The following is a 72,089-nucleotide window of genomic DNA, read 5'->3' as shown; positions in this document are numbered from 1 at the left end:
TAGCTAGCAGCTCTTATTCTTACTTTTAAAAGGGTAGTTTTAATGATACTATTTTGTTGTTGTTGTTCAGATGTCTCTACAACTAGCCTTAAGTTTCTCTAGTGAAAAGAACCTTGTTTTATCTTTGCAGCTATTCCAAATAATGGTGTTAATTAATTCCCTTTCATCCTGTGAATGCTAACACAAACATAATCCCCATTTTGTGAAAGCAAAGAAGCAAACTAAGACTAAGGACTTTCCCCACATGCGTTGGCCCTTTAATACAGTTCCTCATGTTGTAGTTGGCCCCAACCATAAAATAATTTTGTTGCTAATCCATATCTGCAACTTTTCTATAGTTATAGATCATAATGCAAATATCTGTGTTTTCTGGTGGTCTTAGGTGACCCCTGTGAAAGCATTGTTTGATCCCCAAAGGGTTTTGTGACCTACAGATTTGAGAACCACTGCTGTGAGCCTTCCAATACTGTAGGATACCAATGGAATCAAGTGATCGAATTTAGTATATAATCTTATTTTAGAACAGTTCAAGGATAATTAGCAGATTTAACTTTGAGGTCGGTGAGCACTGATGTTCAGGTATAACAGATGGTTGGTTCATGGTCGCAGTATTAAGAGGGATCATATTTTTGTTTGAAAATTACTTTGTAAACTTTTCTAGCAAGAAAAATAACATGATATGGAACCCTTGAGATAACAATTAAACTAGTATTAAAATGAACTCATTTACTGTAAAAACAACAGATTTACAGAAAACCAGGTTATGTCCCTCTGTATTATTTTCTTGTTTGCAAGAAATCTTTAGGTTACGTGAATTCCCAGATTTCAGTGTCATAGATGCTAGATGGTATATATAACAAAAGTGGAGGGCTATGTTTCCATTCATTCCATGGTAAATACATAATGGTCATTGTTCTTCATTCACAATAACCTCAGAACCTTTGTATTATCTATGCCATCATAAAGTTTTGCTAGGCATTCTCATCTCAAGCCTTTGGCTTTAAGAATGGGACCTACTTTTTGGATTAATGAAATTATGTTTTAGTTATAGCTATGTTACTCCACAGAAAATACTACAAATGCACAAATATGAGTGTCATAAAGGTTTTTTGAAAGGGAATTTATTTGTTTTCAATCTACACACTATATATTTTCATTCATTTAAATAATGGCTGCTAAAGCATTATTTGTAAGGAAGTCATCATTGAGAAACAACTCAATAAGAAAGTTAGATATTTGAGAGTTACAGAACTAATACAGCAAGGTCCAGACTCACCGTGTATCCTTAACTATTTCACATCTATCTAACCCCAAACCTACAGTATGGTGCTATAGTGGTCTCTCTGCTGTAGTGTGTAATTATTAAAAAAAACAGTCCATGCTAATGCCGACTAGGCACCTGCAGTCTTGGTCTATCCTGGCTTGGTACATAGCCTGAGACCAAGTGTTTACTTTAGCCAACTCCTCTCCCACAAACATTGGCTTTGTCTCTCCAGAACTCCGAGATTGTTTTCTTGGTCCCGTGGCTAGCTGCTGCCAAACCACTCAGCACTCCCAAGTTTCTGAGGCTGGCTTGGGGTCCACTCTTTTCAGCTGTTGCTTTGCAGTAGTTACCTCTCCTCTGGAGCCTACCTATGTCACCTTGAATGTAAAATAGCAGACAGTCTTAGTTTAGATGGCACAACCTTCCTAAACCAATTCTGTTAGAAATCTTCCGATGGAGGAATCCACTACCAGATCTAACTATTCTTGGTCTATATCTTGCTTCCTTTCACTACTGCTTCACAGTCCAAAAGGGCCATTTCTTCCTCCTGCATCCTTCTTCCTCTCTTGAACTGGGAAAGCTGCCTCCTCCTCACCCAGCATTTGGCTGCTTGCCTTTATTATCCAATCAATTAGGGAAAAATTGCCCTACACCTTGCTTAGATTTTTTTTTTGTGGGGTGGGGGAGATAGAGGGGGATTATGGTGTAGGTGAAAAGCTTTAAAAAGTGAAAACTTTAGTGAAAATCATCCTGCCCACACTGCCATGGACAGGTGTCAAAAGGTAGACCTTGCTCAGCATGACTGATCTAGAACTGATCTAGTGTTTCATCCTGATGTTCTCTGCACCTTGTCCTCATGTAGAAGCAACGACAGTGCTTTATGTGAAATGGGTCAAGCAAATAAAGCCAGTTTTTGTGTTCATCTTCTGTTGAGAGCCGGACTATCCCATGTTGGGGGCCAAAATGTCGCTGACCACTCTATCAGTGTTGGAACCTGCACTGCCAAAAGCCTTGGGGGCTAAACTGTTAGAGCCTGCACTGCCCCAAGCTGCTCAGGTCCGAGGGCCGGGGTTCAGCAAGAGAGAGAGAGTGAGGATTGACTCGAAGAATGGAGACCAGACAGAGTGTGATTCAATCCCGTTTATTCTTCAGTCTCTCTTCTTTCCAAGTCCCTAGTTCCTAGCACAAAGTCTTAAGTCCTAATCCTCATTTCAGCTATAGTGAGTCTCAAGTCTTTATCCTCAGTTCCAGCTGTAATGAGTTTCAAGTACTTATCCTGTTGCGGCTGTAATAAGTCTCAAGTCCTCATCCCAGTTCTAAGTTGCTAGTCTCTTTCCGAGTTCCAAGTCCAGAATCTCAAGTTCTAGTTCACTTCCAAGTGTTTGTCTTCTGTCTGCCTCTCACCTTTTATATGTCTCACTTCTAAGTCATGCCTTTAAGCCTTGTCTCTAAATCACACCTTTAAGTCACACACTTTTAAGTCTGACACACTCAAGGGAAAATCCTGGGTATCTAAAACAAGATGTTATCAGAGTGTGCTCAGCTGTTGTAGGCTGTTGTAAACAAGTCTCTTGTCAGGGTATATGGCTCAAGATGGCTGCAAGGATGATAGCCGCCGTCTGTCGGCTCCCCACAATCTTCTACCATAGACTCTTTTCAATATGTATCATATTGTATCTGTATCATATATTGTTAGAGCCATGACATGTGAGGATGTTCTTGAGACAAGAACATGAAAAAAATCAATGCTTGTTTAATCATGCAAGCTACTTTTCCTTATTCAATAAAAAATGTAAAAATATGGAGCATGTATTAAAACAAAAGGGACTGGGAACTTCTATCACTCAAACACATACCTGCAACTTTAATGTTACTAGAATTTTTGTTTTCTCATATTTCTGGTGGATTGTAATTTGCGTTGGCAGTATAGATAGATATAGATAATAGGTATAGGTTAATTTGTTCAATACTACTACACTCAAATATGAAAGAAGTTCACAAACATATCTTCTATACAACACTGAAAACTTTAGTTCTTCATCTATTGTAAGGCCCCACAAAGGGAGGACCTCACCCAATCCTCAGGAATTCGAGGCCACCCAATAACTCACAAGACAGCAAAATTGATGCAATCAGCAAGAGATATATTTCGATCAACATGTTGAGGTCAATACCCATAGCCCACACAGGGGCAATGGGGTCTGACCCCAGGGCTTTGGAGACAGAATTTGAAGCCAAAAACTACAACTTGGGGAGGAAACCACAACCCAGAGGGAGTAAAGGAGGGTTATTGGAGAGTACCTGTGGAAAGTCCCAGGCTATTCAGTTTGTGACAGGGTCCAAGGAACAGTCATGGGGAACATTTTGTATAGGCTATTCTCAAAGAGCCTATTCGTATTCAACCGTCTATCTTGTGGTCAGCCAAGTTCCTGAAACACAGAGCTCACGACCAAGCTGACCTGCACTCTAGGTACTGTTCAACCTGTTCGGAGTTTTTGAAAATTATTAACCCTTTCACTATCTCTTCTCTACAACCTACTCTACAGTAGCTATCTTATTGAGACCAGAGATAAGTTACAAAGAGCATAGTGTGACAGCTAGGGCCACTGGAACAAGGTGGAAAATCTTCAGGACTATCAGTTCACAAGTCAGAAATGATAGAGAAAGGAGACTGATTAAAAGGTACTCCGGTTTTGCAGGAAAAGTATACAGATCATTTGAACCTGTTACTAAATGCAGTGTTTTTCCTTGCAGGAAATGGTACAAGCCTCAAGTGTAGTAGTAGCCTTGAGAACATAGCATTAAGAATCATGCTGTGATAGACTTTAAGGGTTGACTCCTGGCCTGGAGAGATGGCTCAGAGGTTAAGAGCACTAGCTGTTCTTCCAGAGGTCCTGAGTTCAATTCCCAGCAACCACATGGTGGCTCATAACCACCTGTAATGAGATCTGGTGCTCTCTTCTGGCTTGCAGACATACATGCAGGTAGAATGGTGTATATATAATACATCTTAAAAAAAAAAGTTGACTCCCATCTGTGCTGCAAAGAGAGCTATGAGACCCCCTGGAAAGTTTCTTTACTGTATTTCAGTTTTAAGGGAGGAAATAAGTATTTTTATTAAAGGCAATGAAGCAACTGGCATAGTTAAAAAATACTTAGATCTGTGCAAAGCAATGATTACATGTTTTCTATTTAATAATAGTGTAAAAGTTTGGTTTAATAATCTTTTAGTAACACATGGAAATGAGAGAGAATGAAATACTAGCTTGAGGACTTGAAGAGAGTACTCAGTAATCTTTTAACAAAGTATAAATGGAAAATCACAAAAGTTCAGTACTTTGGGTTACACATGATAATATAGATCATTAGCCATGTAAACTGAAGCTCTAAAACATTTGCACACTAACAGAACGGAGTTCAGATGTGGGCCTACCTCTAGGTCTTCATCCTCATCAATTTTTTGTATATTTTGGTAGGCAGCAGTGAAGACCTCTAAAGCTTTGCCATGAAATAACATTTCAATTGTGATAAACTCAGATAATATGTTCTGGAAAACAAAAAGATTGGAATTTTAAAAAGTCTTTTAATTTTGTATGTATTTAAGAGTTTATTTAAGAACCATACAGAGTTTCATATTCTCCATTATATAGTCTTAGTATTTTGTGTTACTAAGATCAAAAGCTATTTTGGACAAGACAAAACATGACTGAAATAAAAAATGTACTTAAATTGTACAAAGTGTTGCTGTACTCACTATTTACTTTTCCTTTTTTTAAAGTTACTTCTCTTTATACAAAATTATTGACATGTGTATGAAAACAAAGACTGAATTTTACATGACTGTATAATCCAGTACCACATGCCTATAAGTATTTATGTTAAAATTTTGAAACTGATAAAAGACTGACTTCTGAAAATAGACATGAAACTGACCAACAGTATTTGTTACTCAGTGATGTAGATCTTGGGGGACTCTGTGGTCCTAGTATGTACAACTGATTATCATAATAAATAGCACTATGTTTAAGTACCATTTGGAATTTCATACTAAGCGTTTCCAGGGACACCATAAGAGATTGTGTAGCTTTTGCTTAGAGTAGAAATTAATTCCTTAATTTTTATTTTCCCTAAGATATTGTAATCCATAAAGGGATGATTTCATTGTGCTGCTATATAAGGTCATGGTCAGATTGATAAAACTCTAGAAAAATGAAGCATTTCAACGAAGTTGCCTGCTAAAGCCATTTACAGCAGAATGAATATGAAAATAAAAGTTTGACACACTTGTTAGAGTGAAAGTGACAAAATGATTAGAGGAAAGCTCAGAGAAACCACCATTCATTTGGCAATGGATACTTAGCTGTGACACTAAACCACAAGCAACAGAAGAAACTGAATAGATGTCCCTAAAATTGAAAATGTGTGTCTCAATACCATCAGAAAGCACAGCCAGCTGACAATGTGAAAAGGCAATGACATCTATTATTTAGTAAGGAACTTGTATCCAGTACATGATAAAAACAACTCCTAGAACCTCATAGTACCCTTGCTTGGACTTTTGGCTGTGGCAGACACCTAGCTGGTCTGCTCCCATGAAGACACCTTATCCTGAGCCATTCTAGAGGAACCACTGCACTCAGAGCAGCAGGTAAGTACCCTCTCCCACTACCCTGTGCCCCCGAAGTATAACTGGGAGTCTGAGGCTCTCAGGACCCATCAGCCACCCAAACTCTGCTCCTCTAGAATTCCACTACCCTTCCACTCCTTGCTTGGTTCTTTTGGCTGGGGCAGACACCTAGCTGGTCTGCTTTTATGAAGACACCATATCCTGAGCCATCCTAGAAAACCAGTGCACTCAGAACAGCCGTATTTCAGGATCCCAGAGGTGGCCTAAGTCCCAGCAGTTCTTCCACCAAGGAGCTCAGGATCACAGACATCTGGACTCTGAGGAGTTCTGACACACAAGCGAGATAACTGGAAAGACAGGCTCCAGTCAGAGACAGTGGAGAGTTAACCAGATGGTGAAAGGCAAGCTCGAGAACATAAGCAACAGAAACCAAAGTTACTTGGTATCTTCAGAACCCAGTTCTTCCACCATAGCAAGCCCTGGACACCCCATCACACCAGAAAAACAGGATTCAGAATGAAAAACACTTCTTATGATGACGATAGAGGACTTTAAGAAGGACATAAATAACTCCCTTAAAGAAGTACAAGAGACCACAGGTAAACATGTAGAAACCCTTAAAGAGGAAAAACAAAAATCCCTTAAAGAACTGCAAAAAACCACAACCAAACAGGTGATGGAATTAAACCATCCAGGATCTAAAAATGGAAGTAGAAACAATAAATCTCAGAGACTACACTAGAGATAGAAAACCTAGGAAAGAAATCAGGAGTCATAGATGCAAGCATCACCAACAGAATACAAGAGATAAAAGAATCTCATGTGCAGACGATACCATGGAAAACATTGACACAACTGTCAAAGAAAATGCAAAAAGCTCCTAACTGAAAACTTCCAGGAAATCCAGGACACAACGAGAAGACCAAACCTAAGAATAATAGGTATAGATGAGGGTGAAGATTCCCAATTTAAAGGGTCAGTAAACATCTTCAACAAAATTATAGAGGAAAACTTCCCTAACCTAAAGAAAGAGATGTCCATGAACACACAAGAAGCCTACAGAACCCCAAGACTAGACCATAAAAGAAATACCTCTCGTCACATAATAATCAAAACATCAAATATATAAAACAAAGAAAAAATACTAAAAGCAGTAAGGGAAAAAGGTAAAGTAACATATAAAGGCAGACCTATACGAATTACACCAGACTTCTCACCAAAGACTTTATTTGTGATCCTGGACAGATATCATACAGACCCTAAGAGAACACAAATGCCAGCCCAGAGTACTATACCCAGCAAAACTCTCAATTACCATAGATGGAGAAACCAAGATATTCCATGACAAAACCAGATTTGCACAATATCTTTCCACAAACCCAGCATTACAAAGGATAATTGATGGAAAACTCCAACACAAGGAGGCAAACTACAACTTAGCAAAAGCAAGAAAGTAATCTTTCAACAATCCCAAAAGAAGATAGCTACACAAACATAATTCCACCTTTAATAACAATAACAGGAAGCAACAATCATTTTTCCTTAATATCTCTTAACACCAATGGACTCAATTCTCCAATAAAAAGACTTAGACTATCAGACTGGATACATAAATAGGACCCAGAATTTTGCTGTATACAGGAAACACACCTCAGTGACAAAGACACTACCTCAGAGTAAAAGGCTGGAAAACAATTTTTCAAGCAAATGGTCCCAAGTAACAAGCTGGAGTAGCCATTCTAGTATCAAATAAAATCGACTTTCAACCAAAAGTAATCAAAAAAAGATAAGGAAGGACACTTCATACTTATCAAAGGAAAATCTACCAAGATGAACTCTCAATTCTGAACATCTACACTCCAAATGCAAGGGCACCCACATACATAAAAGAAACTTTACTAAAGCTCAAAGCACACATTGCACCTCACACAATAATAGCGGGAGATTTTATCGCACCACTCACAGCAATACACAGATCATGTAAACAAACTAAACAGAGACACAATGAAATTAACAGGAGTTCTGAACCAAATGGATTTAACAGGTATCTATAGAACATTTCATCCATATATATATAGGGTAATGTACCTTCTCCAAAATAGATCATATAATTGGTCACAAAACAGGCCTCAACTGATACAAAAAGATTGAAATACTCCCTTACATCCTATCAGATCACCACGGACTAAGGCTGGTCTTCAATAATGACAAAAACAATGGAAAGCCCACATAAATGTGGAAACTGAACAATGGTCTACTCAATGGTCAAGGAAGAAATAAAGACTTTTTAGAGTTTAATGAAAATGAGGACACATCATATCAAAACTTGTGGGACTCCATGAAAGCAGTGCTAAGAGGACAACTCATAGCTCTAAGTGCCTACAAAAAGAAACTGGAGAGAGCATACACTAACAACTTGACTGCACACCTGAAAGCTCTAGAACAAAAAAGAAGCAAATACACCCAAGAGGAGTGGACGGCAGAAAATAATCAAACTCGGTTTAAATCAACCAAGTAGAAACTGAAAAAAGTATACAAAATATCAACAAAACCAGGACCTGGTTCTTTGAGAAAATCAACAAGATACATAAACCCTTAGTCAGACTAACCAGATGGCACAGAGACAGTATTCAAATGAATAAAATCAGAACTGAAAAGGGAGACATAACAGAAACTGAGGAAATTCAAAAAATCATCAGATACTACTTCAAAGGCTTACTCAACAAAACTGGAAAATCTGGATGAAATGGACAATTTTCTAGACAGATACCAGGTACCAAAGTTAAATCAGGAGCAAATAAACCATCTAAACAGTCCCATAGCCTTTAAAGAAATAGTAGCAGTCATTAAAAGTCTCCCCACCAAAAAAATCCAAGGACCATATTGTTTTAGTGCAGAATTCTATCAGACCTTCAAGGAAGACCTAATACCAATCCTCTTCAAGCTATTCCATCGAATAGAAACAGAAGGAACACTACCCAATTCATTCTCTGAAGCCACAATTACGCTTATTCCTACACCTCACAAAGACACAAGAAAGAGAACTTCAGACCAATCACCCTCATGAATATCAATGTAAAAATAATAAAATTCTCGAAAACCAAATCCAAGAATGCATCAAAACAATCATTAATCATGATCAAGTAGGCTTTATCCCAGAAATGCAGGGATAATTCAGTATTCAGAAATCCATCAACATAATCTACTATATAAACAAACTGAAAGGAAAAAAACACATGATCATCTCACTAGATGCTGAGAACACCTTTGTCAAAATTCAACATACCTTCATGGTAAAAGTCTTGGAAAGATCAGGAATTGAACGCCCATACCTAAACATAGTAAAAGCAATATACTGTCGCTGTTACTCCTCTCTGACCAGCAGAAAGTAAACGCAACTCCTGAGTTCTTCCTCAAGTAGTTTAATCAGGTTTTTGATACAAAGAATAATAATGGTTCCCTTCCCCTTCTGCTTCTGGCTTATATCCCCTAAAGGCCAGCCAACAATTCTCAGCCATGTGGCATAATACTATGGGTACTCTACTAGAGAAAGCTGCAAATTGTTTATATATTCCTTATAAGGTTTGTTTATAGATATAAGCATTTTTGCCTGGCTGCCTGACAGGCGCCATCTTCTGGGAGCGGCTCTCCACAATATACAGCAAAACAGTAGCCAACATCAAACTAAATGGAGATAAACTTGAAGCAATCCCACTAAGATCAGGGACTAAACAAGGCTGCCCACTTTCTTCCAACCTATTCAATATAGTACTGGAAGTCCTAGCTAGAGCAATTAGACAACAAAAAGAAGTCAAAGGGATACAAAAAGGAAAGGAAGAAGTCAAAATATCACTATTTGCAGATGATATGATAGTATGCATAATTGACTCCAAAACTTCCACCAGCAAACTCCTAAACCTGATTAAAAGAAAGAAAAAAAAAAACCTTCAGCAAAGTGGCTGGTTATAAAATCAACTCAAATCATTAGCCTTCCTTTACTCGAAGGATAAACAGGCTGAGAAAGAAATTAGGGAAATGACACTTCACAATCATCACAAATAATATAAAATACCTTGGTGTGAATCTAACCAAGCAAGTGAAAGATCTGTATGACAAGAACTTCACGTCTCTGAAGAAAGAAATCGAAGAAGATCTCAGAAGATAGAAAGCTCTCCCATGCTCATGGATTGTAAGGATTAATACAGTAAAAATGGCCATCTTGCCAAAAGCAATCTACAGATTCAATGCAATACTTATCAAAATTCCAAATCAATTCTTCTTACAGATAGAAAGAGCAATTTGCAAATTCATTTGGAATAAAAAAAAACCCAGGATATCGAGAACTATTCTCAACAGTAAAAGAACTTCTGGGGGAATCTCCATCCCTGACCTCAAGATGTACTACAGAGCAGTAGTGATAAAAACTGCATGGTATTGGTACAGAGACAGGCAGGAGAATAATTGGAATGGAATTGAAGATCCATGAATCCACACACCTATGGTCACTTGATCTTTGAGTGACTTTAAAGGAGCTAAATCCATCCAGTGGAAAAAGGACAGCATTTTCAACAAATGGTGCTGGTTCAACTGGAGGCCAGCATGTAGAAGAATGCAAATCGATCCATTCTTATCTCCTTGTACAAAGCTCAAGTCCAAGTGGATAAACGACCATCACATAAAACCAGATACACAGAAACTAATAGAAGAGGGGAAGACCCTCGTATACCTAGTCATAGGGGAAACGTTCCTCAGCAGAACACCAATGGTTTATGCTCTAAGATCAAGAATTGACAAATGGGACCTCATCAAATTGCAAAGCTTTTGTAAGGCAAAGACCATCATCAATAGGACAAAACAGCAACCAACATATTGGGAAAAGATCATTACCAATCCTACATCTGATAGAGGGCTAATATCCAAGGTATACAAAGAACTCATGATGTTAGACTCTAGACAACTAAATTACCCTTTTTAAAAATGGGGTACAGAGCTAAACAAAAAAATTAGCAACTGAGGAATAACAAATGGCCGAGAAGCACCTAAAGAAATGTTCAATATCCTTAATCATCAGGGAAATGCAAATCAAAACAACCCTGAGATATCACCTCACACCAGTCAGAATGGCCAAGATCAAAAACTCAGGTGATAGCAGATGCTGTTGAAGATGTGGAGAAAGAGGAACAGTCCTCCATTGTTGGTAGGATTGCAAACTGATACAACCACTCTAGAAATCTAGAAATCTGGCAGTTCCCCAGAAAATTGGTCATAGCATTACCTGAGGACCCAGCTATACCACTCCTGGGCATATACCCAGAAGATGCTCCAACATATAACAAGGACACATGCTCCATTATGTTCATAGCAGCCTTATTTATAATAGCCAGAAGCTGGAAAGAACCCAGATGTCCTTCAACAGAGGAATAGATACAGGAAATGTGGTGCATTTACACAGGAATATTACTCAGCTATTAAAAATAATGAATTCGAGAAATTCTTAGGTAAATGGATAGAAAATATCATCTTGAGTGAGTTAACCCATCACAAAAGAACACACAGGGTATGTACTCAGTGATTATTGGATATTAGCTCCAAAGCTCCCATTATCTAAGATACAACTCACAGAACACATGAAGCTCATGAACAAGGAAGACTAAAGTGTCGGTGCTTTGGCCCTTCTTAGAAGGATTAACAAAATATTTATGGGAGCAAATATGGAGATAAAGGGTGGGACAGAAACTGAAGGAGGGGCCATCCAGAGACTGTTCCACCTGGGTATCCATTTCTTGTGCAGCCACCGACGGTAGATGCTAATGTGGATGACAGGAATTGCATGCTGACAGCAGCCCGATATAGCTGTCTCCTTAGAGGTCTGCAAGAGCGTGAAATATACAGAGGCAGATGCTCACAGCTAACCATTGAACTGATGATGGGTTTCTCAATGGTGGAGTGAGAGAGAAGACTGAAGGAGCTGAAAAGTTTTGTGCCCCGTGGGGAGAGCAACAATACCAATCAACCAGAGTTCCCAGGATCTAAACCACCAGCCTGGGAGCACATAGGGAGGGACCCATGGCCCCAGCTGTATATGTAGGGGAGGATGGCCTAGTCGGGCATAGGTGGGAGAGATCCTTGGTTCCATGAAAACACCAAACCTAAAAATAATAGGAATATAAGAAGATTCCCATCTCAAAGGCTTACAAAATATTTTTGACAGAATCATAGAAGAAATTTTTCTTACCCTAAAGAAAAGGTGCCTAATAAATTTACAGGATGCTGAGAACACCAACCAGATTGGACTAGAAGAGAAAATGGCCGCCTCCCCACCACATAATAATGAAAACACTAAACATACAAAACAGAGAAAGAACAATAGCTGTAAGGGGGAAAGGCCAAGTAACATATAAATGCATATTCATTAGAATAATACTCTACTTCTCAAAGACAACTCTAAAAGTCAGGAGGTCCTGAATAGATGTCTTGCAGACTCTAAGACCACAAATACTTTACATAGCAAAATGTTAAATCACTATAGATGGAGAAAAGAAGATATTCCAAGATAGAACCAAATTTAAACAATAAACACAGAACCAGCCTTACAAAAGATATGAGAAGGATAGCTCCAACCCAAAAAGGTTAATGACACCAAGGAAAACACAGGAAATGAATAATTTCACACCAGCAAGAGAAGGGTACACACACACACACACACACACACACACACACACACACACGTCACCATTTGTCATCAATATCTCTTAGCATCAGTGGACTCAATTCCCCCCAAAAAACACAGGCTAACATAATGGATCCAAAATCAGGATCCATCATTCTGCTGCATACAAAAAACACACCTCAACATCAAAAATAGACATTACCTTAAAGAGTAAATGTTGGAAAAATTGTTGAAGCAATGGACCCAAGAAGCTTGCAGGTGTAACCACTGCAATGTCTAATAAAATAGCTTTTTAACCAAAATTAATCAAAAGAAATGATACTGGTCAAAGGAAAAAAATCCAAGATGATGTCTCAATTCTATGCCCAAATGCAAGGGCACCCACATTTGTAAAACAAACATTACTAAAGGTTAAATCACATTGAACTCCATACATTAGTAGTGGGAGACTTCAACCCCCACTCTCACCAATGAACAAGACACCCAGACAGTAAGTTAACAGGGAAATAATGGAACTAACAGAAATTATGACTCAAATGTGTCTAACACACATCTACAGAACATTTCACCCAAACAGAAAACAATGTACCTTCTCGGCTTCTCACAAAACCTCCAAAATTGATCATATAGGTAGTCACAAAGCAAGACTCAGAAGATACAAGAAAATTGAAATAATTCCCTGTATCTTATTAGACTACCATAGATTAAAGCTGAATTTCAACAGTAGAAGTAACAGAAAGCATTCAAAATCATAGAAACTGAACAACTGTCTACTCAATGACCTCTGGATCAAGGAAGTGTTAGGGGTAGGGTGGAGGGGCCAGGGTTACTAATTTCATTAGTGTGCCAATTGCAATCCTCCCAGGAAACTCCCACCAAACTTAGGGTTGGTGGTTGTACAATCTCTGAAACATTTTTCTAACAAGATATCTGGCTGTCAGGACTGCCTCATTTTGGTCAGAGTCCATCAACCCCCAAACTACCTCACCCAGTGCATTGGCAGCGCCACACAGAGCACAGAACACTGAGACGTCGAAGCTCTGGTTGAGATCGCAGGTCTCGGCCTCTGGAAAGGAAATGAGAAGATCTGTGCCATGAGACTTCTCAAGAGAACCAAGAGAAGGTACACGGTGCCATGATGGGCTAAAGAACAGGCTGAAGAACAGGATCTGAACGACATGGTTGCCACAGGCTTTGTAAGGGTCACCATGATACTGTTACCCACAGTATGCAGTATCCTGCTCCCCACCAGCCTCGGTGGTGAGTTCGCTGAGTTGATTGAACAGCAGGGTTCAGAAAAGAAAAATAATCTCAGACTTGAGGCTCCTGATTGCTAGGTTACCACTCACACAGGTAAAGATGGATCAGACATAAAGGAGTGGCTATTTGAAATTTATTTCAAACCCTGGAACACAGTCGATTTAGGGTGTCAGGAAATAAAACTACAGCAATGGAAAATATCTGGTTTTAGCACTTAAAAATACGTGGTTTTTTTTTTTTTTTTTCCCATCAGTAGCTTGCTTTGGTTTTTGGTTTCTCAGAAAAGATAGGGATTTGTAATAAAAAAACCACTGCTTTGCCCTTGGTAAGGAGGATTCATATATATATATATATATCTCCTGTGGGAATTGCATCTAAAGAAATTAGACGACTTTTTAGTTAAGATTATGTCTTTCTCAAAAGACTAACATTGGTCTGGTTTTTAGAATGTATGACAAAAGTTGTACACTCTTAAGTATGTTCCTGAGAAGAAAAATCTTTTTTAAAAAGCCCTTGAGTTGTTATTTTATTGAATTGGAAATAACTTATCTGGATACACTTAAAATTACTGAAGACTAAGACAGGAGAGTTAGAATGGTTGGGACTAGTCTGTAAGCATGCTATGGTTACGTTTTGACTTCAGTTTTCCTTGAAGATGTGCAACTTGACAAAACTTCTAGGAAATAATGTTTATCTATGGACTTGACAGAGAGGAACCCAGTTAACTTCAAAATAACTATAGACACTGTAGGCTCACCAGGCTATAAGAGCACTAGGAAAGAATACAAGCTAAAACCATTAAGCATACATTTGAAATTGTATCATTTATATTATTCTCGTTGAGAGTAATTGAAAACCATGCATTTCAGACAATTCATAATAGCTTAAATGAAAAAAGCATAAATCTGAAAGTTTATGACTGCTGATCTTTGTTCAGATTAAAGGTGTGCGCCACCACCACCCAGCGACATCAACTTTCAAATTGAAGATATGAGTAAGGAAAGGAGCTGAACAGCAGGTATTTCATGTCTCTTCAATCAATGATGCAAGGTTTTCCTATCTTGTGCTAAATTCTGTTCATTCTGTAACCTTTGAATCATTTTTAAACAACCCTGAGTAAGCAGTGTAAAATTATCTCCATGTAATAGGCTTAGAGACATGCTCAGTGCTACTCATTTAATATATAGTAGTTCTTCATTAAAGTGGCAGAAACTAGGGGAGTGTGGCTTAATGACAGTTGAGATGAAACACCAGTGAAGGAATGGGTTCAGAGAAAATGCACATGCTATTGAGTATCGACTACAAGGTAGCTGTCAAACTTTGCTCTCCTTACACTTTTATCATTATTACCTGTTATCATCTTCCTGGAAGTCATCATTGCTCTATTAAATGGTGGGAAGAATTGGAGATTTAAAACTTACTTAGATTTTCTGCTTTCAATTTACTGAAACAAATTTTGAATACTGTCAAGTTAAGCTATAGAAGTTGTTTGACCAAAATGTTGTGTCCCCTAACAATATAAATGCAGCATAGGCATTATAATAGAGAAACAGTCTTTGGTCCTAGCAATTGAATGGTTGTGTTTTACATCTAGGGGCATGATTTCGTTACAGTGTTTGGGATAGAAGACATGCAGTCTTCATAAGACATTACAATAGGGGACATTCCTTCCTTCCCAGGGCCAGCCAAAAATAGAGGAGAGATAAAGCAAGACATAAATAACAAGTGGGCCCAGGCAGTGGTGTCGCACGCCTTTAACCCCAGCACTTGGGAAGCAGAGGCAGGTGGATTTCTGAGTTTGAGGCCAGCCTGGTCTACAGAGTGAGTTCCAGGACAGCCAGGGCTACACAGAGAAACCCTGTCTCAAAAAAAAAAAAACAAAAAAAAAAAAAACAAAAACAAAAAACAAAACAAAACAACAACAACAACAACAAAAAAAAACAAAAAAAAACAAAAAACAAAAAACAAACAAAAAACAAACAAACAAACAAAAAACCAAAAAACCCCCAAAACCAAAATACCCCCCCAAAAAAACCAACAACTCCCGCCAGAAAAACAAAAACAAAAACAAAAACAAAAACCAACCAAACAAAAAAACCCAAAAAACAAAAAACCCAACCATGAGTGCAAAGGGCAGAAATCCAACATGACTGACTGGTTTTCTAAGAAAAGGACATGGAAACAAATGAGAAATATTTTGAAATGCCTGGTGAGTAGGTGGAAGGGAAATCACTTTCAGATTTAAAACAAACAAACAAACAAACCCGTATTCTATAACGAAGGAGTAAATCATGTCGGTGTGGAGGATGGAGGATGAAGTAGGTAAGTCTTAGAGTAAAAGGTAAAAGTGTGTGGGAAATAGGTTGTTGACCTATTAAGGGAGGGAGGAATAGCAGAAATGGGTTTGGACTAGGTCTTGTGCTTGGTGAAGAGGTTGAAAGCAGTTGTTAGTTCACAAGGTTAAGCTGAACTTTAGTGCATACATAACATAGCCTACATGACAACCCAGAAAGTCACTTAGCCTTGGAGGGGCATCCAGTAATTTTTGAGACATTCATTCAGCGATATATTTGCGATATAGACATATGTTCCTAAATGCCTGGGAAGAATCAGAGTCTCCATAGTTAAATGTGGTTACTTAATTTTATGTTTTGTTGTCCTGAAAACATAAAGTTTTCAGTTTATTAAAAAAAACTGAAAAAAAAGTTTAGTATTTTTTTTATAAACTGAAAACTTTATGTTTTCATGAAAAGCATGAAAAGCATGTTTTTCATGTTTCACATGAAAAGCATGTGGTTTCATTAACAATAACTTTCCTTTTTATATTATAATGACAGAAATGGCAGACATTTACTTTGAAATGCTATTTGGGAAGAGTGTGTTAACTGAAGGGGGATGGTCAGCCCAGAGCAACAAGGGAGGTAGTTGGAGGCTAGCAATGCCTGTTGAGTTTGTTGAAAGTCTATGAGCATTGTGGTCCAGGTGAATAAAGTTCTCATTAAATCTTGGCTAAAATTTCTGCAAATGTGGGTGAGAATCAAAGTAACCTTAACTCAGAACCACATATTCCTTATCTATTCTCATCTCTTGTCCCCTTCTCCCTTCCTATGGTTTCCTTCTTTTTCAATACCTACGCACATGTTTTTCTCACCAAACAGACTCACATTTACAAATTGTGTGTGGTGTGTTTATGTGTGTGCCTGGTGTGTGTGTGTGTGTGTGTCTAGGGCATTTCAGGCTACCGAAGATGTGACAGTGTTGCTCCTGTGTCTCTCCTTTGGAAGTATACCATAACCACTGTTGAATGTCCTTTTTTTCCCGTGCTACACGGGCCTAATAAAAACCCCCATATTTTCCCTTTCTCCCGTGTCTCTTTTCTCCATCCTTTCCCAGAGGATACGTCTATTTCCCCTACACAAAAATCCCACGTGAGAACTGCCACATAGTATGATTCATTGGGACTTTGACAGTACAGTCAACAGCCTCTGAGGGGCTACTTTCTGTAATACAGACTTCAGGCAAGGCACCCTGCAGGCATGTTGTTATTTATTTATTTATTTATTTATTATTGTAAGTACATTGTAGCTGTCTTCAAATACCCATAAGAGGACATCAGATTTCATTATGGATGGTTGTGAGCCAGCATATGGTTGCTGGGATTTGAACTCATGACCTCCTGAAGAGCAATCAGTGCTCTTACTGCTGAGTCATCTCACCAGCCACTACAGCTTGCTTTTGTCAGTCTGTGCAACTGTCCTGTTTTTCTCATGTCTAACAGACACTGCAGCTGAGTGAAGGATAAAGAAATCTCCAACTTTCCTCTTTCACATCTTTTCTTTCTCCTGAAAAGAAAAGAAGAAACCTGTTTCGTTTGTATATTTTTGCTGTTGTCTCCCGCTGATTGGAATTTTTCGGAGGTAGGCCCGGGTTCACGGATGGTCCAGGAATAGAGCATGCACAAAAGCCTCCTGCCTGGGCTGCGGGTGGGGCTTGGACTGCGCATGAGCAGACAAAGGGTGCGTCGGTTTGTTCCGACCGGAGGGAAGCGCGGTCTCCATTTCCTTCTGGCCGCGTTGGGGACTAGTTGGCCCTGTGGAGGCAGCTGCAAGGAGGAGCGTCCCGATCTCCGTTTGTGTGGTGTGTGGTCATTGCCCAGTGCGAAGCACTTCTCCTCTGGAGGCCGGGCACGGGGGAAGGGAGGGGTGAGATCCGGAAGGACGGGCATGCTGGGCGTGGGGCGAGCGCGACTTGTGCGGTTAGGGCCGCGCTCGCTGACCCCCGACTTCCTCCTGTCAGCCTCCGTGTGGCGGTGCGTGAATGTCCAGGGATCTTGACAGCGAAAGTCGGAGCAGCGCCTAGGTATTTCTTTTCTTTGCCATGTCCACGTTGGTAGCGGCGCGGGAAAGCCCGGCAGGCCGGTTTTGTCGGGCTGGAGGTGCGCAGAGCGGTTCAGTGAGGTTGGGAGCCCGTCCCCTCGGGCGAGCTGGGGTGGTGCGGTTGCCCTCAGGACCGCGGGGCGCGAAGGAACGCGGGTTGGGCGGTCTTGGTTAATTTGAAAGCCGATTTGGGCACGGAGTCTGGAGACAGTATCGGATCCGACCTAGGAAGTTGAAGTTGGCCTGGCGCTAAAAGAAGGAAACTCTGGTCCTTGGAAGCGTGGACAAAGTCAAGACGCTGTCTTCGGAGGATTTCCCCATTGATGGTGGATGTCGTGGGAAGTGTGTGTCCTGTGGAATCGTCTTCACTTAACCTTTCCTGACCCGGAACTATGGCCCTATGTGGTCATGAAGTTTTTTATTTTGAACATCTACATCATATAAGGCAGATTTTATCAGAGAATGTTTGTGGACTGAGGTAGATTTTCTGCAAGGACAATTCTTACTTAGGATTTGAATGGTTCTAAATACTGGGCAGTTATGACATAGTTGGAGGCACATAGTAAAACTTTTGCCTCTCTTGCCAGGTCCGGAAAATGACTTGTGCCAGTTAAAATCAAGTGGGACTGAAATTATAGCTCTTAAGTTCCACCTGTTTTTCTGCGAGTCATGAGTAAAAGATGCACACATAATAAGATCATTTATTTAAGGTGATTTAAGTGGAGGGATGGCTTGGTAAAATTAGCAAAGTTGTTTAAACTGGGTTTATCATTAAATGAAGGATCCTCTTCCTTTCCATAGCAGTTCATAGAGGCCTGACAGGAACAGCATCATGAAACAACAGGGTTACTGTATTGTTCGATATTTGTGCAGTGGCATCTAAAACTAGAACAGGAGACTGTGTTTTGACTTTGGTGCAGGCTAATGTGTCAGTAGACTTTCTGGAGAGTGTAAGGAAATAGTGTATGCTTTGAGTTTCTGAGACGCTCTCCTACGTGTTACTGATTAGCCTACTATGGCAATGGCGACGAAGTTAAACATTAGCTTTCATTTGGCAAATTAGAGCAAACTTACGGTCTGTTGGATTGGAACTCAATAGCCTTGTGCCTGTGAAACTGCTTAATGAAGATGGTTTTAGTTAAGACACATAGAAAAGTGATTTTTAAAGTAAGGATGTGTTGTGAGAGGCACGTTAAACTTGGTGTGTACTTATCTCCTTGACTGTCTCAGAACTGATGTGTGTGCAGCTCAGTTCTTGTCCTCAGGGTATACAGCTCCTGTGGATTTCAGAAGAGTTTAAGGTCAGATGAGTTGAAAAGCATCCACATCAGTTTTCATAGGAGTCTTAGAATTTGGATTTGGACAAGTTTCAAGGAGCCATTTATAGGTTTTGTTGAAGATTGTGAATATTGGCTTGTTGAAATCAGGCTTAGAGTTTTGGTTTTTGATTTTTTTTTCCCATTTTGGTTTGGTTCTGTTTTTTTTTTTTTTGTTTGTTTGTTTGTTTGTTTTGTATTTTGTACTGCCAAGATTTTCATAGCAAATCTCAATAATTTTTGAATTTACTTTGTACCATTATTTTTACTGATTAACTTTTAGTTTAAGCATTTAATCTGTAGACCCTACCCACCAGGATTTTAAAGACAGCCTTTCAAACTTGAAGGTAGTGTTACTTAAGTTTAAGGGAACCCAAACTTTTATTTGCACATCAATATTAATTAAATGATATATTTGGGACCTTTAAGAAGTTATTTGGTATGTCATGTTTGGTTGTCTGTGAAAGTGCTACAAGTAAGTTTTCTTAAATAATTTAAGTTGAGGGTTTTTTTTTTGTTTGTTTGTTTTTAGTAATGATATTGTCAGTCCCAATATTGCAAACCAGTAAGTCTTTATATTGTTTATGTTCATATTATTATAATGTAAGGTGTAGGATAGTTTTTTTAAAAGTGTCTGCTGGCATGGTTAAATTCACAGTTGATACAGTGTGTGTGTGTTTGTATATGCTTGAGGTAAATTTTAGTAGTCTACTGATTGTTGTAAGCTTAGGAAATGAGTGGCATTGAACTTTTTCAGTTTTACTTTAGGGATGATTTAATATTTTCCTTAATTGTATCATAATGACATTGATTTCTGTATTTGTAATATGCAGAACTTAAAATTGTAACCAAAGAGCAGTCATTGGTTTAAATTTACTGCCTAATAATTGATAGTTTTTGAGCTCTGGTATTTTTATTCACTATATTATTTTGAATTGTTGCTTTGTTTAATTTAGTATTATGTTTTGGAAGGTGCAGAATGGCATGTGAGTTGGATATAAGTATGAGCGACAAGTTTAGATCACCATTAGGTGAAGTGATGTAAGGCCCTTTAAAAATACTTGGTCTTCAAACTGGTGTAAAACAGATTTTAAGTACATGTAAAACTTCAGTATGTCAGCATGGGATAAGCTTGGACTTGATTTAATGATAGAATTCAATGGGCTTTGATATATTCATACACTCAATGTAAAGACCACTACCCTGAAAATATCTAATACTTCCTTCATATTTTTTCAGGCTAATTCCAACCAAATAGTATAACGTTCAGCATGAATTTTTTCATGTTTTATACCTCCCAGTTGTCAGTTCTGGTGTTACACTTTTGCAAAAGTATAATTAATTTCCCTTTGAGACAAATGAGACCATTTGTAATGGCTGTAATTGTGATGCCTTATATTGTTTTACTTTAATAGGTCATTTTGAGATGGACATCAAGCATTGAGATTGACTGCAGAACTCAAAGATTAATTGTATTTCATTTTCTTTCCACAGTTAAGTTGCTTTTACAGAATAAACAGGTCTCCAAGAAATTAAAGGAAAAGGTAAGACATCAGAGTATAAGGCTTTGCACAGAAGTGTGACAAGCTCAGATAGACTAGTGGGTCTTTGTACTTGTCGTTCTGCCTTTACCTGGTGACCAGTTGATAAAGTGTGCAGAATTGTATTCTGACCATAGCTGGCTTTTCTGAATATGTAAACTCTATTATGGTTAGTGAAAGACAGATGAGTAGGAGGCAATGCTTCTAAAGAATCTGAAAGTAGTTTGGTCTTGTTGTGAAGCAGCATTTGGCAGGCAGACTTACAAAGGAAGATGTGATATTTTCGATGATCGTATTGAATAGGGTAGGTGACATGAAGTGTTTAAGGCAGTTGGTTTATTTGTATGTTTATATGGGAGAACATGTATTTGTTTTAAGACTTAGATAAGCTCAGGTTTTCCTGTGGAGTAGTGTTTTGTTTTCCATTTATGAACGCTGAAGAAGGCAGGAACGAGGTAATTATTAAGCTAGTCTGTGCTAAGTAAGGTACTGCAGAAATAAGACTTGCTATTATGTGTACCTTTTTGTCTGCAGGTCATTATTGCTGTGGTTTGAGCTCAGCATGGCTGTAGTCATCCGTTTACTGGGGCTTCCTTTTGTTGCGGGTCCTGTGGATATCCGTCACTTCTTCAAGGGATTGACTATTCCTGATGGAGGAGTGCATATAATTGGAGGGAAAGTTGGGGAGGCTTTTATTATTTTTGCAACAGATGAAGATGCAAGACGTGCCATAAGTCGCTCAGGAGGGTTTATCAAGGATTCATCTGTAGAGCTTTTTCTTAGTAGCAAGGTAGAAATGCAGAAGACCATAGAGATGAAAAGAAGTGCTCGTGTAGGAAGAGAGCGGCCAGGATCTGGGCCATCAGGGGTTGGCAACATGTATCATTTTATTGATGCTCTGAAGGAAGAGGAAAGTTATTCTGGATATGGCTCTTCGGTTAATCGAGATGCTGGGTTTCATACAAATGGTACAGGACTTGACTTGAGGCCAAGAAAGACCAGGCCATTGAAGGCTGAGAACCCTTACTTGTTTCTACGAGGTTTGCCTTACTTAGTAAATGAAGATGATGTCCGTGCCTTTTTCTCTGGGTTGTGTGTTGATGGAGTGATTCTCTTAAAACACCATGATGGCCGAAATAATGGTGATGCTATAGTGAAATTTGCTTCATGTACCGATGCTTCAGGAGGTCTTAAATGCCATAGAAGTTTCATGGGTTCAAGATTTATAGAAGTCATGCAGGGTTCAGAACAACAGTGGATTGAATATGGTGGTACTGCAACCAAGGATGGTGACACTCCTCGTATGAGATCTGAAGAACATTCTCCTTCAAGAAGACATTTTCGGAAATGGTCTCATTCAAAATCTAGAACACGTTCTCGCTCCCCTCTTGGATTTTATGTTCACTTAAAAAATCTGTCCTTAAATACTAACAAAAGGGATTTAAGGAATCTCTTTAGAGATACTGACCTGACTAATGACCAGATTAAGTTTTTATATAAAGATGAACGGAGAACACGGTATGCCTTTGTCATGTTTAAGAATCAAAGAGACTATAATACTGCCCTGGGTCTGCATAAGACCGTTCTACAGTATCGTCCAGTTCTTATTGACCCAGTTTCTAGAAAGGAAATGGTGAAAATCATTGAATGCTATGAAAAGAAGAGACCAGAGTCTTTAGAGCACGAAAGGCCAGGGTGTGCTGCTCAAAAGTACTCTCAAGAAGGCTTCCCTGGCTCTGGGCAGAAGCTGTGCATCTATATTAGAAATTTACCGTTTGATGTTTCAAAAGGTGAAGTTCAGAAGTTCTTTGCAGACTTTCCTCTTGTTGAGGATGACATTTACTTGCTTTGTGATGACAAGGGGGTTGGTTTGGGGGAAGCACTGGTGAGATTTAAATCAGAAGAAGAGGCCGTGAAAGCTGAACGTTTGAACCGCCGAAGATTCTTGGGGATAGAGGTGTTGCTGAGACGTATATCTGAGGAACAAATGCAGGAGTTTGGTGTCAATTTTTCCTGGATGTCTAATGAGAAGACACAAGCCTGTTCCTGGTCACACGATGGAGATGACTGTTCTTGCCTGTTTGACTTAAAAGATGCACCAGCATGTTCATTTAGTCAGTCTGAAAGCGTTCGTTATCAGCCAAAAGACTTAAGGAAAATGGGTCATTTCAGGCACCCCCAAGGGTATTTCCAGAGTTCTGAGAGGCACTCTCCTGAGGACTTCAGGTACTCCCGGGAAGACCATAGGCACCCCAGGGAGGAACATAGCAGGCACTCTAGGGAGGAAGACTGGAGACAGCCTTTTGAGGATTGGAAATGGCCACTGCAAGATGATTTTAGGCAGTCTCATGAAAAAGATTATAGGCAGCTACCAGAGAAGGATTTCAGATGCCCTTGGGAAGAAGACTTCCGACAGCCATCTCAGGAGCACTTCAGGAGATCCTATCAGGAGCACATTAGACGGCCACCCCAAGAACATTTCAGGCATTCCCGAGAGGAAGATTTCAGGCGTATGGCAGATGAAGACTTTAGGCACCCTTCTGATGAGGACTTCAGGACCTTGCAAGAAGATCTGAGACGACCCACTGATGAGGACTTCAGGCAGTTGTCTGTGGAAGACTTCAGGGAAGTTCCAGAGGAGGACTTCAGACTTACTGATAATTTTAGACTTCCTGGAGAGGAGTTTTGGACCTCACCTGATTTCAGAGGTCACCATTCTTTTGGGAGGTTTGGTCAACTAGAAAGTGACAAATTTGATTTTGGAAAGTATAATATGGGAAGTTTTCCTGAGGGAAAAGATATGTGTGATCAAAATTTAAATTCTGGTTCAGGTAGAATAATTCCTGTTAAGATCTCAAATCTTCCATTTAAAGCCGGTGCTGGTGAAATTTTAGACTTTTTCCATGGTTATAAAGTCATACCTGATTCAGTTTCATTACAGTATAATGAGGCAGGATTACCTTTGGGAGAAGCTATTGTTGCTATGACAAATTATACTGAAGCTCTATCTGCTGTTAAAGAGCTAAGTGGTAGACCAGTTGGTCCCCGCAAGGTGAAGCTTAGTTTGCTTTAGAGGGCCTTTCCAAGTGACCAGTTTTATTCTACAGTATTGATGCAGTGAAAGTACAGGGTTTGGTTTGGTTTCTTAAGTTTATTTTTAATTATTTAAAAAATTTAAACTTGTGAATAGAAAAACATTGTCTTATAAATCTGGTTTCCTTTTGCTTACTAATGGACATGCTTATTCTGCCCTGATTTAAAATGACATATGTTCTGTGTTTGATAGGGGAGAGAGAACAAACTTCTTCAATTCATTAGGTTCATTGATGGTAAGGATAAGACTCAGTCTTGTTAAAAGTGGAGTTGTGTTTGTGGAAGGTGAATTTATCTTTGATTTTGTTTCTATCATCCTTTACTCAGAGTACATAGGGAGATGAAGGCTGACTGATGAATCAGGTTTGGCACTTTTACTGCTACTTGCCCAGTGAACTGTTTGAGGGGACATTGCAAATGTCTCCTATAAACTCTAAATAGTCTAGAAAATGAACATACTGTGAAATACATTTTTCTTATGTGAAGCCTTAGGAAAGTCTCAAAATTTGTGTTCACAACTTTGAAAAGTTTTATAAAAATAAAATTTCAAGTGAAATACTTACTAACTTGTATTTGAGTAACAGGAACAAAGACAAAAGAGCTGCTGCTGGGTTGTGTGAGCTTCTCCACAGCAAGGCTAATGTATGTGCTGAACCGGACAGATAATCTGTACTAAAAATGTACAGGTCTATGATTTCTTCAACATCCTTTTATCCTAAGCACTGAGGTCTAGTGGTTATCCTAAGTAGATTGCTAAGTTAATACACAACGTTCAGAAGAGTATAATAAAATAATCTGTATAGGGTAAAAGAGGAACTCTCAGCCTGGGAAGAACATTACAGTTTTTTTTAGGAAGAACTTACTGGTGATTCATTGTATTCCGTTTAGCTTCAAAACTGTGTAGTTCCTGACAGACTCACTAAATACAGATTTCTGAGTGAATTTTGACTTTTTTCATACTCATTTTTTTTGCTTATATGAGAAATGAAATTTAGAAAATTTAAGTAAGGTGTCTGATGTTAGACTAAGTTCAACACCAGCAGATCCCTGATTATATCCTGTCCATAAATATTTTTTGCTGTGTCAGTTTCTTACATGCTGTTTTTAATTTAGTACCATCATGATAAAAATATTTATAGGATTAAATAATATTTTCTTCTATTTGTTTTTAAAGTTGCATTTAAAGAATGATAAAAAGTACAGTACTTAAAAAGTTGTTAGATTAATTGAGGAGAAAATGAGTTAAGAATTCATAATTTCTTTGGGGATATAATATATTGGTTTCCAAGTCAAAGTTTTTATTTTTCATTTTATTTATGAGTTTTATAGTTTATATGAAACAGTTTTACTCACTTCCTTCCATTAGACATTTCCCATACTGAGTATAAACGAAGTTTACTTTTTAATTCGCTGTATCATTTAGCTATTGCAGAAGTGTAGAATACTTTCAGTTTGCTGAATCAACATTCAGTGACTTAAAGAAATCCGAAGCCTGCGTAAGTTTGTTTTTACTAGTAAATATCCTACTTACAGAATAAAGCAGTAAATTTTGTTGAAAAAAAAAAAAAGACATAATCTTCAAGCTAGTAGGCTTTTACAGGTAGAATGAATCACTTGGAATGCCTAAGCCACACACAGTGAGACAACTGAGATAAAGCTTAAAGTGAAAGATTATTGAACATATAATTGCTTCTCAAAATGGGCTGTGCTGGGCTGGTAATGGTGGGTAGAGAACAGCAGGTAAAGGCAGCACTGTGTCTTGATTTTTGTTTACTTAATGTCATTTATGTGTGAGTGATTTGCATGTTTGTTTGTGAACCTTGTGTCTGTGGAGCTAAGAAGAATTCATCAGATTCCCTGAAACTGGATCTACAGACAGTTGGGAGCCACCTTGGGCATGCTGGGAAGTGAACCTTACACAGCAGTTTGTGCTCCCAGCTGCTGGACCATCTCTTCAGTCCCATGCCTTGATTTGAAATAAGTACTGTGGGTGTTTTCTTTTCTCAGTTGTCAGGCTTACTATACATGTACTGGTGTGTTTGTATGGAGGCTAGAATTTGAAGGTGGTGTCTTGGTCAAATACTTTTCACTTTTTTGAGGCAAGGTCTCTCACTGAAACTGGAGTTCACCAATTTGCTGGATGGACTGGCCAGCAGATCCCCAGGCTCTTCCTGTATTTGCTTCCTAAATGCTTTCAGGTTCTTGTGGTAGTGCAGTAAACACTTTACTGACTGAGCCATCTCCGTCAGCTTCAGGCTTATTATTTTGTAAACATCATTATAAAAATTTATTATAGAAAACTTGTTTCCTAAATAGTAGAAGGGGAACTATAATTGCACATCCCTTTCTCTAATACTGCCTTGAGTAACATGTTGATTTAACTTCACTTGGCCACGATAGTAGGTAATATTTTTACCATGGGACTTAGTAAATGGAGCAAGGCACAGTATTCTCCTCGTTTGTCAACTCTTGGGAACTGAACACAGCTGTTTCAGACACAGTTTGGAGAATAGTCCCAAAGCTTCATGTTTTTATTACCCAGCCTCAGCAATTTCATGACCAGTTTTCTGTCTACTGATAGTAGGTATACTGGGAGTGTATTCTTTTTAACAAGACACCCAATGTCAGTTTGCATTCAAGTTACACTTTTTTTCTGATCAAAATATTAAAACATATGTAGGAAGTAAAACTTAATCCTGTAGTGTATATAAACCATCCTAGAAGTCTTCATCCACCTAAGCAACTGAGAATATTATTAAAAAGCAGTGACTTTTGATCCTTATTACCTATTAAGCAGTGACCTTGTCACTTTATTTTTACATTATATATTAGCTGCTGATGTTCATAATTATCAATCTGATAATCTTAATTTTTATTAGAGATGTAAAAGAATAGGCTTTTTAACATATTGGGGTTTACCTGTCTTAAGGAGTCAGGGGGTGCTGGAAACGAATACTAGGCTCTCACCATGCATTTTATATTAGTGCTAACTACCAGCCCAGTTTTCACATTCTTGGATGTAGTTACACTGTAACTCGTTGTGTAAGTAGTCGTATAATGGCTTTATTTTCCTCACTGCCCTCAACATGTGAGAAATAATATTCCTTTTATTTTTATAAACATGTTTATATAAGGAATCTTAAATGTTCATCTTCTTTGTGTTTTGACAGTCTCATGTAGACAAGGTTGGTCCTGAACTCACTGAAGCCGAAGATGACAACTGATCCTCCTGCTTTTGGCTTCCAAGTAGTGGGAGAACAGGCTAGTATAACCACACTGGTTCTTAGGACATTCTGTGCAGGACAGGGACTGCCTAGAATTGTTTGCTGCATTAGATATTACCTTGATAGATGAGTCAGTTGATGCTTGAGAGAGGTTGCTATTTGTTGAAATAAATAATCTGATGAAATACCATAGCTGTGTTCTCCTAACATCCAATTTGAATACTGACCAAGAGAATATAGAAGTTCAGTTACACCCTGACTTCCTTAATACCTACCTAGAGGCTTTAAAGCATTCTGAGCATTTCATCTTAGAAAGTACCAAAGTAGTTTAACAAGTATTCTCAGGAAGTAATACTTTGTTGAAAACAAACTTTTCTGTTTTGATAATTGCTTTGAGAATCATAAAATCCTAATTCCTTACCAAAAGGAAATGGTAAGATACAAGAAAAGTTTTGTAGCTTTAGGAATAAAGTATGTACATGTTGACAGTGGTGGCTTGGTAACACAGAGTGTGGTATACTTTCTGGCATTCTGCAAAGAGGCAACATTTGTAACGAATGACTTGCCTTCTAATAACTAATAACTTACACAAGTGGAATGTGCAGAACCTTAGAGTGAGAGCAGTTTTGTTTTAAAACAAGAAAGGTTGCATGTTGCCTGTGAAAATTAGGAAGTATTCATTTATTTGTACATTTATAAACCCTGTTGTTAGTATCTCATACCTTGATTGTGTTAAAGTTTAGGTGAAAACACTAAATTTTCATGCCAGATCTTGAAACATAAGGTTATAATAAAAGTAAAAGAAGCAGTGTTTTTACTTAAGGTACTAGGGCATAGGATTATTGACGGACCTCTTCTGGTAATCAAAACCTTGAATTTTATCCTAAAGGAAACTATAAGGAATTATTAAATCTTGTTACTCACCATTTGCACCTTTATCAGGTATGTGTGTGTCTGTTTGTCATACACATTTATAGTGCATTAAATTTGAAATGCTTCAAAATATACAATCTTTTAATAGAATATGTGCAGTAATATTATACCCTACCATAGAAATGATGTTGAAAGAAAGACGGTATGCACTTCAGGAAAAAAAAATCTTCATTTTTTCCTTAGCATAATTTCCTTAACCACCCCCTCCCTCATTTCATAGTAGCATTTCATTTTATAATTTAACCTGTCAAGTGAGTATAAAGTGATCCTACATTTCCAGTCATGTGACATGAAAACAGAAATGTGAATTCTTTTTGAAGTTAGTTTTCATCTTCTGTAACATCTAATTCTTCATCATCTTCATCTTCTACTTGTTGATCCTTCCTTGTTCGACAGGTGGCTATCTGTTGAAAAATAACACATGAAAAACTAAAAACATTTTTATGTTTGGCACCTTTTTACCTGTTTTTATGAGAAAGGGAATATAGAACAAATATTTCAGGAAATGATTAAGTTCCCTGTGATTTTTAAGGTTGAAATCTCTGTTTCTATATCTGATTCTAGTAGTATGCTTCTGTAACAAAATACCATTACTGTGTATTGGGAATGAAATGGTAAGTTATAATAAGTAAGTTAAAAGTAAACAACCTTACAGTATTTGCATGATAACCATCCAAAGAGGATGATAGAACCAGGTAAGCTTATTAGACAGCAGTGTTGACAATAGAAACGATGTGTTGTGAGTTGAAAAGACACTCAGCAGCTATACATCTTATGTTTCCCTTGGATATCTGATAAGTTCTCTGATGGTGATTTACACTACCCAGGAGACAGTGGGCAATGTTTGAACAGCAGTCATGGTGGTCATGGTGTGGATGTGTGTTGCCCCAGATAGATGTTGCTGAATATCTACATTATATATATAATCTTAACTCTGCCTAACCCCCAGGAACTTGATCGCAAGTTAGTAGGGATAATTTTGAAAACATCATAGTATACAAAATTTTTAACTCATGAATAAGATTCAGTTTTATATAGAATTTTATGTGGAATGTAAACTCTAACTTTATGGAATATTGTGTCAAGGATAACACAATAGAACTGTAATTTTGCAAGGGAGAAGAGATGAATGTAAAACATATGGTGCACAGAATCCAATGATGGACTTTTACACCTATGGAAATTTTACTTTAGATTACATTTTGAGATTATTATTAATCAGTTAAAATTCTGAAGCAGAGCATATTTTGGTGCATGAACAGTCATTAAAGGTTTGCCTATTGATGTAAAGAGCTATATTCTTAGTCCATGAGTTATGCCTAGAAAAAAGTCACTTTTAGGTCTAATTTCTAAATAGATTGAGCTCACAATTCAACTCTAGAATTTGTGTTTATCTTAGATACAGCCAATCTACATGATCACTGTTCTGTCTTTCCCATCTGTTCCTTCAGTGTTCTGCCTCAGAGAGTAAGTAGAGTGCAGGTATAGACACTTCATTTTCAAAGATGACAGCTGGAGATAATACATTGATTGTATGAGACCACCTAACAAGGGGGATGCTTTTTGCACTGAACAACACATTCAACAACTCAAATTCCTTCACAGGTTTTTATTTTCTTTTTAAGCTTACCTGTCCAGTTCCAGATGTGCACTTAGTTGACAATGATCTCTGAAGAGGTGACTTTGAATTTGCTCTTACAATATCTAAACGAGATGGATAATCTGATAGATACAGAGAATTTCGGAAAACCTATTGCAATATAAAACAACATTTTAAATTGAATAATTGAACATGTATATAAGCAATAAGACAACATTTTAAATTGGACAGTAAATCAACATCTAGATAACCAACTTACATTCTTAATTACAAATGTAGTTAAAATAGAAAAGTAGGGTAAAAAAGTGCAAATAGATAAACGGTGCAGAGCAGACATGAAATTGATTGGCAACTGTAAACTTGTGTGGTATGCATTTGTCCTCGGTTCTGTTTGCTAACCCTAGGAGGACACCAAGATTCTGGACTTGCAGTACTCCTAAGAGTTGTCAATGTTTCTCAAGGCTTCCTATCTCTACTTACCTCTTGTCCCTAACAGATGAGGAGTTATTTTTACACACCTCCCTAGAAGCTTTTCTATTTCTTTAAAAAGCAATTGTCATTCTGATTTTTTCCAATGTGTATTTTTTCTACACAATCAAACTACAAATTTACAAAGGTTTAGTTTCCACAGGTTCTCTGTAGAACAGTGGTCTCAATCTTCCTAATGTATGTAATCCTTTAATAAAGATCCTCATGTTATGGTGGCCTCCAATGCTAAATTATTTTTCTTCATAATTTTAATTTTGCTTCTGTTTGAATTGTAATGGAAATATCTGTTTTCCTGATATTTTCTTACATGATCATCATCTCCAAAGGATCACAACCATGGGTTGAGAACTGCTGGTGGAGTGTAATTTGCCCTTACAATATAGACTATTTTACTTACAGTCCCAACATTTTGAATGGTACTTGGCATTATTGGTGCTGCAGGTATTGGTCAGACATCTTAGGATGCAAGTAGCATAATTTCCATTTTATAATAATGATAAGGTTAATTTTTTCAATACTACTTTACTCAAATATGAAAAAAGTTCACAAACACATCGTCTATACAGCCCTAAAATGTTTAGTTCTTCCATCTCTTCTCTACAACCTACTCTACAGTAGCTATCTTATTGAGAGCAGAGATAAGTTACAAAGAACATAGTGTGACAGCTAGGGCCACTAGAACAAGGTGGAAAACCTTAAGGACTACTTAAGGACTATCAGTTCACAAGTCAGAAATGATAAGAGAAAGGAGACTGATTAAAAGGTACTCCAGTTTTGCAGGAAAAGTATACAGGATCACTTGAACCTGTTACTAAATGCAGTGTTTTTCCTTGCAGGAAATGGTACAAGCCTCAAGTGTAGTAGTAGCCTTGAGAACAAAGCATTAAGAACCACGCTGTGATAGACTTTAAAGGTTGACTCCTGGCCTGGAGAGATGGCTCAGAGGTTAAGAGCACTAGCTGTTCTTCCAGAGGTCCTGAGTTCAATTCCCAGCAACCACATGGTGGCTCATAACCACCTGTAATGAGATCTGGTGCTCTCTTCTGGCTTGCAGACATACATGCAGGTAGAATGGTGTATATATAATAAATACATCTTAAAAAAAAGTTGACTCTCATCTGTGCTGCCAAGAGAACTGTCAGACCCCCTGGGAAGTTTCTTTACTGTATTTCAGTTTTAAGGGAGGAAATAAGTATTTTTATTAAAGGCAATGAAGCAACTGGCATAGTTAAAATACTTAGATCTGTGCAAAGCAATGATTACATAAATGTTTTCTATTTAATAATAGTGTAAAAGTTTGGTTTAATAATCTTTTAGTAACACATGGAAATGAGAGAGAATGAAATACTAGCTTGAGGACTTGAAGAGAGTACTCAGTAATCTTTTAACAAAGTATAAATGGAAAATCACAAAAGTTCAGTACTTTGGGTTACACATGATAATATAGATCATTACCCATGTAAACTGAAGCTCTAAAACATTTGCACACTAACAGAACTGAGTTCAGATGTGGGCCTACCTCTAGGTCTTCATCCTCATCAATTTTTTGTATATTTTGGTAGGCAGCAGTGAAGACCTCTAAAGCTTTGCCATGAAATAACATTTCAATTGTGATAAACTCAGATAATATGTTCTGGAAAACAAAAAGATTGGAATTTTAAAAAGTCTTTTAATTTTGTATGTATTTAAGAGTTTATTTAAGAACCATACAGAGTTTCATATTCTCCATTATATAGTCTTAGTGCTTTGTGTTACTAAGATCAAAAGCTATTTTGGACAAGACAAAACATGACTGAAATAAAAAATGTACTTAAATTGTACAAAGTGTTGCTGTACTCACTATTTACTTTTCCTTTTTTTAAAGTTACTTCTCTTTATACAAAATTATTGACGTGTATGAAAACAAAGACTGAATTTTACATGACTGTATAATCCAGTACCACATGCCTATAAATATTTGTGTTAAAAATTTGAAATTGATAAGAGCCTGACTTCTGAGAATAGACATGAAACTGACCAACAGTATTTGTTACTCAGTGATGTAGATCCTGGGGGACTCTGTGGTCCTAGCATGTACAACTGATTATCATAATAAATAGCACTACGTTTAAGTACCATTTGGAATTTCATACTAAGCATTTCCAGAGGTGTACAGGGACACCATAAGAGATTGCGTAGCTTCTGCTTAGAGTAGAAATTAATTCCTTAATTTCTATTTTCCCTAATATAGGGTAATCCATAAAGGGATGATTTCATTGTGCTACTATATAAGGTCATGGTCAGATCGACAGGACTCTAGAAAAATGAAGCATTTCAACGAAGTTGCCTGCTAAAGCCATTTACAGCAGAATGAATATGAAAATAAGAGCTTCACACACTTGTTAGAGTGAAAGTGACAAAATGATTAGAGGAAAGCTCAGAGAAACCACCATTCATTTGGCAATGGATACTTAGCTGTGACACTAAACCACAAGCAACAGAAGAAACTGAATAGATGTCCCTAAAATTGAAAATGTGTGTCTCAATACCATCAGAAAGCACAGCCAGCTGACAATGTGAAAAGGCAATGACATCTATTATTTAGTAAGGAACTTGTATCCAGTACATGATAAAAACAACTCCTAGAACCTCATAGACTACCCAATTAGAATATGGACAAAGTCCTGAATGGGCATTTCTTCAAGGAAGGAAGGAATCTCTCTCTCTCTCTCTCTCTCTCTCTCTCTCTCTCTCTCTCTATATATATATATATATATATATATATATATATATATATATATCTCACACACATGTACACATACATATATACAAGTGGTCAATAAGCATTATTTAGTATTGCAGATCAAAACCACAATGAGATATTACTTTACACAGACTGGTACGGCTACAATATGATCATTCTAGTAAGAAGTACTGAGGAGTCAAAAGAATGTGGAACCATCAAACAGTGTTAGGAAGTATGTAAAATGACAGAGCTATCCTGGAACAGTATGGCAATTCCTCAAAGAGTTAAACATTTACTGTAGCATCTAGTAATTTAACTCTAAATTTCCATTTTATATTCATACATATTCAATGTATATATTTCATGTAAACATGAAATACAAAAATATATTTCCATACAAAAATGTGTTCATGAATGTATAAACTTATAGGCCAGTGGGAACAATTAAAGTAGCCACTGACTGATTAACACATAAACAGTATTGTACAATCAAATTTATTTGGCCAAAAACAAAGAGTGATGCATGCTACAACATGCATACACCTGCACACATGCTAAGTGAAAGAAACCAAAAACTTCTCTCCATGGTGAAATGTCCAATACGGCCCTATCCACAGAGACTAGATTAATGTTTTTTTAGGGCTAATAATCTGGCAGAGAGGTAAAGCTGCTAAAGTGTACAGAGGTTAGGTGCTGAAATGTTCTCAAACTGGTAGTGGTTGCACAAATTTACACAGTAAGTTGTGTTTTTGGATTATATCTGCTAGTTCAGAAGGGAAGTTTTCTCTTGTTCCTTTCTCCTTGTAAAAAAACAAAATTTTTCATGGGGATAGTAATGCAGACAAAGAAAGGAACTTGGACACACTGTGTATGCAGCTACATGTATTCCAGAAAGTCCTTGCAAGTACACACTAAAGCTAGGATTTCTGCACTTATTTTCTCTGTCCCACTTTTGTACTCAGTATTGAGCAGGAAATTTGTAACATCTGAGGAGGTAGCTTACATGTAGGTGGGGCACAAAAGTGAACCCAAAGGTCATAAATTGTTTTTCACCTGAAAAACATTTACAGGTCAAAGGAAGCATTAGCTAATAAGTAGCAACATTGGTAATATAGCAAAATCACAAAAATAGCTATTACAGGAAAATTTCCAGTGAGAACAATGTGGTTATTTTTAATAATTTTATTATAGCATATAAGATAATTATTAAGCAATATTTATAATGTTTTTCAAAAATAATGACCTGCTGAAAAAGTCCAGTCTGAAGGTTTGTCACGATAAAGGCAATTGTGAATATTTGGAACCAAACTACTTCACCATTGTGGATACAAATTAATGTTACAGTCCTATTAGCAGTAATATTGCTATGATAAAACACCATGACCAAAAGCAAGATGGGGATGAAAGGGGTCATTTGGCTTCTCATTTCACATCTTAGTCCATCACTGAAAGAAGTCAGGGCAGGAACTCAAGGTAGGAACCTGAAGGCAAGAGTTGATGCATAGGCCCTGTAACTGTGCTGCTTACTGGCTTGATCATCATGAATTTGTAAAGAACCCAGGACCATCAGCCTAGTGATGATACCTTAGAGTAAATGCTGGAAAAAATTGTTGAAGCAATGGACCCAAGAAGCCTCCAGGTGCAGCCACTGTAATATCTTAACCAAACAGCTTTTTAACCAAAATGAAAAGAAATGATACTTATGAAAGGAAAAATCTACCAAGATGATGTCTCAATTCTATGCCTAAGTGCAAGGGTACCCACATTTGTAAAAGAAACATTACTAACGTTCAAACCACATTGAGCCTCACATATTAACAGTGGGAGACTTAAACACCTACTCTCACCAAAAGACAGACAGCATGTCCAGACAGTAACTAAACAGAGAAATAATGGAACTAACAGATATATACACGGATTTAAGCTGGACTTCAACAACAACAACAGAAACAACAGACAGCATTCAAACGCATGGAAACTGAGCAACTCTCTACTCAGTGACCACTGAGTCAAGGAAGAAACAAAGAAAAAAATTAAAGAGTTTCTAGAATTCAGTGAAAATAAACTTAAGACATATCCAAACTTATGAGACAATGAAATCAGTGCTGAGTTCATAACCTTCATAAAATGCCTTTATAAAGAAATTAGTGAGGTCTCATACTAAGGATGTAATAGCATACCTGGAAGCTCTAGAACAAAAAGAAGTAAACACACCTAAGGAGTAAAGGACAAAAAATAATCAAACAGTTAAAATCAATAAAATAGAAACAGAACAATATAAAGAATGAACAAAAGAGTTGGTTCTTAGAAAAAAATCAACAAGACAGATAAACCCTTAGCCAAACAAAAGAGCTGAGACAGAGTATCCAAATTCAGAAAATCAGAATGAGCAGGGAACAGGAGACATTGTGGATATACCAAGAATCTTTACATCTTACATTAAAAACCTGGACTCCACAAAATTGGAAATTTTAAAAGGAATTGACAATTTTCATGACAGATACCACTTACAAAAGTTAAATAAAGATCAGATAAACAATCTAAGTAGACCTATAACCTCTAAGAAAATAGAAGCAATCATTAAAAGTCCCCTTATCCAAAACTTAGGGCTGGGCAGGACTCTTAAGAGGTCCTGAGTTCAATTCCTAGTAACCACATGGTGGCTCACAACCATCAGTAATGGGATCTGATGCCCTCTTCTGGTGGAGACAGCTACAGCGGACTTATATGTATATGTCATGTATATAGCTAAAACAAACAAAAAAGCCAATGGCCAGATGGTTTTACTGCAGAATTCTACCAGACTTTCAAAGAGAAATTTCAAAGACAAATTTCCCTCATGAACTTTGATGCAAAAATACTCAAATACCTGCAAACTGAGTCCAAGACCATATCAAAAAGATCATGTACCAGGATCAAGTAGGCTTCATCCCAGAAATGAAGGAATGGTTCAACATAAGAAAATCCATCATATAAACATATCCACCATATAAACAAACTGAAAGAAAACCCCACATGATCATGTCAGTAGATGCTGAAAAAGGCTTTGACAAAATCCAAAACCCCTTTACGTTAAAAGTCTTGGAGAGATCTGAGATAGAAAGAGCAATCTGCAAATTCATTTGGAATAGCAAAAAACCCAGGATAGTGAGAACCATTCTCAACAATAAAAGAACTTCTGGGGGAATCACTGTCCCTGACCTCAAAACTGTACTACAGAGCAATAGTGATAAAAACTGATGGTATTGGTACAGAGACAGACAAGAAAATCAATGGAATAGAACTGAAGATCCAGAAATGAACCCGCACACCTATGGTCACTGATCTTTGACAAAGGAGCTAAAACCGTCCATTGGAAAAAAGGGCAGCATTTTCAACAAATGGTGCTGGCTCAACTGGAGGTCAGCATGTAGAAGAATGCAAATCAATCCATTCTTATCCCCTTGTACAAAGCTCAAGTCCAAGTAGATAAAGGACCTTCACATAAAACCAGATACACTGAAACTAATAGAAAAGAAGGTGGGGAAGACCCTCGAATACCTAGGCACAGGGGAAAAGTTTCTCAGCAGAACACCAATGGCTTATGCTCTAAGATCAAGAATTGACAAATGGGACCTCACAAAATTGCAAAGCTTCTGTAAGGCAAAGGACAATGTCGATAAGATAAAATGGCAACCGACAGATTGGGAAAAGATCATTACCAATCTTACATCCTATAGAGGGCTAATATCCAATATATACAAAGAACTCAAGAAATTATACTCCAGACAACCAAACAACCCTATTAAAAAATGGGGCACAGAGCTAAACAAAGAATTCTCAACTGAGGAAACTCGAATGGCTGAGAAGCACCTTAAGAACTGCTCAACATCCTTAGTCATCAGGGAAATGCAAATCAAAACAACCCTGAGATACCACTTCACACCAGTCAGAATGGCTAAAATCAAAAACTCAGGTGATAGTAGATGCTGGCAAGGATGTGGAGAAAGAGGAACACTCCTCCATTGTTGGTGGGATAGCAAGCTGGTACAGCCACTCTGGAAATCATTTTGGCAGTTCCTCAGAAAATTGGAGATAGCATTACCTGAGGACTCAGCTATACCACTCCTGGGCATATACCCAGAAGATGCTCCAACATATAACAAGGACATATGCTCCACTATGTTCATAGCAGCCTTATTTATAATAGCCAGAAGCTGGAAAGAACCCAGATGTCCTTCAACAGAGGAATGGATACAAAAAATGTGGTACATTTACACAATGGAATATTACTCAGCTATTAAAAATAATGAATTCGAGAAATTCTTAGGTAAATGGATGGAACTAGAAAATATCATCCTGAGTGAGTTAACCCAATCACAAAAGAACACACATGGTATTTACTCACTGATAAGTGGATATTAGCCCAAAAGCTTGAAATACCCAAGATTCAACTAACAGACCACATGAAGCTCATGAAGAAGGAAGACCAAGTGTGGATGCCTCTGTCCTACTTAGGATTACAAAATACTCAAGGGAGCAAATATGGAGACAAAGTGTGGGACAGAAACTGAAGGAGGGGCTGTCTGGAGACCATTCCACCTGGTTATCCATCCCATGTGCAGTCACCAAAGGTAGACGCTGATGTGGATGTCAGGAAGTGCATGCTGACACGAGCCTGATATAGCTGTCTTCTTAGAGGTCTGCCAGAGTCTGACATATTCATAGGTGGATGCTCACAGCTAACCATTGAACTGATCAAGGGGTTCCCAATGGAGAAGTTAGAAGACTGAAGAAGCTGAAAGGGTTGGTGGCCCCATGAGGAGAGCAACAATACCAACCAACCAGAGCTCCCAGGTTCTAAACCACCAGCTTGGGAGCACAAAGGGAGGAACCCATGACTCCATCCGTATATGTAGGGGAGGATGGCCTTGTCGGGCATAGGTGGGAGAGATCCTTGGTCCCATGAAAACTGAACACCGAGTGCGGGGGAATTTGAGGGTGGGGAGGTGGGAGTGGGGGTAGGTGGGGACACATCCTCCTAGAAGCAGGAGGAGGGGGGATGGGATAGGTGGTTCCTGGGTGGTGGGGGGAATGGGGAAAGGGGATAAAATCTGAAATGTAAATATAATATCCAATTTAAAAAAAAAAAGGAAAAACTTCTGTAAGACAAACGGTATTATCAAAAGGACAAAACAGCCCACAAATTGGGAGAAGATCTTTACCAACCCCACATCTGACAGAGGACTGAAAACCAAAATATATAAAGAACTCAAGAAACTAAACATTAGCAAACCAAATAACCTAATTAAAAAAGTAGGGTATAGATCTAAACAATTCTCAACAAAGGAATCTAAATGACTGGGAAATAGTTAAGGAAATGCTCAACTCCATCAGCCCCCAGGGAAATGCAAATCAAAGGACTCTGAGGGTCCATCTTACAGCTATCAGAATGGCTAAGATCAAAACCAAGTGACATCTCAGGCTGTTGAGGATGTGAGTAAGGGGAACATTCCTCCACTGCTGTTGGAAGTCTGAACTTGTACAGTCACTTTGAAAGTCAATACAGCAGCTTCTCAGAGAATTAGGACTAGATCTACAGCAATTCCAAGCTATACTACTACTGGGCATATAAACAACTATTCAACTATGTTCATAGCAGCTTTATTTGTAGCTAGAAACTGGAAACAACCTAGATGTCCCTCAAACAAAGAATGGATAAAGAAAATGTGGTACATTTACACAATGGAGTATTCAGCTATTAAAAACAACGACATCATGAAATTTGCAGGCAAATGGATTGACCTAGGGAAAAAAAATCAATACTGAGTGAAGAAATTCAGACCCAGAAATACAACCATGGTATGTACTCACTTATAAGTAGATATTAGCCATAAAGTAAATGATAACCATGCTACAATCCACAGACCTAAAGAAGTTAAGTAACAAGGAGGGTTCAAGGAGGAGGGGGTGGGTGAATCTCTCTTAGAAGGGAAACAGAACTGACATCATGGGTGGGCTGGGGAGGGGACTTCATGGGGGTGGAGCTGAGAACAGTAGGGATCAGGTGGGAAGATGTACAGAGAGAGTTCTGGGAAAGCCAATTGAAATTGGTGGGTGAGAGCTTTGGGATGAGGTAGAAACCTAGGTAATGGAAACTTCCAGGAATCCCTGAGGGTGACTCTAGCTAAGACTCCAAACAATGGGAGCTATAGAGCCTAAAGCAGCCACTTCCTGTTACCAGACAAGATTTGCAATAGAGGTATTGGGACAACCCAGTCACAAAACTTTCAACCTACAATTTGCCTTGCCTATAAGATGTGCAGGGGTAAAGGTAGAGTAGAAATTGAGGGAAAGGCCAACCAATAACCGGTCTGGCTAGAGACCTACACCACGAGAGGAAGCCCACCCCAGACACTGTTAATGATAGTAAGTAAGATTAGAGAACATTCTGTATTAAGTTAATTACCTTTATGTCCTTTATTTTCTGCTTTTCAAAATTGTCAATAGTTTCCTCCAAATGACGACTTGTGCGGGTAGCATCAATTGTGGCTCTCTGTAATTCAGTTTCAGCCTAAAAAAGTGAATGCCCCGACAAAAGAAAAATTCTTAAGAATCCACGTAGATGAATCTTTTACCATTTCACTGTTGGCTTTCTGGCCTAAAAGTGTAACTGTTCAGATTTACCTCTTACCACATACAACCAAAGCACTATATTAGACAGTATCCACAACACAGAGCTTTAAGTCTGTTAAGAGACGTTTAATCTCAAACAACAGTCCTTTCTTTAAAACTATTTCTCCTGCTGCCCATGGATGTACTGTGAAACTACTTTCTGTTTTCTACAGCTTCCCTCCACTTCAATCTATGCTGTTTATCTCACTGTCCTTTTCCCTCAAAGAAAAGACTTGTAATTGGTCACTGTTTTCAGTCCTCTCACATTGTATTTATCTGTAATACAGATTATCTGACATGACTACTTTATAGATTAAATGAAATAAAATAGATCTTCATGAAGGACTAAGAGTACACATTAAGAAGACCCACAGCTAGAGCGATTCCCACTACAGAGAATCCAAGTTTTTAGTATTACAACACGCAAGTGCTTGAGGCTAGGGAGACTCGAGTGTTTACTTTTAAGAGTTCCCCAAATACATGATGTATAGTTTTTAATTTTTGAGGCAGGGTCTCCTTATAGAGCCAGTGCTGTCCTAGGATTCTCTAACACAAGCTGATTGTGAACTCATGCCTCTGCCTCTTGACTGCTCATTACAGGCATGTGTTCCATATCTGTACATCTATATCTCTATATAGTTTTGGAATATATATAACATGGTGTATGCTGGCTGTAAGCTTACTATCTGGTGGAAGAAAACCTTGAACTTCTGATCTTCCTTCTACCTTCCAGGTGATGGGATTATAGGCATGTACTATCACGCTCAGGTTAATCAGATTCTTACAAGCTAACAGCATTGCATTGTTTCGTTTAGTTTATGCTCTCTCTCCTCTCTCCTCTCCTCCCCCCCCATATATGCAAATAACTAATGTACTGGATGCCCAGTTCTAATGTTTTGCTTTACACATTCACTCATACTATCTAGCTCTGTGTTAACAATCATCACAACTACTACTGAAATATTGCTAGTTACTTGTGGATTAAAGACTTTTTTTTAAAAAGCTGTTTTCTTCTAATACTCTAGTTGTATATTAAGAATTTAGCACATACAGCAGGAACAGTATTGTTAAGTGCTGAAAATTCCAATTTAATTACGTTATTTCTTTTTAAGCATCTTTTCCTTGAGGACAATAGTTGCTAGCAGACATTAAATGTTATCTTAAGCAGTACCAACAATTAAAAAACATACCTCAATTTTATGATTAAATTATTCCTAATAAAGTTTTGTTCCTTATATTAAAGTTATATTTGCTCTAAAGTCATATCATTTAATATAAACTTGTCATCAAAGTTTTGAGATATAGTACTGTGACATTTAGTTATTGCTTCCTTTTAAAAAAAAATCTATAAGTTGAAACAAGTAAACGGGTTTACTCTCAGGATCCATTTCTTGACACACCAATTTATTGCCCACCTGCGACTGAAAATTTTCATAAAGGAAAAAATACATTTCAAAGATAATTGAACACTATAAAGTTAAGTCATATACCTTTATAGAATTGCTCTTACAGTTACTGTAAGTACATAATGCTAAGATACTAAGAGCTTAAAGGTATATCAACTATCTATGTTTGTTTATATTTACCATATAAAGCATAGTTTTAAAAAAGAAAGACTTTAAACTTAATCCTAACTAGTATTAAAAACTATTTAAAAACATCTCTGGGCATTTTTAAAAACAAAAAATTCAAATGTAGAGTCCCTTTGAAGTTTTGTTCTGAAACTGGCTGTCAGTTACTTGCTTTCTGATTTTTTTCCTGAGAATACTTGGACTGACTTCTAATGATTACGGTATATGATATACAGCTCTTGTGATTTTTCTTTTGTATCTTGCTGTGTCCTTCTCATTTCCTTATGTTTTAGTTTAAGAATTGCAAGTCTCTTTAGGATTGGTTAACCTGAAAAAGCACAGGAAGCAGTAACAGCTGGGGTCTCGTATCCCAGGTTCTGACGACTTCTATCCTAGCAAAGAAAATATACATGTCTGATCGTTATTATAGTCACTGAAAATTGCTCAAAATTCTAAAACAAACCAGTCTCGAGTGGGAAATGTTAAGATAACAATTCTGTGAGCAAGTAGCAGTATAACCAGTTAGCCAAGACTTTCAAAGATGGTAAAGGTGGAAGCCACATTGATGCTTTCAAACTGTGTTACAGACATTCAGAAGTCAGCTGGTACCTTGGGGTGAGCAGTAGATCCTAGGATTATTTTCATCAAAACAAGGTATTCCAGTTCATTTATATACTGAGCCTAGTTGAGTTGTAAAGGGTCTATCTTCACATCTAGTGAAAATACTCTGATGCTCTTTACTGTTTGTACTTTTATATTTAACATTTACAAGTAAAGTGTGGTTTATGCTCTACTTTCAGGTTATCAGAATGCTTAAGTAGGTCTTATCTAGTGAGCAGAACAAATGACCTGTAACAGTAACTTGTGTTTTTCCCACCTTGTTTGAGGTGTGCCATTAAGAACTGCTCCTTCCTCTACAGCAGTGTTAACAAAACATTGTAAGTCAGAAAAGCTTGACTTAGCAGTATATTTATTTCTACACTAATGAGCTATATGAAACTTGTGATTCAATCAACAACCATGCAGGATTTCAGATGCTATATTTTTACCTGCCTTCATAGATTCTTTACCCCAAGAACAAAACAAATTTTGATTACTGACTTAACTCTTAAACACTGGTGACTCCCTAGTGTGACAGTTCTCTAGTTGTTGGCATGAATTTGTAGCTGGTTTGTCCAGCTTGCTTAAAACAGACTGTGGTTAGAAATCCCAAGCTCCAATAAATGTCCAATACATATTGTGCACCAGTCCAATTTAACTGCCTCTTTGGGTTTTTTTTTTTTTTCTTTTTTTTCTTTTTAAAAATAGGTTGGGCATATGTACCTTTGGTCCAAAGGAAGATGGACCAGGTAATTGGTGCAGCCCCAAACCACTGCCCAAGGGACTCCCTTCAGGAATGAAGATGCTCTTCAACCTCCAATGCCCAAAAAAAGCCACTCCTTATTGGTGTTGGGCTGGGCTGGGCAGAACCAATCTTGCTCAGGAGGGGACACAGGTAAGCTAGAATGGGGAAGAGTGGCAGAGAGATGACAGTACTTTCTCCACAGCTGCTAGCACTGCATGCGTTTGTGTTTCATCAATGAAATACATTCTAGTTCAGGAAGTAACTGTTTTCTAGAAGCTCCTTTCCATAACAAACATTCCTTATTTACCATGTATCTTGCTATGAACTTAATTATACTGAAATCTCCCGAAGGTTTGACTAAAAGGTATCACTGTGAAGTCATCTAATTTTTTTTTTTTTTTTTTTTTTTTTTGTGGATGAAGGACGTGGGAAAACTTCCCCTCTTCCTTAAAAGTACTGCAGGCAGGGCACTGAGATATTAGCATTTACTTTTTAATTTACCCTGAAAACATCAACATTTCTGAGTGGACTGGGGGCAGTCTATCATGAAAAGCAAAGAGGATTGGCTTAGGAGGTGGGATGGCTTTATAGCTGCCTGGTTTCTCTCATGAGGATTCCTAATTGGGGTTCTTTTTGCCACTAACATGAAAATTCCCAACTTAGAACTAGAGATGTATAATTTCCATATACATTTACTTTTGTACTAAATACCCCACAAAATCTTTTTTATTTATTTATTTTTTTAAGACCAAAATCCAAAGGATACAATTACATGTCGATCAGATGGGTTTCGTTGGCGTGTCCTTTCTAACTGAGATAGCTGTTTGGCTTCTCGATTCCTTGCTGTTAACGTTGCTTTGAGATCATCCTGTAAATAATCATTTTTCTTAATAACACTTTGTAACTTAAAAACTTAACATTCTATCTTAAGAATGGAAGAATATTTGTTTGATCCTGGCACTGTGAGCACAGGAGTTATGAGTACTGTAAAGGGGTGTGTGTCTACACATGAGAGCTTGTGCATTCATTGATATTTTTCAAGATAAGACACAATATGAATGGAAAAATGAGCCATACTATAATATTGGTTCTGGTGGTGCTTACATGAGCGTGTGTATAAAACCAAACACTGAAAAGTAAGAATTTTATTTTGTGTAATTTTACTCCAAGTTGATTTCAAAAGCAGTGTGTCAGATTTAAAAAATATAAGTCATCATCTTTAAAACAAAAATATATGAACATATTCATCACATATTTTAAATGTTTCCACAATAATGACTTTATTGCTAGATAGAATATTAGTATACTTAGCAAGTTTGTTAAAAATGCTTCATTATGTTTAAAGATCCAAGAAAATCTTTTTCAAAGTATATAGAAAGAATAATTGTATGTTACTTTGTATTTGTTATGAAAAAGACAAAACCTCATACCTTTGTCATAATATCAAGTGGATAAAAAAATGGATTGACTTACTCGTTTCATCTTTACAATGGTCCCATAAGCTTTCAAAGGTTCAACTACTTTGGCTTCAAGTCTTTCAACCTATTGAAAATTATATAACATATAACTGAAAAGAAACATAGAAATATCAAAATTTAATACCTGAAATAAAGATCTATGCTGTTTAATCTGAAACAAATACTGTACAGATTAATAGTTTTGAAATTTTAAGTTACAGTACAGTTGCAGCTTTCAGGAGGTTTAAGGCAGTACAACTACCATTTTTATGTGTTTAAGCACACACTGCCAGATATTACAGATACTGACTCCTAATTCATATAGTTCAACTATCCAGAAAAATTAAAGCTGAAAAATACAGTGTTATTAGGAACGTTTAAAGGAACACGACCCTCAAAAGCAAACAGCTTAGGAATTACTGTATTGGCTGAATTGTTTTAAACAGCCACTTATGATTTATCAAAGCCCAGAGAACAAGATAAATGGGCTTAGCGTTGCTGATCTGCCAAACTGTACAGCCCATCTCTCTTTATCCAGAATTAAACAGTTTCTCAAACACATTTAAATTTTTGTCACAAAGTAATAGCAATTCTTTCAATAACACCGGTAAAAAGGTACTGAGGAAAAAAATTTATACATATACAAGAAAATGATGAGGCACTGAAACTTTGTCAGGGTGGGCAAGCAAATGACATCTGTTGCTTAAAACAAACATTTTACAGCAAATAAAATGCTTTTTAAAATGATGCATGTTTACCTAATCAATCCATTTCATTTCATGCTAATTCTTTAGTTTCTGGAAATGATGTTATATGGATGTTTCATTTTAAAAGAGTTTAGGAAAATGGAAAAAAACAATCATTTAAATATTCAGAATTCTGAAGTCAGTGTTATGAATACTCAGGCCAGTCTAACGTACATCAGTTCTAATAGCTTCCAGTGCGGGGTCTATCCATGTCTGCGCTAACAGTTTCCCTTGTCTTTCCCTTGCCTACCTCTGCCATGCTCAGTAGCATCTCCACCATTTGGTAAGCAGGGAAACAGCAGAGCAAATGCAAATGACTCCACTTTGCTATTTGATAACCAGCATAAAAATTTTCTAGAAAGGGAAAATTATTGGCAAAATAGGACTTTAGGATTATCTGCGAATAAAAACTACTTCTGAAACATTAAATTTCCAGTTACCATGTATAACTGAGTACTGCTTGTTATAAAAGAAATGTATCCCAAGAACTTAACATTTTTCTTACAGCTATGCCTGAGGGATTAGCACTCAAGTTTTGTATGCATAATGATAAGTTCATAGGTTCTTTCTCTCTTTTTAATTTTCAGTAAATTTGTTTTAGGCTTTAAACATGAGAAAGATCAATGGGGCTTGTTACAAAAGTAAAAAAGCAATGGAATTTGAACGTGCCAACTTTTGTCAAGTCAACTGGTATCTAAAAGAAGGACGTGAAAGTGCTTATGCAATATTAAGAAAGGACTGGCTTTTAGAAGGATCTCCCAACACAAGGCTCTGGCCACTCAAAGCAAACACACAGCCAACCTCTCAGCTGTATCATGGTTTGCTATCTGTGTTATAAATCATAGCTTTCTGAATGCTCAACTTACAAGCCATGGGAATATCAGCAACATGGAGCCCATTTATTAGTAATCTGTTATCATCTTGTCATTTTCAGCGTTTCTGTCTCTAGTCTAGTGCGTTTTTAAAATGCACTTGGCCTACACAGGCCATACACAGATGCTTTCCTTCCCCACCAGGGCTTTGCATGTCATCTTTGCTGAATGCCTGCTTCCTGTTATCCTGTTGGCGAATGCACTGCCAACTCAAGACTTCAAACACACCTGACATTTAGGTTGAAAGCTATCAGGTCATAGAAAGGTTTCTATAGTATAGAGGACCCACAGTGTTACAAACAGGAAAGACATTTATCAAGGGTACATTCACCACTGCTCGGTAGGTTACAACGGAAAGTCTACAGTTCCTACACACTACTTCTTGGGTTGATGACACCAGAACTTCACTTCATACCTCTGCCTGGCGGTAATCTTGAAGTTTGGCAAACTCATCGGCAAAGTCTTTCAGACCCTGCTTTAAATTCGGGGTCTCGGTAGAAGCATACATGTTGATTTCATTCACCAGGAGGTCGGCTTTGTCTCGAAGCCTGGCAGTTTTCCGTACATAAGCAGCAAAGATTTGGCAAAGCTCTCCAAAATGCTTCTCCACATTTGTGACAGCATCCTGCAGTTGTTTTGTTTGAGCATCTCTATAAAAGGAAGACACAGAACACTGTTCTTAAAACAGGTAAGATGGTGTCCCTTTCATTTTACATGCAAACATTCCCGGGCATCCTGAAGCCCTCAAGGGCAACATTCCCAACTCTCCCAAAGGCCCGCCCTTCTCTAGGACCTCACGCAGGGTCTCGGCCGGCCTAGGACCTTGCAGGCCCGGGGAGAGGCCCAGGCCCGGTGGGCCGTGAAGGGGCGGCCCTGCCGCGGCTCAGGCACCTGCGGCTTCCCGGGCTCTGTACCGCGGCGGGGCCCGGCCCAGCTCAGGGGAAACGGTCGGCCGGGAGACTTTCTCGGCCTCGCACTCGCCGCAACCCGGTGGATGGGCTGCAGAGAGCCACGGGGATCGTGCGGCCTCCTCCCGTCCCAGCCCACTTCCAGGCTCTCGGGCCCGCTCCCCTCGCCCACCCGGCCCTCTCCCTCCCTCGGCCTGCACGACGAGGTCCCGGGCGGTTACCGGTCATCCAGATTGCGTCTCAACATCTTGCCTTTCGCGCCGCCGGGGACCCGGGATGGGAGCCCAACGAGCGCGGCTCCGGGCCGCCAGGGCGCGCGGGAGCAGGAGATGCCGCCACTTCTACCGGGAGCTGAGAGCGCGCCTTGCGCGCCGCCGCGCCTGCCCAGCGTTTCCGTGGCGACGCGGCGCGCGCCCCGGAGGTCAAGAGCAGGGCAAAGGAGACCAGAGGGCATTGGGCAGAGGGAACACCAAGCATCCTCCTTCAGCTCCTGCAGCTCTCTAGCCCTCCCGGGCCTCTGAAAGCCAAGGAGGAAAACAACCCACCAGCAACCGGAAGGGGTACGGAAAAATAAAGGTGAACGGCATTCAGGCTCTGCTTCTGGATGTGTGACTTAATGCCATGCCTGTCCCTGTGCTTCTGTTGAACGTGACAAGTGGGCTCATGGAAGCTGCCTTTGGAAAAGAACCGGTCTATAAGTTAGATTTGTATTGCTGTGATAAGACATCGGAAAAAAAAATCAAGTTGGGGAGGAAAGACTTTCTTTGGCTGACATATCCCAAGTGATAGTCCTTTGAGGAACTCAGGGCAGGAACCTGGAGTCAGGGCAGAGGCCATGGAGCAACACTGCTTGCTGGCCTATTCAATTAACTGTCTTATATATCCCAGGACCTCTTGCACAGGGACGATATTGTCTACAGTATCACCCTTCCATGTCAATCATCAATTGAGAAAACGGCCTACAGGTCAGTCTGAAAGGAACATTTCCAGAATCTAAGTTCCCTCTTCTTAGGTAATTCTAACTTCCGTCAAATTAACCAAACAGAAATAAACAGCAGAACCAAACAAAACATCAGCAACAAATCTAGGCAGCACAACAGTGCTTACTGCTTCATCTTCACTCATCTTTAATTTCATCTCTTCCCCCTGCAGTTAACTGAGTTTCTACTTTGTGAAAAAGATTGTTAAGACCCAGTCGAAGTATGGGCCTGAATGAAGGTCTCTGGTTTGAAGATAACCCGGAGCCTTCTTTTAACTTCTGAGAGGGAGACTTCTCTTCCGAGTGAACTTGGGGTCCAACTTCAAGCTTTGTTTCTCAAATGCCCATAGTCTCTGAGAACAGAGTCCTAACCTAAGGTCGGAACAATCTTTGCTCTTATAGAGTTCACACCCTTGGTGGAGGGATCAAACCACCCAAACAATCTAACACATATAACACAACCCACAAATGTGCTACTGTGTCAGGTTTTGTTGTATGAACAATTATAAAACCCAGTGGCTTACAAAAACCCACTAGTCAGTTCAGGATTCTGTAAATGGCATGGGTGGTCCTTCTTTGATTCTGTTTGGCTGGGTTCTTTCCTGCCTTTCCAGGTGATGAGTCTGTTAGTAGCTGCATAATCTCACTAAATGCTATGGTGTGGAACAAACAAACCCTGAGACTGGGGGTGGGGGTGGGGAACCAGATGTGTCCAAACCCCCAACATCTCATCTTAAGACCAGTGGGAGTAAGAATCGATCCCTCCTTGTTCTGGGCGTGCATGCCATGGTGGTGCATGTATCCTTGTGAGCCCCACCTTCACCGCAGTTGAAGTAGTAACATAGCCTAGTGGCCAAATTACAGGTTTAAGCACCTGTAATTTGCATGAATTCCTCTTCATGCAAATAAAGCATTCCCAACCAATAATGTACACTTGCCCTGAAAAAACCCTACCCATTACCCAAGGTTTATATAGTCCTTATTATCCTCAAATAAAGAGAGCTGTAACTCTGAAAACCGTCTTGGAGAAGGCTTATTTCTTCCTGACACTCCAGCCAACAGAGTTCCTAAGAACCAAGAACCCACCCCGCCCAGTGATTCTTTATGCCCTTCATTGTGGCCTGGTGCACAACAGTGCCTGAGTACCCTGAAGGCAGAAGCAGAACCGGCCAGTTTGTATATGGTTTGAATGTGTCCTCCAAGAGTTCATGACTCGGAGGCTTGGTTTGCTCCTTAATGTGTGGTGGGAGGTGTGGACCTTTAAGAGCCTAAGGGGAAAACACTGGGCCCACAGAGACTACCACTCTTGGAATGGATTAAGGCGGGTTTTTGTTTTCTTTAGTCTCTAATTGTTAGTTGTCTGAAGAGGTTGATTAAATCCACCAAATGAGGTCTTTATCAGAACAGAGCCACTAACATTATGCCCTTGAATAGCCAGAATTGTGAACCAAATAAACATGTATTTGTATACACTTGCTAGTCTCAAGTATTTTTGAAAGATTATTTATTTATTATGTTTATGTGAATGCATGTGTGCCTCTTGAGTTTATATGCACCATGTATGCACAGGAAGGCCAGAGAGGGCATGGGTTTCCCTGGAACTGGAGTTGCAGGCTGGGGCCTGTTTATCTGTGTACTTGACTGAAGGGTGACGTGGAATGGAGATTAGACCTCGTGTTAGGCCCGACACACCATGACTAAGGCAACTCTTATAAGGACAATATTTAATTGGGGTTGTCTTAGAGGTTCAGTCCATTATCATCAAGGTTAGAGCATGGCAGTATCCAGGCAGATACAACACTAAAGGAGTGGAGAGTTCTACATCTTCATCTGAAAGCTACAAAGAGTAGACTGACTCTCACGTGGTAAGGCGGAAGGTCTCATTGCTCACCCCCACAGTGGCACACTTCCTCCAACAAGGCCATACCCACTCCAACAAGCCCACCCCTCCTAATAGTGGCACTCCCTGGGCCAAGCATATTCAGACCACCACATTTTACTCCCTGTCCCCCATAGGCTTGTTCAAACACATGTGTCTATGGGGGCCATACTTAGTCATAGCATATTAAAAATACATTTAATCCAACTTCCAAAGTCCCTATAGTCTATAGCAGTCTCAACAATGTTAAAAGTTCAAAGTTCTAAGTCTCTTCTGAGATTCATCCAATCACTTAATTGCAATCCCCAAAGCAAGACAGGAAATCATTGGGCAAACTCCATACTCCCTGTCTCCATGTCTGACGTCAAAGTAGTCTTCAGATCTCCGTCTCCTTTTCGATCTCTGTTGACTGTAACAGACTTCTTTGTCCTGGGCTGTTTCCACTCTCTGTTAGCAGGTCCTTGGCAGGTATACCACTGTTCTGGCATCTTTAACATCTTGGGGTCTCCAAGTCAACTTCAATTTCACAACTTCCTGTTCCAATGTCCTGGATCCACACATGATCTTCTGGGCTCCTCAAAAAGGCTTTCATCACTTCTCCAGCTCTGCCCTCTGTAGCACTCTAGGCTCTGGTTGACTCCACTCCACTGTTGCTGACGTTCTTGGTGGTCATCCCATGGTACTTTCCCTTCCCTTCCCTTCCCTTCCCTTCCCTTCCCTTCCCTTCCCTTCCCTTCCCTTCCCTTCCCTTCCCTTCCCTCCCCTCCCCTCCCCTCCCCTCCCCTCCCCTCCCCTCCCCTCCCCTCCCCTCCCCTCCCCTCCCCTCCCCCATTTTAACTTATTCTACTCTACTTTACCTTACCTCAGTTAAGAAAATATTTCTACCAAACTAGCCTGTAGGCAAGTCTGTAGGACATTTTCTCCATTTTTTAATCAATGTGGGAGGGCCTGGCCCAATGTTGGCAGTGCCATCCCTGGGCTAGGTGGCCCTGTGTTGTATAAGAAATCGGGGTGAGGGAGTCATGGGGAGCAAGCCAGTGAGCAGTGTCTTCCATGGGTTCTGCTTCAGTTCCCGCCTTGATTTCCTGCTCTGACTTCCTGTCATTAGTAGATTATAACCTTAAGCCAAAAGAAACCCTTTCTTCCAAAAATTGCTGTTCATAATGGTGTTCACCAGAGTAAAAGAAATCTAAGTAGGATGCAAGGACACCACCCTACTCTGCTCTCAAGATTCCTGTTTTACAACGTTCTTAACACATGTAAACGTTTCAATTCTGCTCTCTATTTGGAGAAAAGAAGGTGCGTGTTTTAGAGTAAATCCATCATTGACGGAGAATTATTGTTCTGGTTACAAGTAGTATAGATGTTGCCGTTGCCAGTACAACTACATGATGCCTGTGTATTTTTAAGTAAGCATAACATTTTTAAAACATTTAACGAGTCTCAGTTTGTTTAGGATGGCTGAAGAAGGGCCCAATGGAGACATGCTTAATTAACTTATACTCTTTTATTGGATATTTTATTTATTTACATTTCAGATGTTATCCCCTTCCCCATTCCCCCCAGACACCCCCATTCCATCTCACCTCCTGCTTCTATGAGGGTGTGCCCCCATCCACCCACCCACTCCCACCTCCCCACCATTGAATTCCCCCACACTGGGGCATCCAGCCTTCACGGGACCAAGGACTTCCTCTCCCACCTATTCTCGACAAGGCTATGCTTTCTTACATATACAGCTGGAGCCATGGGTCCATCCCTGTGTACTCCTAGACTGGTGATTTAGACCCTGGGAACTCTGGTTGGTTGATATTGTTGCTCTACCCATGGGTCTGCAAACCCCTTCAGCTCCTTCAGTCTTCTCTCTTACTCCTCCATTGGGAACCTGATGATCAGTTCAATGGTTAGCTTCAATCATCCACCTCTGTGTATGTCTCTGGCAGAGCCTCTAAGGAGACAGTATATCAGGCTCCTGTCAGCATGCACTTCCTGGCATCCACAACAGCAGCGTCTGTCTTTGGCGACTGCTTGTGGGATGGATACCTAGGTGGGATAGTATTAGTCATGGAGAAATAGTCATCTTCCATATGCTGGACTTGCCGTGGATTATTAAAGAATACTTCCTGATCCTCTGTTTTAGATTTTGGAGGATAATACACTTAAAGTTAGAATTATTGTAATTTAGAGAATGTTATTATTTTGTTAATCTGAGCTTTTTCTCTCACTTCCCTGGCCCCACTTAATGAGTGGGCCAAGAATGTCAGGAGTGCAGGAGTGTCTTGTGTAACATGCACAAGACCCTGGGGCTCCTCCCAGCTCTTAGTTTCCCCTCACCAAAGAAAAACAAATGAACACGAACATTAAATAAAAAATCATAGTATATTTTATTTAGTTGCCAATAGTGGGTTAATACTTAAAACCAGCACAGGGATACTTTACAGCATTACTGAGTAATTCTTGTCAATAGCTTTTGAGGTCATCAAGAACCAAGAAAAATTGGAAAAATTCTGTGGTCCAGGGCATCTAAATAAAACTAGATATGTGACAAGCATGTGGGATCCTGGATACATCCTTGAACAGAAAATGCTCAATAAGTAAGGCGTTGTGCAGTGAGAGGTAAGTCAGTGACATAAAGCAAAGCCCTTTGGGCTTTAGAAGCCAACTGCCACGTTGCAGGCTTGTTATTAGAATTCCCATCAGGACGGAAAGGCATTTTAAAAACCCTATAAAATGCTACTGTTGGGACTTCCCCCTTCCCTCCCTTCCTACCCTCTTCTGTCTCCCAAGTAGGTAAGTAGGCAAAATATCCCTTCAACCCTGCCTGAAATGTGCACACACAATGAGCAGAGAGGTAATCTTGTAAAAGCTAAATGTGTGTGTGTGTGTGTGTGTGTGTACAAGAAGTGTTACCATGTATGAATGACAGTCACAGGAAAACCTTGAGAGACCAAATTTTTTAAGTTCAGACTCCATTTTAGAGAACTTGAATTCAGGTAAACTAAAAGGCAGGTACCTAGCATTAGTTTCAAAGTTACACCCCAACAAAACCTAAGCTTAACTCTAGCTTATAGGCTAACCCCTAAAAGACTTGTGTCTCCAGGTTAATCCCCAACAAGCCCTCCCTCTGTCTAACAACCACCAATGCAGAGGAAAGCAGAAGGTAAATTTATCATTTGACTCCCAGCACCAGCCAATTATGCTAAAGGCCATAGTAGCTCTTCAATTACATGCTTGCCAGGCTAGAAACATTCACACACACACACACACACACACACACACACACACACACACACACACACACACACCATTTGTTGCCTTTCTATAAAAACTTAGCCTGATATGTTTGGGCTTCTCTCCACTAAAACCATCCTGCATGTTGGATGTGGGCTGAGAAGACAGAGCTAGCTCCATGTAATTGCATCGGATCAGCTCCTGTCTGGCCTTTTGGGGGTCCTTAACACTTCCCTGGCACTACAACCTCAGATGTTGGTCTTCATCTTCTACTTTGGGAAAGAGTTTCTTTCTTGTTAGCTGCTGTGTGCTTGAGAAGGATTTTCCTGTCTTCACTTCCTACTTCACTGAGTGCTAGGATTCCAGCGCCCAGCTTTGTGCAAGCTCTGGGAATCCAAACTTCACTCCTCACACTGCCCAGCAAGTGCCTTATCTACTGGGCCATCTTCACAATCATCCCTCAAATTTTTAATAATCAAAACTCTCTCTCTCTCTCTCTCTCATTGCAGATAAATGCGCTCCTCCGATGACCACTTCTCACAATTGCAATGATTGATCTGTCTTAAAAGTGGTAAGTCTCCTTTATGTGTCTTCTTTACATTTCAGCCTTGTATGTGCATGGATGATATAGTAGTTTTTAATGCATTGAAACACCAATAACCATTATTGACAAACCTTTTATAATTTATGCCTTTAACACAACATCACATGTCACACTTAGTGTGATGTAGATTTCTGTGTTTGATTAAATCACAATGGTTGTATTCTTTATAAGACACTGGTTACTCGTATTTTTTTCTTGGCACACGATGAGTTGTAACACACATGTACTTGATTGGTGTATCCACACAGCTTGTCGTTTCATGTTGTTCATAGTAACTTTTATAGGGCAGGGGTTTCCAATTGGAGGGCCTAGTTTGAATGCATTTTTATGTATTCTGTGAGGTAAGGATGTAATTTTATCTTTTAAAAATATGGCTAACCACTTGTGCCAAATTAATTTATTGAATAATTCATCCCCCCCAACTGATTTTCATTACTCTTTCTCTCATCTGCCAAGTTTATAGACATAGGCTGGCCTGTTTTGGGGCATTCTTTACATTGGCCTGTTTGTTTATTGTTGTGCCAGTGCCAAACTGTATTAATTGTGTCTGCAAACTCTAAATGGATTACATTGCTTGAAACCGAGAAAAAAGTTATTTAGAAATTTCTAAAATGAGTGAAGCTGGCCTTAGGTGAATGCATGACAGGACAGGCTCACCTTGTATCTTCTCTGCTTGAGACTTGGAGTCTCTCAGTTCTAAAAAGAATCTGAGATTCCAATTTAAAGTTAATAACCAAATCAAACCATAAACAAGAAACCCTGTAAATTCCTAGTAAGGCAATTCAGCCCAAGATTGCTTTGGGAGTAGCTAATGTGTTCCTTTTCTCTCTCCCTCCCTTCCTTCATTTGTTTTTTGACAGTGTCTCCCTAGCCCACATTGGACTCAAGCTAGGAAGCTTGAGCTCAAGCTATACAGCTGAGGATGAGCTTGAACTTCTGAACCTTCTGTCCCTGTGTGCTGGGTCGTAGCTGTGGCACCACCAGGACTGGTTTATGTGGTGCTGGTGACTGAACCTGGAGCGTCAAGCATGCTAGGCAGGCACTCCACACTGAGCTCCACCCATAACCCTCACCCTAGTTTATTTTTGCTGATACCTTTTTGTAAGTATTTATGGGTAATTAAGTGTTAAGGTGATGTTTTGATACATGTATACATCAGAATGGAATTTGTTTATTTAGCATATCCATTTGCTCAAGCATTTACTTGATTTTCTCAGACGTGTCCAGTTTGTCTTTTCATGTTGTTTTTAATGACTTTTATAGGACAGGGCTTTTCAATTGTAGGTTCGAGTTTGAACATATATTTTTTAAAAATATATACTGTGGGGTATTTGTGCCCAGTTAACTTATTGAATTATTCATTCCCCCTTTCTTTCTAGCATTCCTTTTCTTCTGGTTACTCTAAAGTATATTGTTGCGGCTTCATTTACCTTACTATACAAAACATCAGAATTTAAAATTGTTCTTGACCCTGTTCTTCACCCTTGCACAATTGGCTCTAAAAATGCTGACTTTGCTAGGTGTAAAAAGAACAGGCATTTGTGTATTTCTGTATCACATAAAAGATGCACAGAGGTGGGAAGTACAGTGATTGTGGAGGCTCCACAACGCTTTACAGAAAGCAAATGTCTTTCAGATGTTCTAATAGAATTTCAATTCAGGCACTACATGCAGATCTTTGATTTCTGACAATTTTTGAAAGTGAAAAAGTTAAGAAATATTTCCGAAATATATAAAGTTGGGAGAGGTTATGGGATGGATCTGGAAGGAGTTAGGATGGTATGAGTATGATCAGAGGCTAATGGGTATATTGTAGACCTGTATGCAATTCACAGAAAATAATGAAAACAGTTTTTGTTTAAAGCTTCACTATAAAGGTTTATGTCACTTTATAGACTTTTAAAGTGTCTCACCAAAGAAATGGTTTACATGTCATCAGTCAAATATTGACTCATTGTCTATGCCAAGATTCAAAGAAAGCTATAATATCTGATCTAATAGAGAATTTTACTTATCAGGATACATAAAGAGAAGGCACATGTCTATAATATGGAGAATAACATTCATTGCTACTCTCCTCAATTTGCAGAGCCCTTGGTAGGCTTTATGGCTCAGGGAATTTCTGTTGTATAAGTTTTTTTTTTCAATTTTAATTTTTATTTACTTGGAGTTCTTTTCTGGGAATACCAAGAGTTATTAGAGATCACCTAAGTGTTTCCTTGTTCTTCTTGAAATGATTTGATCAAACACCTCTTTACCTAGACAGAGTCTCAATGGCAGATCAAAGAAATGGTTCTATCCCAGTTTAGCTTGATAAACCAATGAGTTTACTGTTCTCATTTGCAGGAGCATGGGTAAGTGCAATGGTTATTCTTGGTTGTCAGCTTGACTACATCTGGAATTAACCAAAGCCCCCAAGTGCAGGGCACATATAAAAGTAACTTTTATCCGCCAGATATAATTGTTGTCTTGCAGGCTTACTGATGAATAAACTTAACATTTCTAGCTCTTTTTGAACTATGGCTGGCTGGTTCAACTCATCTGTTCAACTCCACTGAACTCAGCTGCCTCTGCTGACCTGAACCGAACTTCATGAATTCATGAACAAACTCAACTCTGCTCCACTGAGCTCACTGTACTGACTCCTGACTCTCTCTTTCTGCCCTGCTCTTCAGTAGCCTCTCTTTCCTGTCCTCTTCTCACAAGAGTTGGATGTATACTATCTCTGAGTCATTCTGTCAAATCTTCCTCTGATTTGTCACTTTGTGTGCCCCTCAATTAGGTATCACTTTCAAACATAGTTGCTTCCTTTGGCAAACTAATTTTACCTTAATGGTATGTAATAAGGGTGCGTATATTCCAGCCAGAGGAATTAAATGTGTTCGGTGTGTCTGCATTCCAGTCACATCACCCAGATGTAGGTTTTTGAATGTGAATTATTAAAATTCCTCTAAGGCACACCTGTGAGAGATGTTTGCTTAATTTAGAATGAGAAAATTCACTTATAATCTGGATCTTTGAGTTAGGAGGTTGTATCTTTAATCCAGATCTTTTGAGGTAGGAAGACATACCTCTAATCTGGGGTCCACCTTCTGCTGGAAGCCCTCAAAAGAAGGAAGCATTTGCTCATTTCCTGCTTGCTTGCATCTCACTAAGAAGTGTATTTATTCACTGGAATTAGAGCCTACTTCTTCTGAATTCTGGTGTACACTGAAGACCAGCTGAGATACACACACACACACACACACACACACACACACACACACACACACAAAGAGAGAGAGAGAGATGGGGGACTCTTGGGAGTAAAAAATTTAGGAATTAAGACAAGAACAAGAATTACAAAGGCAAGCTTCAACAATACAATAGACCAGGAGAGGGAATTTCAGGCATTGATGATACAATGAAAGAAATAGATTTATCAGTCAAAAAGTGTTAAGTATAAAAAATTCCTGGCACAGAACATCCAGAAAACCTGGGAGAGCATGAAAAGACCAAACCTAATAATAATTGAAAAAGAGAAAGTAGAAAAATACTAGCTCAAAGGGTCCTAAAATATTTTCAACAAAATCATAGAAGATAAATTCCCTAACCTAAAGAAGAAGATGTTTATAAAGGTTCAATAAGCATACAGAGCACCAAAAATATTGGGCTAGAAAAACAGTCTCCCTTAAAAGACACATTATAATAAAAACTCTAAATATATAGAACAAAGAAAAATATTAAAAGTTGCAAGGGAAAAAAAGCAAGTAACATATAAAATGCAGATCTATTAGAATTACACCTGACTTCTTAATGGAGATCCTAAAAGCAAGAAGAATTTGAACAGATATACTGAAGAGTCTAAGAGAACACAGATGCCAGCACAGACTATTATACCACACAAAACTTTCAATCACCATAGAAAATAAGGAGAAAATAAGATATTCAACTATAAAATCAGCTTTAAACAACATTTATCTACAAATCCTGTCCTACAAAAGGTCGAAGAAGGAAAACTCCAACCTAATGAGGCTAATGAAACCCATGAAAACATAAGCAATAAGTAATCTTTCATCAGCAAAATCAAAAGAAGGGAAACACACATGCACACACACACATACACACACACACACACACACACACACACACCACCTCCATCCCTCACACCAATTACAAAATAACTGGAATCAACAATCATTGGACATTAATATCTCCCAATATCAATAGTTTCAATTTCCCCAATGAAAAGACACAGACTAACAGAATGGATGCAACAACAGGATCCATCCTTGTGCTGCATCCAGGAAACACACCTCAACAGCAAAAATAAACATTACCTCCAGGTAAAGGTTTAAAAAAAGATAGTCCAAGCAAATGTACTTAAGAAGCAAGTTGGTGTACACATTTTAAACCAGAACTAATCAAAAGAGATAGGGAAGGACAGTACATACCTATCAAAGGGAAAATACACCAAGATGACATTTCACCTAAGATCTATGCCCCAAACACAAGGGCACCCACGTTTGGGAAAGAAACACCACTACAGCTTGAATCACATATTGACTCTCTCAAACTGATAGTGGGAGACTTCAATATTCCACTCTTACCGTGACAGGCCATCCAGACAAAAACTAAACAGAAAAACACTAGAGTTAACAGATGTTATAAACCAGTGGACCTAATAGATATTTATAGAACATTTCACCTAAACACAAAATAATAAACCTTCTTTTCATCATCTCATGAAACTTTCTCCAAAACTGACTATATTCTTGGACACAAAGCAAGTCTTCATAGATACAAGAACACTGAAATGACTCCCTGGATTCTATCAGACCATCATGGGTTAAAGATAGATATCAACAACACAAATCATAGAAAGATTACAAACTCCTGGAAACCGAGAAACTTTCTACTAAATGAAAACTGGGTCAATACAGAAATAAATAAATTAAAGGCTTTCTAGAATTCAATGAAAATGAATACATAGCACACTCAAACTCATGGTACATAAGCAAAGTGGTACTATGAGAAAAATATGTAGAAATAAGTTGGAAAGATATCACACCAGCAAATTAACAGCGCACTTGAAACTGCTAGAACAAAAAGAAATAATCACACCCAAGATGGGTAGATGGCAAGAAATATTCAAAATGAGGACTGAAATCAATAAAATAGGAACAAAGAGAACAATACAAAGAATCAATGAAACAGTTTGAGAAGTTCATTAAGATATACAAACCCTTATTGAAACTAACTAAAAAGCAGAGAAAGAATATCCAAATTATCAAAATCAGAAATGAAAAGGGGGACCTAACAGACACAAATGAAATCTAGAGAATCAGAAGAACATACATTAAAAACCTCCACTCCACAAAATTGGAAAATTTAAAAGAAGTGGATAATTTTTTTGGTAGGTACTACTTACCAAAGTTAAATCAAGATCAGATAAAGACTTTAAATAAACTTACAACCTGTTTTGAAATAGAAGCTGTCATTAAATTCTTCCACAAAACAAAACAAAAAACAATCAAGAACAAAAAGAACAAAAACCAAAACAAACAAAAAAACCCAACAAACAGGGCCAGTTGGTTTTAGTGCAGAATTTTACTAGACTTTTAAAGAAGAGTTAGCATCCATACTCCTCATATGATTCCACATAACAGAAACAGAAGGAACATTGTCTAACTCATTTTATGAGGCCACAGTTACCCTGATACCCCAAACACATAATGACTTAACAAAGAAAGAGAATTACAGACCTATTTGTCTTATGAACATACAAGCAAGAAAAAGTAATAAACTACTTGCAAATTGATTCCAAGAACATATAAAAAAGATCATCCATTATAATCAGATAGTCTTCATCCCATATATGCAGGGATGGTTTGATACATGAAAATCAGTAAATGTAATCCATTACATGAACACATTGGAACGCAAAAACCACACAATCCTTCCATTAGATTCAGAAAAGGCCTGTAACAAAATCAAATACCCCTTCATAATACAAGTTGTGGAGAAACTAGGGATACAAGGGGCTTACTTATACATAAAAAAGCATTTGCAGGAAGCCAACATCTAATTAAGTGGAGAGACACTCAAAGCAATTCTACTAAGATTAGGAACAAGTCAAGGTTGTCCACTCTCTCCATATCTATTCAATACAGTACTTGTTATTTTAGCTAGAGCAGTAAAATAACTGAAAAAGATCAAGGGGATACAAATTGGAAAGGAACAAGTCAAGGTATCAGTATTTACAGATTATATAATAATAGACATATGTGACATGAAAATTTCCATTTGGGAATCACTACATCTGATAAACATTTTTAGTCAAGCAGCTAGAAATATGGTTTTAAAATTCAGTAGCCCTACTAGGTACAAATGACAAATGGACTGAGAAAGAAATCAGGGAAACAACACCTTTCACAGTAGCCTAAAATAATATAAAATATCTTGTGATAACTAAGAAAGTGAAAATTTGTGTGATATAAACTCCAAGTCTTTGAGGAAAGAAATTGAAGAAGATATCAGAAGATGGAAAGAAGTCCCATGCTCACGAGTAAGTGGGATTAACAATAAAGATGGCCATCCTACCAAAAGCAACCTACAGATTCAATTTATTCCTCATCAGTACAATACACAATACAATACAGACCTTTAAAGGAAATTCTCAATTTCACATGAAAACAAACAAACAAACAAGATAGCTAATACAACCATGGATAGTAGAAAGAAAACTGTTGGAGGTCTCACCAGTCCCAATTTCAAGTTGTACTACAGAGCTATGGTAATACAGATCACATGGTATTGGCATAAAAACAGACAGATTGATCAATGGAATTCAATTGAAGACCCAGACATAAATCCATGTATCTTTGGACACCTGATTTTTGATTAAAAAAAAAAATAAGCCAGAAATACGCACTGGAAAAAAAGACAATGTCTTCCAAAAATGGTAGATGTCTGCATGTAGGAGAATGCAAATAATCCATACTTATCACCTTGTGCAAAACTGAAGTTCATATAGACCAAAGACTGCAACATAAAACCAGATACACTGAACCTGACAGAAGATAAAGTGAGGAACAGCCTCACATGGCACAAGTGACAAAGAGGCAGCCTACCAAATTGGAAATGATTTTTACCAAGTATACTTGTAATAGAAAACTAATATCCAAAATATATAAAGAACTCCAGAAACTAGATATCAAAAAACCAAATAATCCAATTAAAATGGGGCATAGACTTCTTGATAGAGGAGACTCAAATGGCCAAGAAATACAATTTTCAATATTCTTAGTCAACAGGGAAATGCAAATCAAAACTACTTTGAGATTCTATCTTATACCTGTCAGAATGGCGAAGATCAATAATGCAAGTGACAGTTCATGTTGGCAAGTATGTGGGACAAGGAGAAAACTCCTCCATTGCTGAAGGCAGTACAAACGTACAGTTACTATAGAAATCAATGTGGTGGTTCTTCAGAAATTTGGGAATTGCTCTAACTCAAGACCCAGCTATATCATTTTGGACATATATCTAAAGGATGCTCCATCCTACCACAAGGACACCTGTTCAGCCATGTTCATTGCAGCTTTATTCATAATAGCCAGAAACTAGAAGCAACCTAGATGTCCCTCAACAGTAGAATGAATAAAGAAAATTTGGTACACTTATATAATGGAGTATTACTCAGCTGTTAAAAACAATGACATCATGAAATTTGTTGGCTAATAGATGGAACTAGAAAAATTATCCTGAGTTAACCAAGATCCAGAAAAATAAATATAGCATGTATTCAATTATAAGTGGATATTACCCATTAAGTAAATGATGACTAAGTATCAATCTGTAGACCCAGAGAGGTTATGTAAAGAGGAGGGATCTAGGGGGGACATAGATCTCCCTGAGAGGAGGAAATAGAATAGATCTTATGGGCAGAGTGGGTATATGTGTATGGGAAATGGGGTGAGTACTCAGGGTGCTGAGTAGTGAGAGAAAATGTAGGGAGAGACAGCTGAAATTGGGGGTCTTTTAAGGGGGTATTGTGGGAAACTAGAGCAGTGAAAACTGTTTGGATCGTATGAAGGTGATCCTGATGAGGACCCCTAGTAATGGGGGATATGGAATCTTAATTGGTCATCTCTTCTTGCCAGGCAAAGCTTCCAGTAACAGGACTGAGTTGAATTATTGGCCAAGGGGATCCCATGGAAATCCCAAACAACGAGGCTGTTGCTAAGACAAAGGGTTGCTCTCTGCAAACTGACAGCAGGACTCCATCACCAAGGACAATTTTCATACAACTCATTGCACATGGAGAAGTCATGCTGGTGCCTATATGAACATGTCACCCTACATTCTAGGGCCTTTTGTGTGAGAAGGTGTTCTTCAGGCTACTGAAAGGGAAACATGGACAGCAGCAGCCCAGCCACAAAACCTTTGACCTTCAATCTGTCCTACCTGCAAAATATGCTAGGGGCAATGGTGGCACAGAACTCGTGGGAATAGCCAACCAACGTCTGATTTTAGCTACAGCACATTCCATGAGAAGGAATCCATACCAGACACTGCTAGGGTAACCAAGAACAAGAGTCTAGATAGCACAGAGACCTAGGGTAAAACCAAACACTACTGGTAAAAAATTATCAAAAAATTACGCCTAATGGCAGTCTGTCATACTTGTAGATCAATCCCTTATCCAGTCATTATCAGAACATCTTCTTGTAGCAGATGGGAACACATGTAGATATCAACACACACAGACACACAGACACACAGACACACACACACACACACACACAGAGAGAGAGAGAGAGAGAGAGAGAGAGAGAGAGAGAGAGAGAGAGAGAGAGAACGAAAGTAAATTGGCCATCAAATCCCTCCCCTCAGAACCCAGGGATTCTTGCAGAGACTTAAGAGCCAGAGGGAATGGAGGACACTAGGGAAACAAGGCCCCATGAGTCAACTAAGAAAAGCATATGGTACTCACAAAGCCCAAAGAAGTGAGCACAGGACCATCATTGGCCTGCACCAGGTCCTCTGAGTATATATTACACCTTAGTATATTTTTTCTACTTAGGATGTGTGGAGAGCCGACAGAAGGCAGCTGTCACCCTTGCAGCCATCTTGAGCCATATACCCTGAGAAGAGACTTGATTACAATAGCCTACAACAGCTGAGCACACTCTGATAAGATCTTGCTTTAGATACCCAGGATCTTCCCTTGGGTGTGTGAGACTTAAAGCTGTGATTTAGAGCTGAGACTTAAGAGTGTGACTTAGAGATCAGATTTAGAGACAAGGCCTAAGGGCATGACTTAAAGACATGACTAAAGGGCGTGGCTTAGAAGTGAGACATATAAAAGGCGAGAGGCAGACAGAAGAAAGCAACAGATTATTAGGCACTCGGGAGTACAACTTGGAGTAGGAATTAGGCATTGAGGAAGAAGACACTTGGACTAGAGAATTCAGAAGATGATTATTAGGTATTAGGCACTTGGCACTTGGAGGAAGAACTTGGAATTAGACATTAGGCACTTAGCACTTGGAAGAAGTAACTTGGAACTTGGAGGCACTAGGGACTAGGAACTAGGGACTAGGAACTCAAGACTTGGTACTTGGAGAGAAGAAGAGAGACTGAAGAATAAACGGGATTGAATCACACTCTGTCTGGTCTCCATTCTTCGCATCCGTCCTCACTCTCTCTCTCTTGCTGAACCCCTACCCGCAGACCAGAGCAGTTTGGGGCAGTGTGGGCTCTGACAACTTAGCCCCTAAGGCTTTTGGTGTGGATCCCAACATTGACAGAACGGTCCGAGACATTTTTGGCCCCCAACTTAGGGTAGCTCAGGCCACAACAAGGATTTTTTTTTTAACTTTTTATTGATTCTTCATGAATTCCACATCATGCACCCCATCCCACTCATCTCTCCATCCTCCCCCTCTGCCCATGCAATTTCCCAACCAAAGAGAAGAGTGGGAAAAGAATGAAAACAAAACATCTCACCATGGAACTGTTGTGTGTTACAGTGTGTCCCCCAGGACACCCTTTTGTGTACACATCTTTACTTCCAAATGTTCATTGCAATGAGTTATTGGTCTGGTTTTAGGTTTCTGGCTTTTACTATGCTATTAATACTGTATCCTCACCGGGACTCCTCTAGGATATCCTATTGTTGTGCTGTGTCATGCAGATCCTGCAGCTTTGGATCTGCAGGACTGGCCACTTCATGCACTCCAGCAGTTCCTAGATGGGGTAGATGTCTGGGTGGGCCAACTCAGAGCCCTGGATCTTGGCCTGGGTGCTAGCTGAGTTGGTCAGTTTGCCTGCTCTCCCACACTGAAACCACCAATGTGAACTCTCCTGCACGGTCTGGGCTATCTTACCCAATGCCACAGCCAGCAAGGGGCACGGACAGCTCTCACGCCGTTAGGCAGGCTCACTCACAACCACACTACCAGGGCCATCTAGCTCTACTGTAGTGTACTGTCCAGACAAGGTGCAGAGCCTGCTCTCCCAAGTGCTACAGCCCGAAGTGGTGGGGCCAGCTCTCTTGCCTGCCACAGGTTGTGTGGCCTGAGGTCAGAGGAGGGCACCTCTCTCACCCATGCCGTAAAACTTGGTATTTTCGTGGGGCTCCTTACTCTAAGAATGAGTGGGTCTCTGACTCTTGTGCTGGTCTTTGAGACTCAGTTTCTTTTGTTGGGTTGCTGTGTCCAGCTTTGCTATGTGTCATGGCAAGCACTTTCCTGAGAGTAATGGACCCTAACTCCGTATTTATAAAATGAACGATACTCTTTCCTCCCAGCATGTGTTATTTCCCACCGTTTTCTGTGAACTTTTGGGAATTCCTATCTTAGTTAACTCTTTTATTGCTGTGATAAAACACAATGACCATGGCAACTCATAAAAGAAAGCATTGAGTTGGGCTTACAGTTTCAGAGGGCCAGAGTCCACGATGACACGGAGAGCAGAGAGCTCACATGTAATCTAGGCTTAGAGTTTTCAAAACCTACTTTAATAAGGGTTGTCAAATGTTTCCACTCCCCCTCTAGCCCGCTGTCCAAAGGTAGGGGAGAAAAGATGGTTAATAGGACAAGGGGATGTGGACCTGTTTAGAAGTAGTTCTGTGGGGTGATTCCAATCTCCATTGTCAGGATACCAGCAGCCCAGTTCAGTAGTGTCAGGATTCCAAACACGGATCAGCAGTGGTGGCACGATCCAGCAGAAACAGCCAGGCCTCTGCTGAATCTGCACAAGTCAGTGGCATCAACCAGAACCAGCTGGGATGCCAGGCAGAAGAAGTTCTCTGTCATTCCACTCTCAACAAAGTGAAGATCAGCAAAGACGAGAGACCAACAAAGCATTGCAAAGTGAGCTATGCAAGCCTCCAGTCACTGTCTACGGAGTCCCATTTGTACTCTCCCAACACCACATGTTCTTGCCTCAGCAAAACACCACATGAGTCTGCATCACCTGACACAAACAGAAATTTCCACTTCACCCACATCTTACCTCAAAACAAGAGGCAGAGAGAAAATACTGGGGATGACGTGGGTCTTTTGAAACCTCAAAGCCCACCTTCAGTGACACACCTCTTCCAACAAGACCACACCTAATTCTTTCTAAACAATTTCACCAGTTGGGGATCAAGTGTTCAGCCATCTGAGCCTATGGAGGCCATTCTCATTCAAACACCACAAGTTTTATGATCACATTTGCTATTATGGTTTCTAAGGGTCACAATTAATCTTTTAGACTACGTAATGAAATTATAAGGTCTCTTGCTGTGAACTACCTAACGTAGCTCTGTTTGCCAAAACTGCAACATGAGCCATGTTTATATTTATAAATTACATAGTGGCTATATTAAAAAGAAAACAGAATGGAATTAATTTTTGTAACAAATTTTTTTAATGAGCATAAACATTAGCTTTAAATAGTTATTATAATATTTTCAATGTCTTAAAAGTGTGCTGTGTATTTAAGCATTATAGTTTACATTTTCCCAGTTTCAGGTACCTAATATCTACCTGGAGGTAGTGGCTGCCATATGGTCTGATACACTGAAGTGTGTGTATTGGATACTGAAGAGCTAGTATGGCCCTTGACAATCTGCATCTTTGCTTTGCATCATTCTTTGCCAGATGCTACCAAGCTAATGCCCAGTGAAGGATTTCTTTAATCCATGAAACATGACTCTGGCATAACCTCAAGGCTATGGGTTTAGATTTCTATATAGTTGTTTCACAGAATTGTGGAACTTTGGATTCAAATGTTAAAATGTGATGACATTTTAACACACATGCAAATACACACACATACACACTTGCATCACATCCTTAAGCTACCAATAAATAGTTATGATATCTTCAAAATTAGATCATAGGTAATATGCTCATCTAAAATGGTTCTATATCTTTTACAGATTAATAAAAAGTAATGAAATAAAATTGATGACCCTTAGGTATCTCTGAAGTGATGAAAAGAAGAAGGTTTGCTGACAAAAACATTTGATTTTTTACTTCTTAATTTGCTATGTTAGCAGAAAACACTTTGGGGGCTGTAACTAAAGGCAGAAGGCTTTAATCAACTAAAATACCAAATTAGTGGGTAAAGAAAATATAGTAAATGATCTGAGGACAAGTGAGTACCCACTTGTAGAACCATAAAACTATACAATTAGATTTCACCTTTACTACTGTGTCTGGGAGGGATGTTTCTTCCTCAGACACTGGCAGTGGGGTGAGGATTAGAAAGCTATTGGAGAATGTAGATTTATATAGTACATTTTAATTTGCAGTATTTAAAACATATCCATGAATATGGCAGAAAGTTATGTAAGTATATTTCAATGTCGTAGTTTCAATAGGAAAAATGAGAAAACAGTCAAAATGTCTATCAATATAGAACGAGCTACTTAAACCATGATATATTGGTGCAGTAGATTACTATATATTTCTTTAAAACTGAGACATCTCTAATACCCTTACATAAAACTCACTTTAGGATATATTATTTATATAGAAAAATAACATATATTGATGTAGGCTATGGAATTGCAAACACTTGCTATCCATTTTTTAAAAATATAGTTTTATTGGTGCACAGCCTCTCTATTTTTTTAAAAACACAGATCTATCTATGTGAGTTATGGCTGCTTTTATGGAAAACTTTTTTTATTTTTATATTTTATAAATATTTATAAATATTTTAAATAATATTATAAATAAAAATATTTATATAAATATAAATATTATATTTATATAAATAAATATAATATTTATATTTATTTAAATATTTTTAAATATTTATATAATATTTATATAATTTATAAATTATATAAATATAATATTTATATTTATAATAATAAAATATAAATATTATAAATAAAAATATTATAAATAAATATTTATAAATATTTTATTTTTATATTTTATTTATTTTATATTTTTAGTTTTATAGAAAACTGCTTTTATTATCTGTCTCTGTAGAAAAAAAATTCTAGTGGGCTCTACTTGCTGTTATTTGTGTCGTATAATGTTAGTTAAGACAGCACCCAAAGCAATGAGAACAATGAACTCCAGACATACTGTTTTACTATTGTAAACCCGAGAGTATTCTCCATGGCGTGTTAATAAGATCCTCTCCTTTAAGGGAGTCAAAATAAAAATCAAGGATATATGCTTTAAAATGTTTTATTGCTTCACTTTTTTCTTTATAAAAGGAAAAAAAATTGTTTAAAAAAATTTTTTTTACACGTATGTAATGGGATATACCAAATATACCTCTCCCTCTCTCTTTTTTAACTCCTCCAATGTCCAACACCTTTTCTTCCCAATTTGATGTACAGTTTTTAAAGCTTTCTAGGTTCATTGGATGCTTCCGGGAAGTGGATGGGTGTAGGCCCATCTGTGGCAGCGTCTGTGGGCAGTCTATCAAGTGTCATATCCCTGAAGGAAACTTACACATTCCCTCCCACAGCAGGGACAAATTGCCAACAGCTTCTCAGCTAGAGGTGGGACTTCATAAACCCCTCCCATCTCAGGTTGCATTTACCTAAGTTGGTCTTACGTAGATCTGTGTGCAGTGAGCTCTGTGAGTTCAAGTCTGTAGCACCACTGTCACATCCAAAAAACAAAACAAAACAAAACAAAACAAAACCGGCTTTGTCGCAGTCTTGCACTACCTTACAATCTTACAATCTTCTCGCCCCCTTTTCCACAAAGACCCTTGAGCCTTAGGAAGATGGACGTGCGATACAGATGTTCCATTTAGGGTTGAGCACTCCACAATTATTTGTTCTTGGCCAGTTGTGGGCGTCTGTATTATTAATCACCATCCATTTCAAAACAAAAGTTTCTCTGATGAGGGTTAAGAGATCCACTAATCTGCCAGGCAGTGGTGGTGCACGCTTTTAATCCCAGCACTTGCGAGGCAGAGGCAAGCGGATTTCTGAGTTCGAGGCCAGCCTGCTCTACAGCGTGAGTTCCGAGACAGCCAGGACTACACAGAGAAACCCTGTCTCAAAAAAAAAAAAAAAAAAAAAAAAAAAAAAAAAAACCAAATAAATAAATAAATAAATAAATAAATAAATAAATAAAGGATTCACTAATCTATAGGTATAAAGAAAAATACCCAGAGGGCAGTTTGATACTGTGCCCATTTAATATATTAGTAGTAATAATAATCACCACCACCATCATCATCATTATCACCTATGGGTTACCCATCTACAGCTTTGTGGCTCAGTTAACACTACCAGGAATGGGTTCCATCTTGTGAAGAAGGCCATAAATATTGTTAGAAAGTCTTTATTTCTGTATTCCTTGTGCCATTATTGCACCAAACGACCCACCTAGCCAGGGATGCCACCACTGTGCCGTATGGTTGGATAAGACTGTTCATTTCTTTTCTCCTTAAGCAGTGTGCATTGCACCTTCCAGCCCTACGAAAACTAGTCAGCAGAGATGAAGCTCTAGCTTGGTGCCATCTGGATTTTTCCATTTGAACATTATAAAAAATATCTCTTAGCCATTTATATTTCTTCTTTTGAGAACTCAGTTTGATTCCATGCCCTAGTTTTAATTTCTTAAATTGGTGTTTGGGTTTTTAATTCTTTGTGTATTCTAAACACTAATACTCTGTCAGATTATACTTGGTAAAGACCTTATTTTTACTGTCCTATAGGCTTCTTCACTGGGTGGAGTGTGGCCTTTGCTTTACAGAACTTTTTAATTTCATGAGATTTCCATTTATTGATTGGTCTTGATTCCTGTGCTACCAGAGTCCTACTCAGGAAGTCGTTACATGTGACTATAGGTTGAGTTGCACTCCCTACTTTTTCCTCTAAGGGATCCTGTGTACTTTCAGGGTTGGTTAGTTCTGTCACCTTCACAAGTTTATAACACATGGGCAGAGGGAAACCTCATTTGATGAATTACCCTGATTAGATTATCCTGTGGTCGTGTGTGCCTGGTATTTCCTTGATTAATGATTGAGCTGGAAGGGGCAAACCCACTGTAGGCAGTGCCACCCTTGGGCAAGTGGTCATGGGCTGTATAAGAAAGCAAGCTGAGAAAGCCCGGGAGACCAAGACAGCGAGCAGTGCTCCTCCATGGTGCTGCTTCTGCTCTTGTTTCTAGGTTCCTGCCTGGATTTCGTGCCTTGATTCTCCTTCCTGATGAACCATAAACTGTAATTTAAAATAATTTCATCCACAAAGTTGCTTTTGTTTGTGGTGTTTTTTTTCCCCAGCAATAGAAAACAAAGTAGGACATTTCTACATGATTTTAAAAAAAAATGATCAATTTACTTTTTTCTATGACTGGTTCTCTACCACACAAGAAAATAAATTGTAAAGTTGGAAAATTCAATCAACAAATTCATTACTTTGTATAATAAATAACTAGTTTTTCCCCCTTAGTTCTGAACTGGTTACTGTAACAAATATGTTGCCAGGAAGATGGAGGAGGAAGGAAGAAGGAGGGAGGAGGGAGAAGGGAGGAGGGAGGAGGGAGGATGAAGGAGGGAGGAGGGAGAGGGAGCATAATGAGTTATTTTCAAAAGTGTGACTCACATTCCAAGACATATAGGAAAAGACTTGTCCAGAGCGTGAAAGCCAGTGCTTACACTGGGGTGGAGTAAGCTTTAGCCTTGTTTGTTACTGTGCTATCGAACCTGGCTTTCAATGCGTGAACTTTCTTTTGGGGGTGCACATCTATATAAGGAGAGTCTACTTGGAGTTTGCTAAGTCACCCTGTCTGGACTCTAGGATCATGACTACTATGACAATTACTATTAGCACAGTGGCTGTTTTTCTTTATCCTAGCTAGTTCCCCAGTAATGACACAGAGAGACCGAGAGACCAAGATTTATTTAATTAAGCTTTACGGCGATGCCTGAGCAGTCATTTTTCTATTTTAATCCTCTAAGCTAATCTGGCTGCCTCCCAGTCAAAATCCCCAAGATACTTGCATTTTAGTAGTGGCCTGGCTCTCTGGGGTTCAGATGTATTTTCCTATGTCTCCTCTTGCCCTCCTCATGGCTCAACCTGCCTTACTCTTCTCTCTCTCTCTCCCCTGGCTGGCATGAGTCCTTCCTGCTCTATTCACTCTTCTGCCCAGCCATTGGCTGATCAGCTTTTATTGACAAGGCAGAAAATAAATGGTAAGCATTGTTTACACAAACTTAAGACAGGAGATTCTTGACATGAGCATTACAATGTCAGGTTCAGATTGAAACAGGGTATGAGGGCTGAGAAGCGGAGAAATCCGCATTTGAATACACAGGGATAATCTTTACACAGTACACAAAAAAATCACAAAAACCTTGTCACGTTTACTCAGCTCAGCTTCCTGCTCATGGTTTAGGCTTAGATAATCAGTAGTGTGTGTGTGTGTGTGTGTGTGTGTGTGTGTGTGTGTTCTGTAACAATACTGAGAGTAACGTGTGTGGCAACCCTGGATTAAATATGACAACTCCCTCGATGTGGCTGTTCTTGAGAAGTAACTAAGCTAGGGTGTCTTCTCACCAAAGGGCGAGACTTCCTCTTCCCTTAACAGTCCAGTTCTAGCCAGCCGCACTCTGAATTTGGTGCTAACTGTTCCGGTACAAAGACCTGGTAGACTTTTCTTCTTAACTTAAATAACAACAGCAACAGTGATAACGGTGAGGACAACAACAAGGACAGACAGATAAGACAAAGGACAGACGGAAGACTATGAAGACAATGATAATAACAATAAAAATCCCCTTTTATAAAACTTGGATCTTTACTAAAAAAAAATAATAATGTTTATCTCCTTGACATCTTTGCTTGTCCTTCTGGTTTTTTTTTTTTGTTTTTTTTTTTTTTTTGTTTTTTTTTTTTTTTTGTTTTTTTTTTGACCAATTCCTTGCTCACTGGGATCCTGGGTGATCTGATAATCTGGTCTCCATGTGTCTCATTCTAGAGCCTCTTAATATGTCCCTTTTAAGTGCTTAAGCTACGTCTGTTTAAAACCACACCACATCAAAAAACACACATAAACATTCATACTCACAGACAGTCCTTGTGTATCTGGGGGTGTCTCCTTTGGTAATGACAGTAGTAAATCTTCCCCAGCAGAAGCTCCCGTGACCCCTGTGAAGCTAGACATGCTGCTCTTTCATGCATGGTTCTGCTTCAAGCTGGTCCTGACTCAAATGCACCCAGCACTTGCTACTCAGAAAACACCTCATATTCTACCACATTTGTCTCTGGCTCCCTGGAGGGATCAGTACCCTCTCGTCTTCAGTGCTCGACATTTTATTCTTGAATCTCTTGGTGTTTATTGTACCGAAGTGATTCATTTTTTTGTGTGTGTTCGACTTACTCTTTGATCACAAATTGCACCTCAGTTATTTCATATGCCTTGAACAGCAGGAAGCACAGGGTGACTCTACACAAGAGGAGGTTGAATGAAGGTCCTGGTCCTTAAGAGTTTGGGTTTTGTAAGCCTTGAGGAGATTGGAGATTATGGCAATAAATTCACTCCATAGCGAACAGCTACTAAGTATCTCTTATGTGCCACACGTGACGTGATGCCTGGCATGCATTAGGGAACAGTACTCTTTTTAGTGATGAGATACAGGCATGGAATGCTAGCTGATTTTGGGCAGCTCTTCTAATTCTAGTGTTCTAGGAAGTTACCAAGCCAAAAAATAAAGCAGGATGAAGGAAGCCAAGAGAGCTGGTGTCAGGGCAGACAACTTCCTGTCCTCTCTCAAATGCTTTTGCCTGGGATCCACAGACACTCAAGTTTGAGCCACTTGGTCTAAGCAAGTGTGAGGCCAGAGACCTAAGATGAGGATTATTCCTCTTATCCTCATTCAATAGAGTAGGAAATAAAAACAAATTTTTTAGCTAAACAGAGGAGTTTGTACCTGGTACTTGGCCTTGGATTTGAACCCAGGCTGTCTAAGCTAAAAGTGTAGGTTCCTAAATAGTACTTTGTTCTCCAGGGCACGTGATAAGTTGTTGGGGTCCACACTAGCCCCACGTTGGGGCGGCCAAAATAAATGTTGCAGCCCAGGCAAAATGTTGAGGCCCTGGCCGACCCACGTTTGGGCGGCCACTGTATCCCTGCCCAAGCTGCCCCTCCGGTCTGCAGGTCGGGGGTTCAGCAAGAGCGAGGGTGAGGCCAGATTTTACCTAATGTCTCTGATGATCCCTCTATAGTCTCTGATCTCCGCCTATATTCTCTGATCTCTGGTTC

General features: G+C 38.8%; 3 protein-coding genes across 8 annotated transcripts in view; 1 reads left to right on the top strand and 2 right to left on the bottom strand.

Moving 5' to 3' along the window:
* The window catches only part of LOC143438529 (CBY1-interacting BAR domain-containing protein 1-like), a 13,389-nt gene extending 8,475 nt beyond the window's left edge, over positions 1–4,914 (bottom strand). Inside the window, exon 1 of the mRNA XM_076924164.1 lies at positions 4,698–4,914. Within this exon, the coding sequence (XP_076780279.1) occupies positions 4,698–4,781 (84 nt within the window). The 5' untranslated portion in view covers positions 4,782–4,914. The remainder of the gene's footprint in view (positions 1–4,697) is intronic.
* Positions 4,915–17,829: 12,915 nt separating this feature from the next.
* On the top strand, positions 17,830–24,709 carry LOC143438525 (RNA-binding protein 12B-A-like). Of its 4 annotated transcripts, XM_076924150.1 has the most exons (4): positions 17,830–17,958; positions 18,118–18,180; positions 21,008–21,057; positions 21,589–24,709. In XM_076924150.1, exon 4 carries the CDS (start codon positions 21,617–21,619, stop codon positions 24,125–24,127), a length of 2,511 nt encoding a protein of 836 aa, XP_076780265.1. In that variant the 5' UTR covers positions 17,830–17,958; positions 18,118–18,180; positions 21,008–21,057; positions 21,589–21,616; the 3' UTR covers positions 24,128–24,709. The 4 variants fall into 4 exon arrangements, with proteins under 4 accessions (XP_076780265.1, XP_076780264.1, XP_076780266.1 ...); XM_076924149.1 differs by having other exon boundaries at positions 17,852–18,180; XM_076924151.1 differs by lacking the exon at positions 18,118–18,180 and having other exon boundaries at positions 17,868–17,958.
* Positions 24,710–28,454: 3,745 nt separating this feature from the next.
* LOC143438526 (CBY1-interacting BAR domain-containing protein 1) lies at positions 28,455–47,187 on the bottom strand. Of its 3 annotated transcripts, none has more exons than XM_076924154.1 (8): positions 46,893–47,186; positions 46,179–46,413; positions 44,162–44,230; positions 43,455–43,556; positions 39,567–39,671; positions 31,913–32,026; positions 29,935–30,054; positions 28,455–28,708 (listed from the first exon to the last, which is right to left on the bottom strand). In XM_076924154.1, exons 1-8 carry the CDS (start codon positions 47,123–47,125, stop codon positions 28,625–28,627), a joined length of 1,062 nt encoding a protein of 353 aa, XP_076780269.1. In that variant the 5' UTR covers positions 47,126–47,186; the 3' UTR covers positions 28,455–28,624. The 3 variants fall into 3 exon arrangements, with proteins under 3 accessions (XP_076780269.1, XP_076780270.1, XP_076780271.1); XM_076924155.1 differs by having other exon boundaries at positions 43,461–43,556; positions 46,893–47,185; XM_076924156.1 differs by lacking the exon at positions 31,913–32,026 and having other exon boundaries at positions 43,461–43,556; positions 46,893–47,187.
* Between the last annotated feature and the right edge of the window lie 24,902 nt (positions 47,188–72,089).

This window comes from Arvicanthis niloticus, chromosome 25, assembly GCF_011762505.2.
Source record: "Arvicanthis niloticus isolate mArvNil1 chromosome 25, mArvNil1.pat.X, whole genome shotgun sequence".
Classification (NCBI taxonomy): domain Eukaryota; kingdom Metazoa; phylum Chordata; class Mammalia; order Rodentia; family Muridae; genus Arvicanthis; species Arvicanthis niloticus.
The sequence above is the reverse complement of the archived record's forward strand: the minus strand, read 5'-3'. Positions and strand labels throughout refer to the sequence as shown.

What these genes read in the sequence shown, in the direction of transcription:
- LOC143438525 (XM_076924150.1), top strand. Translation starts at nt 21,617, where the DNA reads ATGGCTGTAGTCATCCGTTTACTGGGGCTTCCTTTTGTTGCGGGTCCT.
- LOC143438526 (XM_076924154.1), bottom strand. Translation starts at nt 47,125, where the DNA reads ATGCCCTCTGGTCTCCTTTGCCCTGCTCTTGACCTCCGGGGCGCGCGC. An exon ending in CATCTGATCGACATGTAATT is followed by an intron (nt 39,672 to 43,454) that starts GTATCCTTTGGA and finishes TCACTTTTTTAG; the next exon opens with GCTGAAACTGAATTACAGAG. An exon ending in GCACATCTGGAACTGGACAG is followed by an intron (nt 28,709 to 29,934) that starts GTAAGCTTAAAA and finishes ATTTTTCAACAG; the next exon opens with ATAGCCACCTGTCGAACAAG.